The sequence below is a fragment of the Bos taurus genome, chromosome 2 (genome assembly GCF_002263795.3).
Source record: "Bos taurus isolate L1 Dominette 01449 registration number 42190680 breed Hereford chromosome 2, ARS-UCD2.0, whole genome shotgun sequence".
Taxonomy (NCBI): domain Eukaryota; kingdom Metazoa; phylum Chordata; class Mammalia; order Artiodactyla; family Bovidae; genus Bos; species Bos taurus.
In genome coordinates, this window is record NC_037329.1 from 135,944,940 (window position 1) to 135,995,803 (window position 50,864).

A 50,864-nucleotide genomic window follows, 5' to 3' on the forward strand; every position below is an offset into this window, starting at 1 on the left:
AGGCGCTCAAACCTGCGAGGACCTGGGGGCGCCAGCGAGTCCTGAGAGCCCGGAGAGCCTCCCCGCCCCCGCGGGGCGCCGGCCCGGCCCCTTCGGAGACACCGGGGGCGTGGCCCGTGACGTCACCCGGGCATGAATGGACAGGGGCCGGTCCGCTCTCCGCCCGCATTGAGCTCTCGGGCGGGCGGGAGGAAGCTGCGGGCGGGAGGCGGACCTGGGCCGGCGGGCGTGCGTGCGGAGCGGGGTGCGGAGCCGGGCGGAGAGCAAGGAGCGCGGCATGGGGCGTCGGGCGCCGCCCGCCTGCCTCGCGCTGCTGTGGGGCTGCGCGCTGGCCGCGGCCTCCGCGGCGCAGGGCAAGGAAGGTAAGTGCGCTCGGCCCGACCCCGGCCCCTGCTCCGTCCCGAGCCCGGCGCGCCGGGACGCGCGCCACTTCGGAAACTCCAGTCCTGGCGTGCTGAGGTCCGGAGGGCTCGCGGGCTGCGAGCCGGGAGAGTCTGGGGCCCCCGCCCCAGCCCACTCGGGGCTGTAGGCGCTCCTAGTACTAAGAGGCTGGGGCCCGGGCGCGCGGGGCTCAGAGGCCGCAGAGAAACGGACTCGGCGCCGGCCACGAGGCTTCAGGAACGCGTCCCGGCGAGGGCGCGGGGTCTCTTGGAGCAGGAGTGTCCGGGGGTCTTTCCGGGGGCTCAACTTCGTGGTGACCTGAATTCGCTAACCCTCTTGCCCGGATTTTGCGGAGAAGGCGTTTCTGTGGAGGCCACTCACTTTGGGGAGGGGCTCTATGGCCGGCAGGGACACCCTTGCAGAAGCCCCAGCTCCCTGAAGTTTTCTCCACGCCCCGTGATGCCTCCAGTCGGGGAGGAGAGCTCGCGGGGAGTTTCGGGCCAGTTTGCCCACGCACAGCCCTCCTTCCCGCCCCGCACTCCAGGACTCGGGGGGCAGGTCCCCGGGCCGCGAGTGCGGACAGGAAGTCCCAAAGTCAAGAGTTCTGAGCGAGGGGTGATTCAGAGCCAGGAAATGCAGCAGGTGGGGGCGCGGCCTGCCAAGGTGTGGAGCCGGCACCCCAGGGCCACCGCGGAGTCCGGGCACCCGGGGGTGGGGGACTGACTCACCCGCCCCTGCCGCCGCGCTGGGTTGGGGGCCGCGCGGACTTCGCCCGGGGCGGGGCCGCGGGTGAGTGGGGGCGTTACCGCCTCGGCTGGGGTCGCGGAGCGGACGGGGGCTCTTGCCCTTGGCCGAGGCGCTTCCTGTCCACCAGTCCACCCTGCCGAGGCCGGCTTCAGTTTCCGACTGAGAAGGTCTGCCCGCCCGCGGGGGCAGAGGAGGTTTCCGCAGGCTCCACCAGAGGGAAGTGCAGAGGAAACCCGGGCCCCGTGAGAAGTTTCCTTCAGCCTTGCCTTCCTTTTCCGCCTCCCGACCTGGGGTTGGAAGTTTTGCTGTTCCAAGTTGGGAGTAAAAGAGGCCCGAGCCGGAACTCTTTGGGGGTGAGGGTGAGGGCGGCATCTTGTCCCCGCCCCTAATCAGTCGGGGTTCCTGGTCCCAGCTTGCAGGCTGAGTGGGTGGGCTCTTCTGTGACCCTCAGTATCCCCCCACCCCACCTTTTTGTCCTCCTTCTGGGGGATTGTGGTTGGAGGGAAGGAGGGAGACAGCCGCATTCACTGCAGGCCTTTCCCGAAGGCCCCGGCGGTGGGGTAGGGGGACCAGGCAGGACTAGTGCCCCGGTGATGGTTGTGCTGCAGCCTTGCCTTGGGCCGCTGTCGAGCCCCCCTAGCCTAGATGACTAGCGCCCACAACACCCCGACGTGCGTGGCATGGGGGAGGAAAAGGACCAGGGAAAGTTTTTGCTCAGGCTCCCAGAGTCCCTGTGAGGGCCTCCGCAGGGAGCTGTGCCTGTGGTGAGGGGTGGAGGAGAGATGCCCCAGCTGGGATTCCACGGATGTGGAGGCTCTGCCTGGAGATGGGTCAGGGGTGCAGACATAAGCCCCTTCCACCTTCACCCAGTCTGCTGTCCTCTCCCTCCTCCTTCCCAGTGAGTGCAGGACCCGGCTGCCTTAGGAGGCCCCATGGAGCCTGTTAAACTCTTGGCAGCCCCTGAGTCTGTCCTTTTACAAACGGGGAACCTGAGGGGGGCCTGAGCCCTTTGTCTCCAGAGGGTTAGCTCTGAACATCTGGCTTCTTGGGCTCCAGAGCCCAGGGCCCCTGCATCCAGGTCCTGGGCTGGGTTTTCCTGAGACGTGAGAGTACCTGCAGGGCTTGCTGGCCTGAGCTGGGAGGTGGGCTGGAGAGCGCTCCCGAGACCTGGGAGCCCTTGGCGTCTTGGCTCTCTAAGGGCCCAGTGTGCCCTTTGTCCCGGTCCCCTTTTCTCTTCGTTCCTCTCCCCGTCCTGCCCCCCAGCCCCAGTCCCCTGCCTCCCCGCTTCTTTAGGAACCAGCCTGTCTCCTTTGGAGGGATGGGGAGAGCAGGGAGGTGATGCCTTTGAGTAAAGAGCTCTCAAGCGATGTGGACCCACAGGGTTGATATTTGTGATGGAATTTCAGACTGAGAAGGTTTTTCTGGGGGTGGAGTGATCCAGCCGGGGCCCCTGGATGAGCCCAGCTTCGCCCAGGCCTTGGTGAAGCCTTCAGGGCCCGTGGAGGGGCTCCCGGGCCCGTACCAGCTGGGTCCCTGGAAGCGGCTCAGGGAGAAGCCACCCGTCAGGGTGGGGCCGGGCGCCAGTTCCTGGTGATCGGCTCTAGGGAATTTCCCCCGGGAGGGAGGGGGCTCCTTCCTGTGTGAAGGCTTCTTTTCTTCTCCAGTGAGCCCTGTGATATTTCTAAAAGCAGGTCTCGGGCTGGAAGGGGAGCAAGCTCTGGCAGGGGTCGTGGGGGTCCCTCTGTGCCAGGTTAACCCTTCAGCACCTGGGAGCCATGAGCCCTCTCCCCCAGGAGTGTAGACTGCAGCTTCCCACCCCTCTAGGGAAGGGGGGCGTCCGGATCTGAGGACCTCTCACCTTTGTCCTCCTACTTACCCGGGGTGGAGCCAGGAACCCCCAGATTCCTTCCTGTGCAGCCAGAACATTCCATTTGCCAGTGGGCTTAGTGAATTTCCCAAGCCTGGGCCTTGGGCATGTCCGAGCAGATCCCTGCCCCTGCCCACCCCCCGGCCGCCCTCCCCTGTCCCCTCAGCCTCGGGCTGTGCCACGTTGGGTTTCCTCTCCCCAGCCGCCCTGTGGGCCTTTCCTGGAGGGCCTGGCCGGGTCAGCAGCAGTCAGCTGGCAGTGCTCCGCTCCCAGTCCCCGGGGAGTGGGGTGGTCTGCCCTCAGCAAAGCGTTTCTCAGAGTCTGCCCAGGCTCCCCTCCCCATCCTCCGCATCTGTCTAAATCAGCTCCATCTCCACCTGCCTGGGATTCCACCCTGAGAGGCATTCAGGTCCAGGCCTTGAGGAATGCTGCTTCTTGGGGCCATGTTCCTCATGTTTCAGAGTCCAGAAGAAGTCAGCATTAGGTCCCTCCCCGACCCCTCACCTCGGGGCTTTTCCTCTGAATCTGGGGACCTTACAGAGGGTCCCTGCTTGTTCTCCAGGCCCCAGATCCTCTGGGGAGGGTCGCTTCTGTTGGTAGCTGCCTGGACATTACTTGGAAATGGAGCAGGAGGCTGCACCAGGGGTCTTCAGTGCAGTCGATGAGGCTGGCAAAGCCAGGGGTGGGCAATGGGAGGTGCCTGAGGGCATGGCTGGATCTGGGGAAGCCCCTGGCAACGTGTCCTTCCTGCGAATTCTGATGCCTCTCTGGGGACAGTGAGGTCCTGGCAGCTGTTTGCTCTGGGTCTGGACGCTCCCTTTAAAGGTTTCCATCTCAGTCCCTGGACACCTCTGGCAGGTCAGTGGCCAGGGTGTCAGGGACGGAGGCAGTGGAAACGGCTCTCCAGGGCCGGGCCTCACCGGCTATGTGTGTCTGTGGGTCCCTCCTGGAGGCCCCGTGGGTTCAGGGCTTTGTCCTGCCTGCTCTGTGGCTTTTGTGGTGGGAAGATCAGTTTGCAGACACCCTTCCGGCAATCCTACTCCCCTTCCTGGAGTCGTTCCCACCTGTTAACAGTTCTCTCCTCTTGGAGGGCCAGGAGACACGCATGTACACACGTGTGCTGCGTCTGTATGGCCTTTGTGGGGTTGAGGGTATTTTGTGCTATGTGTGTGGGGTGGGGGATGTGGCTGGAGCAGATAAGGGTGCCCCCAAGACCTGCGTGCGTGTGAACTGCTGCAGGGGGCCTATTCAGGAAGCAGGCAGAGAGGCCTGGCCACTGCCCCCTGCTGGGCTGAGCTCTGCCCTCTTTGCCCAGCTGGGGCGGTGTGGCTGGAGGGAGAGGCCTAGTCCTCCCCCGTCCTGCACTGTGACTGTGACGAGGTCCCCTCCCTCCCCGGGGGCCCTGGGTCCCCCCCATCTTCTGGAGAGATGGGTCTTCTTGGCCATGCTGACCCTGAGTGGTGGGGTCTCTCTGGGGGCTGGGGAAGCCTTTAAGGCCACTTGGGATTCCCGGGGGCTCCTGCCTTTCCCACATGGCCTGCGCCCTGAAGATACCTCCAAGCTGACCCAGCTTCCCCTCGTCTCTTCCAGTTGTCCTGTTGGATTTCGCTGCGGCTAAAGGGGAGCTTGGCTGGCTCACACACCCGTATGGCAAAGGGGTAAGCTGTCTGGGGTGGGTGGGGGCCTGGGGACGGGGAAGCTGAGCCCCGGGGAGGATGGGGCCTGGCCCAGAGCCGATGGCTTAGCCAGTGTTTAAATCCAGGTTTCTCACCGATTAGGCAGGTTGGGGCGAGAGGGCAGGGAAGGGTCCTGAGAGGCAGGGAGAGCTGGGAGACAGCCGGAGGCCCAGCAGAGCAGGACCCCAAGATGCCCCAGAAGGCTGACGCCCGGAGGAACCCCCTCTGGCTCCCTCCATGCCCCTCTTGGCAGGGAAAGAGTTAGAGGCTCCCCCTGTGTTTGAGGTCCTGGCTCAGGAGATGAGGGATGAGCTAGAGACAGGGAACGTGGTCTCAGGTCCCCACAGCCCCGGAAGCCAGATCAGGTTCCTTCCGGCCAGGCCCCTCTCCTTGCTTCTCCAGCTGTTGCTTCCCTTTCCTGCTTGAGGCTGAGTTTGTTTTGTCTCTTTCCCACCAAGTTCACCCCTCCCCTGCCCTCCCCTCCCCTCCCCTCCCCTCGCCCTTCCCTGCTGTGTCCTGGACGGGTGGGCAAGACCCCAGGGTCCTCTCCCCAGCTTTGCGTGTGACTACTGTGTGGGCTTGGGGAGGATACTGATGCTCTGGGCCTCGGTTTCCCCCTTCTTGAATTTGTTCTGGAGCCTGAGCTGTCGCCAGGGGGTACTCGAGACCATTTCTATTGCTGGCCAGATCTGTGAGTGAGCTGGGCGCTGGCCCCTGGTCACCTTAGCTCTGTAGGCCTGGAGTTTAACGTCAGCAGGTTTCTAGGATCCTGGAATGTCATCCAACTGAGTCATGACACAGTAGGAAACTGAGGCCCAAGGGCATCTGAGGCCAAGGTCGCACAGTGCGGCCCAAGCCTTTCTCCTTGGCCCATTCCGCTTTTTTCATACTTATGTTCATTCATTCAGCAAATACTTTCCCAAGTACCTACTGTATTGGAGGTAGACCCTGGGGATGCAGAAATGCGCTAAGGAGCTCAGACTCTGCTGTGGCAGCAAGGTGCAGTTGTCACCACGTGGGTGCTAAGACGGCAGAGGCCGTGGCAGTCCAGGGGAAGCACTCACCCCAGCCGTGGTCCAAGCTGGGAAGCCTTCCTGGGGGAGGCTGAGCAGTCATCTGAGTAGTGATGCGGACTCAGCTGCTGTTGCTGACCCGCCCCTCCTCTGCCACTCGCGTGCGTCTGCACAGTGCGTGATGATGGTGATGATGCCAGTGGCCCTGTGTGCCCACCATCCACGCCAGGCAGCATGCTCAGCTTTCGGTAGACGTTCTGCCCTTCATCTTCACAGCAAGTTTGTGAAGTGGCTCTGGCCCCCTTGGCAGGATGGGGACTGTGAGGCTCAGAGAGCTAAAGGCATCTGCCTGAGGTCATGCGGGACCCCCAGCCTCCGCCCTCTGCTCACTGTCTAATAAAGGGGTTTAGCACCCTGGCACTGGCATCAGGGGCGACACCAAGGGGTCAGATCCAGTTCAGCCACTGGTAACGTGTGAGGGAGACCCGAGAGTGAGGGCGGGAACCGGAGAGCCCGGCGCCGGCCCGCCTCCTGGCTGATTCCGCTGGGCCCCCGCCTCCCTGCCCACACTCCCCTTCCCCTCCCGCGCAGTGGGACCTCCTGCAGAACATCATGAACGACATGCCCATCTACATGTACTCCGTGTGCAACGTGGTGGCCGGCGACCAGGACAACTGGCTCCGCACCAACTGGGTCTACCGGGGGGAGGCCGAGCGCATCTTCATCGAGCTCAAGTTCACCGTGCGGGACTGCAACAGCTTCCCCGGGGGCGCCAGCTCCTGCAAGGAGACCTTCAACCTCTATTACGCTGAGTCGGACGTGGACTACGGCACCAACTTCCAGAAGCGCCAGTTCACCAAGATTGACACCATCGCGCCCGATGAGATCACGGGCAGCAGCGACTTTGAGGCGCGCCACGTGAAGCTGAATGTGGAGGAGCGGTCCGTGGGGCCGCTCACACGCAAGGGCTTCTACCTGGCCTTCCAGGACGTGGGCGCCTGCGTGGCACTGCTGTCCGTCCGTGTCTACTACAAGAAGTGCCCCGAGCTGCTCAAGGGCCTGGCCCGCTTCCCCGAGACCATCGCCGGCTCCGACGCGCCCGCCCTGGCCACCGTCGCGGGCAACTGTGTGGAGCATGCTGTGGTGCCCCCCGGGGGTGAGGAGCCCCGCATGCACTGTGCTGTGGATGGCGAGTGGCTGGTGCCCATCGGCCAGTGCCTGTGCCAGGCGGGCTACGAGAAGGTGGAGGACGCCTGCCAGGGTGAGTGAGGGGGCTGTGGCGGAGGCCGTGTTCCCAGGCTCTCGTCTCCGTCTTGCAGGCGGGGACCTTGGTGAGGTGGTCCTCGCTCTGACACTCGGTGGTTCTGTTAGTGGAAATCTCTGAGGCTTCCTAGGCTGGATTCACTCGTTCATGAGAACGAATCCTTTGAGAAAAGGACAGGGTGGAGAATGTGAGTGAAGACTCTCAGGCAGGAATGGAGGTGAGAGTGTTAGTCGCTCTGTTGTGTCTGACTCTTTGCGGCCCCGTGGACTGTAGCCCACCAGGCTCCCGGGTCCGTGGGATTCTCCAGGCAAGAACACTGGAGTGGGTTGCCCTTTCCTCCTCCAGGGGATCTTCCCAACCCAGGGATCGAGCCCAGGTCTCTCGCATTGTAGGCGGACTCTCTACTGTTTGAGCCACCAGGGAAGACCCCAGACAGGAATACTGGAGTTCACGTCTCAGCTGTGCATCTAGCGGTGTGACTTTCAGCAAGTTCTTCACCCGCTCTGCGTCTGGGCTTCCTCATCTGCACGGTGGATGGGAGCACAGTGCCCATCTCCTAGGGTTGTTATGACAGTCAGGTGACTTAATACTCATGAAATGCTTAGGTCAGTGTCTGACACAGAAGTGTTTTTAAGTGTGATTGTTATTTTTGGTTCATCCCAGAAGTTTATGTTGAGTATCTATTATGAAGCGGCACAGTGGGTACAGTGCCTTAAGTCCCGGGAGCAGGTTTCTTCTCTGTTAACTCACTGTGTGACCCTGGGCAAGTCACTGAATCTCGCTGGGGCTCAGGCCCCTCTTTGGTTCTTGGAGGTGAGTGAAGTGGACCCATGATGTGCCTCCCCTGGCTGCCCGTGACAATCCCCCGAGGAGCTGTTTGAAAAAGGCCTGCTTGGGAGGGTGCTCCGGTCTGGCTTCACTGCCTGCCCCACCCCAGGCCGTGGACCCAGATCTGCCCACTGGGGCTTCTGCTGATGACGAGGGGGCTGGCATCATCAGACTGTCTGGGGACAGGGCCTGAGCTCTCATCCGGAGGCCGTGGCTTGGCACAGCCAGGCCTGTGATAGCGGAACGCGCTGAAGTGACGTGGATTCTTTCAGTGGTGACTTTTCTGGAAATGGCTGTGGGGCAGGGCATTTGTGGAATGTGTGCCGACCTTTGGCAGGCTCTGGGAGCTTCTTTGCTGAGATAAGCGGGGTGTTGAGAAATCGGGGGTTCGGGGCCTGCACTTACACATACCGACCTCTGGTGAATGTCTCTTTACCTCTGGCCTCAGGCTTCCTGATCAAAAGACTGAGAAGTTCAACTGTTCTAGCAGATTGTATTCTTACCTAGCAACCATGGGTCCTGCGGGGTTTCAGGCCTGGAGGACTCTGAAGCCCTTTCTCACGGGCTGCACTTGCCTCTCAGAGCCAGTCCTCAGAACCTTGCCTAACACAGCCCTGAATGAGAAGTCTGCTCAGAGCCGCTCTGCCTGTGGCGCGGTCTCTGCCCGGCCCTCCCACCGCCCTCTGGCCTCCCGGCTGCCCTCTGCTCCTCAGCTGGCCCTGCCTGTGGTGACCTCAGGTGCTCGCCCCCGGGTCAGACAGTGACCGCGGGGGTTGGGGGGAGGCCGCCCTGGGTAAGCAGACTCCTCCCCATGACATCCTCACACAGGAATGCAGGCGGGGGGTGGGGGGCAGCTGAAAACTTTCCACAGGCTGGTGATTCAGGCCCGGCCGTGATAAGTGGACAGTTGAAGTGGGGGGGTGTCTCTGCAGGAAGGGGGGTCGGGCTTCCTTCCCCGGGAGCGGGGCGTCAGGCCTCTCAGGCTTTGTTTGTGAAGAGTTGAGCTGCCCCAGGAGGGAGGCCTGGTTTCCAGGACCGGAATCTTTGACTTTTCTCGGGGGACCCTCCGCACCACCAGCCACCTGTTGCCCTGGTTTTTCCCCCTTGGAGTCCCTCTCCCTAAATCCCTTCCGTGTGGCTTGGGGGCCCTCTGTGTGGTTGGGAACCCCCAGCCTGGCAACTGTGCCTGCAGACCTTCCCCAGCCCCCCAGGACCCTGATGGTGGGGGAGAGCCAGTTACAGAGCTCGGTGCTGCCCCGGGCAGGCGCTCCATCTACCTGCTCCTGCAAGTCTGTGCCGCCACTCTGAGAGGCAGGGACTGCTGCCCGTCCCATCTCACAGACAGGGAACTGAGGCTCAGAGAGGTGAAGAAACCTGCCTGGCATCACACAGCTGAGACTAGTCGCCCCAGGACTGGATCTAGCCGATGCAGCGGCATCCAGGCCAGAGGATGGCTCAGGAGGCGGGGCGGGAAGTGACCGGTTCCTCTGGAATCCCTGAGTCAGCGCCCGGCCCGGATGGACGCTCAGGGCAGCAGGGTGGCAGGTCCTGGCACAGGCGGCGAGGGGGCTGGGGGCGGGGGCTCTTCCTGAGCACGTTACAGAGGAAACGGAGCTGTCGGGTCTGTCCCCTGCCTGCCCTCCGCAGAGCCGTGGGCCGAGAGGCCCCGCTGGAGCTTTACTGGTGGCAAGCCAAGCCCGGAGCGGGGCTGGGCAGCCCCAGGTCACCAGCACCCGGCCCAGGTGATTGCCAGTTCCTCCCCAGGTCCCCTCCCCAGGGAGCTCAGGAAAGAGTTAAATGGACAGTGGAAGGGAGCCACCTCCCAGGTGCTGTGTGGATAGGTGGGCACGCAGCCGCGCTCTGCTGAGCTATGTCAGGAATGAGCCCGCTTCCCTCCGGCGCCCCTGCCCCCAGCCCTGCCTAGGGGACGCTGGAGCCGCTCAGGCTGACCGCCACGTCCCTCGGGGCGGCTCTGTCTCCCCGTTTGTCTCGCCTTCCTGTCCTGGCACAGCAGCTGGTGCCTCGGCCCGGGGACTGCTGGCCAGGTGAGCAGGTGGCCAGCAGCTTGGGCCAGAGGCTCAGTCCAGCAGCTGGGGTGGGGGCTTGGGGGTCAGGAGGTCCCTCCTTGGGGGCTCCTGCTCCCTCGAGGGGCCCAGCTCCTCCCCGCTCCAGTCTCTGTCCCCCAGTTCACGGACACCTCATCCCATGCCGAGCATTTCCCAAGCGAAGTTTCCTGTCTTCACAAACAACCCAGAGCCCGAGCAACTTACTCCCGTTTTACAGATGAGGAGACTGAGGCCCCAGGAGAGGAAGTGAGTGAGGGAGCTGGGGCCTGGCATGGGGAGGGCAGTGCGCTGTCTTCAAATTCCCCTGGTGTGTAGCTTTCTACCCGCAAGCTATGTGACCTTGGTGAATCCCTTCTGGGCTTCGTTCTCCCCACCTGTAAAATGGGTGGGTTGGAGCCTTAGCACTCAGAGCCTACCTCCTGTGACTTTCTGCTGTGGTTCCTCCTGAGAACCTGGGTTGCTCTGGCAATCTGCAGACGGGGTGACCTCTGCATGGGTGGCACCTGAGTGGCCCAGACCTGGCCCAGGGTCCAGAGCTGAAGAGGAGGCACCCCATAGGCAGGCAGTGGCTCTGGGTGAGGGGCAGGGTGTCCCTGAGCACGGCAGGGGCTGATCCCCAGGCTGAGCGGGTGGTGGTCTGTGATCTGTGACTCGTGGGTTTGTCCCCTTCCAGGGGAGTGCCCCTGGCCTTACTTCCATGGTTTCTTCCGGCCTGAATGGGGGTTGGAGCCATGGCAGCCCCCCCTCCCTGCCCCCACCCAGCCCTCGGCTCACACGGAGCGCAAAACCTCCATGGGGGGGCCCTCCCTTCCTCCGGTACTGAGGTGCACTGAGGTGAGCGGGTCCCTGAACGGAAGGAAGGAGGCAGGGAAAGCAAACAGCAGATGAAAGGCTGGTGCCGGGGAGGCGGAGTCTGGCTTATCGCAGCCTGGTGGAGGAATGTGCCCACAGAATGTTCCCCGGGGTGTGTGGGAACGGGGCCGCCGGGGCCGTCAGTGCCCCGCGTTTGCAGGGTCGCCGACTGCTGCCTGTCAGGTGCGGGGCAAAGTCCAGGCTTTGTGCCTGTGGGCTGGAGTGGCCAGCTGGCCTGGGCTGGGGCAGGTGACTGACCACAGGTGGATCTCCACCGCCGGCCGGGGGAGGGGGCTGGGCCTGGAGGAGGGGCTCTGCCACTGGATCTGCGTCACGTCACGCCAGAGGGCGTATGTCCCTGAGTCATCCCACGCTGCCACCTGAGGGGCGGGCATCGGGAACTGGAAAAACCAGGGTACACCCCTGGGCGCAGCCACCCTGCCCCCGTTCCCCTGCTTGGAGAGGCCTGGGCCTGCCAGGCGATCTGGCAGGGTGTGCCAGAGCCGGGATCTGGATCTGGGCAGGTGGCATCTCAGGCACCATCCCCAGCTCTCCTGGGCACTGAGACGCTCGTTTCTGTGGCCCTGGAGCCCGTTTGTGATGGGCACACAGGTTCTGTCTTTACTCACATTCATTCATCCGTCCAGTCGGCAGATGTTAGCCGAGCATCTGCTGTGTGCCAGACCCTCTGCCAGGCCAGGGGACACAGAGAGCGGATTCCACTCCTGCACCCCACCAGCTGCCTGTCTCACAGAAGACCCAAAATCGTTGCAGAAGGAGTCCGAAAGCCAGGGCTGTGAATTCCCCTGGAGCAGAAGCGGTGTTTGTTTTTCTTGCCACGGTCTCCCAGCAGCTAGCATCATGCCAGACACGTAGGAAGTGCTCAGTTTCTGTTTGGTAAACACAAGATTGAGTAAGAGATGCCCTGATGGTCAGAAGGGGGCCAGAGATTGCGAGTCCGGGAGGGCTGTGTAGAGGAGCTCAAGCTGGGTATTGAAGGATGCATAGGAGTTTGCTGATGGGTGAAGGGACAGTGGGTATTTTGTGTGAGTTATGTTTGGGAATGTGTGACCACCCAGTGTGTGACTCCTGTCCTCCCCACTCGTCTGCCCAGAATGCCCGGAAATGCAACCCTGCAAGATCAGGAAGACCCGGGGGCGTAGCAGTGGACTCCAGGGCCCCTGAGCATGGGCCTGGGCACACTGCCGGGCCCAGGGAAGGCCCCGTGGAGCTCTGCGGCTGGAGGAGGGGGCAGCACATTCCCGTCAGGCCAGCACATGCCCTGCTGGGGCTGCCTCTCCGCTATTCTCTGGCACATGCCCAGCGGAAATCTCTCCAAATTCCCTCTTTCCTGCCGGCAGCAGGCAGGCCACCCCCGGCTCAGAGACCAAAGAACGGAGCCCGCCTCTGCTCCCGCTTCCTCCTCTGGCCCGGGGCTGGGGGGCTGGGGGCCTGGAGGCCTGGGGAGCAGCCACTGGGGGGCGAGGGGCCCTGTGGGGTTTACAGGTGCTGAAAGCCTTGTGGGGGCTTGGGTCCCTCCCCAGCCTGAGCGCTTGAGCTGGGGGGTGTGATTATGTTCTTGGGGGCCCCTGAGCACCCCGCCTCCGTGGGCCGGGACCACCTGCAGCCAGCACTTACCCAGGGTGTAAGCCCCTCTGGCAGACAAGTCAGGGCATTCGGGGGAATTGAGAGCCCAGCTTTCTGAAGTCTCAGGTTTACTTGTAGGTTTGGGGGAGGAGAGAGCTATTTTTGTATTGTAACAGATAAGTGATGAGAAAGAAGGCAAAATACACAGGGATTCCTTAAATGCAACTGGAGACTTCAAAGCCCTTTGGGCCTTGGAGTAGGAGGTCACGCTGGCGGGCCCGACCAACCCCCTCCCAAGTGGCCTGGGTGTGACGCCACTGCTTTCTCCCCAAGGACACAGAAATGCCCTGTGTTAGGAGGCGTCACCCACTCCCCCCTCCACTAGCTGCTTGGAAATCAGTCTTGGGATTTTCTGGCTGTTGAAGCGGTCGGGCCTCCTCTCTTCTCTCTTCGGGGTTGTTTAAGAACTTTGATTTCTCTTTGCTCCAAACTGACATGTTTGGGGGGAGAGGAGGGGGCTTTGAGGTCTGGCATCCGGGGCTTTGGCTTCGTATCTTGGGAGCTTGTTGACCTTGACCAGGGTGCTTCACCTCTCTGAGCAGCAGTTTCCCCACCTCCAAAGTGGAACGAACCATAACAGTGCCTAGTATGATAACAGACTTATTGTGACGACTAAATGAATGTCAAGTGCTTGGTTCAGAAACTGCACAGAACAGCCGCCTAATCAGTGGTCGCTGCACGTGACGGGCTCCAGGCTACGCTGTCCTGGACAAGCCCCCTCCCCTGTGGTGTGTGCCCGAGCTCTCTCAGGGCCTGTGTTGACATTCTGCCGTGGTAGGACAGGCAGGAGAAGGGGGAGAAGCTTCCACGATAGTCCCCTCGGGCCTCGGCGAGCAAAGTCATTAACGGGAGTCACCACTGAAGACCTTAGAAACTGGATGTCCTTTAATTCCTTTCCCCTGACTCTCCACCTCTGCTCACGTAGGGAACTAGACAAGGAAGGAGACTGTCCCCAACCTTTTTCAACAGCATAGATCTGACCGTACCATTATTCTCTACATCAAACCTTCAATGGCTCTCACTGCCCCTAGGATAAAGTCCCAGTTCCTTGATCTGACATTAAGGGCCTTTCTCAAGCTTGTCCCCTGAGGCGGCTCAGACGCACTCCCTGCTACTCTCCAGCCTTGTGCCCACAAAGCCACGCATACTTCCCGTCAGTCTTGCTCTTTCTCACCGCTAACTCCGCCTCCCAGCATTTCTGCCCTGCTGAACTCCTACTCAGCTCCGAAGCCCCGGCTGAAACATCCCACATTTGACTCCACGAGCCTCTGCCAAGGTTGTTTCTACCCCTGTGGGCCTTTGCCCACGCCTTTCTGGTGGACATCGTCTTGCGCGCCTACTCCCTGAGGTCAGGGGCTTTGTCTCAGGGCTTCGCTGGTGGTTCAGATGGCAAAGAATATGCCTGTAATACAGGAAGCCTGCGCTATCCTGGGTAATCCCTGGGTCTAGAAGGTCCCCTGGGGAAGGGAATGGCTACCCACTGCAGTATTCGTACCTGGAGAATCCCATAGACAGAGGAGACTGGTGGGCCACAGTCCACGGGGTTGCAAAGAGTCTGACAAGACTGAGAAGACTCACACTTTCACGGTGTCTGTGCGTAGGGCTGGATGTAGAGTCAAGGATCAGTGTTTGATGAATATGATACTGAAGCTGCTGCTAAGGTGCTTCAGTTGTGTCCGACTCTGTGTGACCCCACAGACGGCAGCCCACCAGGCTCCCCCGTCCCTGGGATTCTCCAGGCAAGAACACTGGAGTGGGTTGCCATTTCCTTCTCCAATGCATGAAAGTGAAAAGTGAAAGTGAAGTTGCTCAGTCATGTCCGACTCTTAGCGACTCCATGGACTGCAGCCTACCAGGCTCCTCCATCCATGGGACTTTCCAGGCAAGAGTACTGGAGTGGGGTGCCATCGCCTTCTCCAGATACCTGAAGCTAGAGGTGTCTTATTCTTTGTCTTCCCACCGAACAAGCTGAGGGTGGGGGACGGTAATTGTAGGCTTGGGGAAGAGGACCCTGGGGGCCCCCACCCCATTCTGGCCGCTTCAGCAGCTGCCCAGCCCCGGGGTAGCCGTGGTCAGTGTCTGGGTAGTTTCCTGCTGTGGGGCCAGGAAGGGGACTGGGGCCAGGGCAGGACAGGGAGACGGGAGGAAGAAGCCTCTGGAATGAGGTTTCTGAGGCCCTCCTCGGCCTGGCCAGGACTATACCTGCCACCAGGGAAGGAAGAGCTGCTTCCTGGCGGCCCTTGTGAGCAGAGGAAGTGACTCGGTCCCTGAAAGCAGATCCAGAGAAAATGCTGGGGGCCAGCCCCAGGACAGGAAGGCAGTCCGGCCTTGGGGTGGTGGGAGCCCCCACAGAGCTGGCACCCTGATGCTCCTGGCTGATAGGCTGGGGGGCCGGGCTGGGGGTGGTGATCAGTCAACAAACCCAGATGGGGAAGAAGACAGAGTCACTGCCCAGGCAGCTCGTAGTCCAGGTGGGACCTGCCAGGCTGGCCTGCACAGACTCAAGGAGGGAAAGCAGACAGGCAGCTTCTTGGGGAGCTGGAAGCTGAGATGCGGGCCTTGAATGCCCGGCACAGGGGTGGGGCGCTTCTTGCAAGAGCCCGCTGGGGGTGGGTTTGCAAAGCTTTCGAGCAGGCTGGCCAGGCGCTTCCTGGGCCCCCTGCCTGAGCTGGGCACTTACCACAGAGTTTGTCGTCAGTCTGGCCGATGAGCAGACTGGCCCGTAGAGGCTCAGTGACTTGCCTGGGGACCCAGGGCGAGGGAGAGGAGGAGTCACTAGGGTTGGGAGCAGGCTGAGCTGACTCTGTCCCTGCGCCCCCAGCCTGCTCGCCGGGGTTCTTCAAGCCCGAGGCGTCCGAGAGCCCGTGTCTGGAGTGCCCCGCACACACCCTGCCGTCCTCCGAGGGTGCCACCGCCTGCGAGTGTGAGGACGGCTACTTTCGGGCCCCGCAGGACCCACTGTCCCTGCCCTGCACGCGTGAGTCTCCCGGTGGTTGGGGCGGGTTGGCTCAGGGGGGTGGCTGATGCTGACCTGTCCGCGCCCCGCCCTGCCCCATGCAGGCCCCCCGTCTGCCCCACACTACCTCACGGCCGTGGGCATGGGCGCCAAGGTGGAGCTGCGCTGGACGCCCCCCCAGGACAGCGGGGGCCGCGAGGACCTCACCTACAGCGTCTCCTGTGAGCAGTGCTGGCCCGAGTCGGGCGAGTGCGGGCCCTGCGAGGCCAGTGTGCGCTACTCGGAGCCGCCGCTGGGGCTGACCCGCACCAGCGTGACCGTCAGTGACCTGGAGCCCCACATGAACTACACTTTCACCGTAGAGGCCCGCAACGGCGTCTCGGGCCTGGTGAGCACCCGCAGCTTCCGCACCGCCAGCGTCAGCATCAACCAGACCGGTGAGGGCCCCGGGGTGGGGCCGTGCCCGTGCGACCCGCCCGGGCGGGGGCACTTCCCTAGGATGGTCACCCAGAGCTCCGCCGGGCTCAGAGGGAGGCAGCACAGAGTGGTCCGAGGCGCGGCCCCTGGAACCTCTTCTGAGCTCTGTGACTGTGGGCGAGTTACTTAATCTCTCTGAGCCTCAGTGTCCTCACCTGTAAAGTGTCAGTCGCTCAGTCGTGTCCAACTCTGTGACCCCAGGGACTGTAGCCCGCCAGGCTCCTCTGTCCATGGGATTCTCCAGGCAAGAATACTGGAGCGGGTTGCCATTCCTTTCTCCAGGGGATGTTCCCGACCCAGGGATCGAACCCTGGTCTCCTGTATTGCGGGCAGATTCTTTACCATCTGAGCCACCAGGAAGCACCTGTAAAATGGGGTTATTTAAGGGCTGTTGAGAGAATTTAAGAAATCCTTATATGTAGGCTGGTCCATAGAGAGGTTATTGCTTTCCTTTTAGTATTTATGCACTCATAAATACTCATGGGGCACCCCTGATGTGCCAGCCTGTGTTGGGGCCCCAGCCTGGGGCTTTGTGCTCTGGGGCTGGAAGTTGAGAACCCCAGGTCAGGCTGTGGATGGGACTGGGTCTGGGTGCTCCCTCAGGGCGCCCCCTGCCCCTGGGTGGCTTCTCACACCCCTTCCCGCCACCACTGTCCCTCCCAGAGCCCCCCAAGGTGAAGCTGGAGAGCCGCAGCACCACCTCACTGAGCATCTCCTGGATCATCCCTCCGCTGCAGCAGAGCCGCGTATGGAAGTATGAGGTCACCTACCGCAAGAAGGTAATGCGTGCAGGGCCGGGGCTGGGCACAGGGATGCTCCCCGCACGACACAGCCGTCTGGAGAAGCTCTGCTCTGCAGATGCGGAAATGGGGGTCTGGGGTATTCCTGAGAGTTGCCTCTCCGAGGCCAGCCAGCAGGGGTTTATGGGAGAGAAGATGCGGTGTTCTGGAATCCCTGGAAGAGGTGGGGGTGCAGGAGAGCCCAGTCCTGGAGATCAGGCAGACCTGGGTTTGAGTCCTGGGTCCTCCACTTGCTGGCTGTGACCTGGAGCGAGTCACTTCACTTCACTGAGCCTCAGTTGCAGCCTCTGTAAGAAGGGCACCGACCCCGCTAACACAGCGACTAAGCCTGCTAAGCTGGAGTCGCTTTCCGGCAGGCTGAGCTGACAGCCCTCCCCTGTCCTCACGGTCTGTCCCTCCACCTGCTGAACACCCGCAGGGCGACTCTAACAGCTACAACGTGCGGCGCACGGAAGGCTTCTCTGTGACGCTGGACGACCTGGCCCCAGACACCGTCTACCTGGTGCAGGTGCAGGCGCTGACGCAGGAGGGCCAGGGCGCGGGCAGCAAGGTGCACGAATTCCAGACGCTGTGTGAGTCGGGGCCCGGGTGCAGGCCGGACCAGCGTCCCGACACTGCCGGGACATCCTGGGCGGAGGGAGTAGATCAAAGGACTTAGAAGTGCCCCCTTCCTGGTCAGCCCCAAGCCTGGGAAGGGGGCAGGACAGAGGGCAGGGGGAACCAGGGCTGTGCTGTGAGAAGAGAAGGATGTGGGCTCTGGCACTGACAGGCCCAGTTCAAATCCTGCAGTGTGGAGAGGGTCCCCCACGCCTGCTCTGCTCCCTGGGGAGGGCCTCTCGTTTGCCATCTGTGAAATGGGGATAAGGACCCTCATGGACCCTCAGTAGTAGAGGCACCCAGCAAGTGTCTAAGGCTCTAAGTACAACCGGGGGATCACCATGGTTTGAAGTGTGGGGGCTCCTTTGTCATGCTCTGGTCTCCCCCGACAGCCACGGGAGGGTCTGGCAACATGGCAGTGGTCGGCGGTGTGGCTGTCGGTGCGGTCTTGCTCCTGGTGCTGGCAGGAATCGGCTTCTTCATCCACCGCAGGTTCGTGGGAACCCACGGCCAGGCTCCCCAAGGACTCAGGCGGGACACGGGGATGCAAACCTCGGTTTCCTGAGGGACAATGAGGTTGATAGGAATCTAGTCCCTGCCTCCTGGGGTGTGTGTGTGAAGATGCATCGACTTGTGAAGGGCTCCGCACAGGGCCTGGGGGGCCATTGTGTGTGTGTGTGTGTGTGTGTGTGTGTGTGTGTGAAGATGCATCGACTTGTGAAGGGCTCCGCACAGGGCCTGGGGGGCCATTGTGTGTGTGTGTGTGTGTGTGTGTGTGTGTGTGTGTGTAAAGATGCAGTGATTTGTGAAGGGCTCCGCACAGGGCCTGGAGAGCTGTGTGTGTGTGAAGATGGCAGCGACTTGTGAAGGGCTCCGCACGGGGCCTGGGGGGCCCCAGGGGCCCCGGGCAGAGTGGTCATCAGGATGGCGTGTCGATACTTCCTCGGGACACACGGGCAGGAAACTCCGGGCGCTCTAATTAAGGAAGCCTGCATTACAGCCACTTAAAGGCCACGGCAGGGAATAGGTGCCAAGGAGGGAGCCGGCTTGCTCATTTCCTCTGCCTGAGGACACCAGGCCCCCACTCAGGGCCAGGGTAGGGTCAGGAGGCTCTGACACAGGGGGTCACTGAGCTCCCTATGTGTCTGGTCTCCCACGGGACCTCACAGGAGGAAGAGCCTGCGGACACGCCAGTCCTCGGAGGACGTTTACTTCTCCAAATCAGGTGAGCTGTGGCCCTTGCTGGCCGCCTGCCGTCCTCGTGCCCCCTGTCTGTGATGGAGCCGGGCCTGCCCCGGGGGTCCCTGGCCCGTCTCCTCCTCCTCCCCCTGCTCTAGGGGCCCCTCCCCTCCCCAAGCTGTCTGTGACCCCGCCTCTCCTTTGCCTCCCAGAACAACTGAAACCCCTGAAGACCTATGTGGACCCCCACACCTACGAGGACCCCAACCAGGCTGTGCTCAAGTTCACCACAGAGATCCATCCGTCTTGCGTCACGCGGCAGAAGGTGATCGGAGCCGGTGAGGTTGCGCGCCGCGGAGGGGCCTGGGGTGGGTTGGGAGCACCTGATACCTGGGCTGACAGTGCTTCTCCAACCTCGCCTGCCTGCAGGAGAGTTTGGGGAGGTGTACAAGGGCACCCTGAAGGCGTCGGGGAAGAAGGAGGTACCTGTGGCCATCAAGACGCTGAAAGCCGGCTACACGGAGAAGCAGCGAGTAGACTTTCTCAGCGAGGCCAGCATCATGGGCCAGTTCAGCCACCACAACATTATCCGCCTGGAGGGCGTCGTCTCCAAGTGTGAGTCCTGGCTCCGGAGTAGGGGTGGGGGACCCGTACGGGACGGGAGGGGCACCCGCTGGGGCCCCCAGTAGGGCCTCTGCTGAGAGCCGCGCCCCTGCCCTGACACCTGTGCGCACCTCCGCAGACAAACCTCTGATGATCATCACCGAATACATGGAGAACGGGGCCCTGGACAAGTTCCTGCGGGTGAGGATGTGGGCCCAGGTCGGCTGGGATCCTGGCTGGAGGCTGGGGGCCCCTGGTGGGCGTGGCCTGTCTGGGGTACCCGGTGGGCGTGGCCTGGCTGGGGGCTGGGTCTCGGTGGGCGTGGCCTGGCTGGTGCGGGGTCGGGGGGGCATCCTGGTGGGCGTGGCCGGCTGGCGGCTGAGGCCAGGTGCCCCTGCAGGAGAAGGACGGCGAGTTCAGCGTGCTGCAGCTGGTGGGCATGCTGCGGGGCGTCGCGGCCGGCATGAAGTACCTGGCCAACATGAGCTATGTCCACCGCGACCTGGCCGCCCGCAATATCCTCGTCAACAGCAACCTGGTCTGCAAGGTGTCTGACTTCGGCCTGTCCCGTGTGCTGGAGGACGACCCCGAGGCCACCTACACCACCAGTGTGAGTACCGGGCGGCCTCGGGTGGCACTGCCTTTGCCTTCTCACACATGGGGCCTGGGTCTCCGGGGAGCGTGGCCCTGACTGGGATTGGCCCAGGGGTGCTGAGGGGACAGTCGTGACTGGCCTGGTCCCTGCAGGGTGGCAAGATCCCAATCCGCTGGACGGCTCCTGAGGCCATTTCCTACCGGAAGTTCACCTCGGCCAGCGATGTGTGGAGCTATGGCATCGTCATGTGGGAGGTGATGACGTATGGGGAGCGGCCCTACTGGGAGCTGTCGAACCATGAGGTAGGCCCCCTTGCCCTGCCCAGCCCGGTCTGGACCTGGGCTTAACCCTTTACTCATTCCCAACCCCCAGGGGTTGGGCAGAGAGGAGTTTGGGGGGCTGGTCTTCATGTACGGCCCTTCATTGGCTCAGTGAATGTCTGTTGAGGGCCTACTGTGTGTCAGGCTGAGTGCTAGGCTCAGGCCCAGTCCCTGCTGACACTCAGCAAAAGACCAAAGAAAGGAGTAGTGGGGTGGGGGAAGCGTGTGCCTGCGTGTGTGTTTATGTGTGCGTTTGTGTGTCTGTGTGTACAAGTACCTGGCACCTCGTGCAACCAGGAGGCCTGAAAGGCTTCCCAGAGGAGGTGACATCTCGGCTGAGACTGAGGCATAGTAAGGCAGCAGCCAGGTGAAGGCACAGAGGGGAAGAGTGTGCAGGCTAAAGGGGGCAGGGTGTAGGCACCCAGAAACTGCCAAGAGTCTGGCTACAGGGCCCGCGTCTTGGCTGTCGGCCCGGTGCCCTGTGAGGAGGCATGGCCAGGGGACAGCCTGGCCCTCTGTTTCGGGCTCCTCTTCCTTCTGCCAACCACTGTGTGGGAGTCTGGGGGCTGTGAAGGCACCCTGACCACCCCGCCCGCCCCCAGGTGATGAAGGCCATCAATGACGGCTTCCGGCTGCCCACGCCCATGGACTGCCCCTCCGCCATCTACCAGCTCATGATGCAGTGCTGGCAGCAGGAACGCACCCGCCGCCCCAAGTTCGCCGACATCGTCAGCATCCTGGACAAGCTCATCCGTGCCCCCGACTCCCTCAAGACCCTGGCTGATTTTGACCCCCGGTGAGTTCTGTACTTTCGGTCCAGGGCGGTCCCCCAGGCATCCTCCTGAGCCGCTTCAGCGTGGTGGGCAGCGAAGGGTGGGGGTGAGGGCTCAGAAGTGACACGTGGGCGTTACTTAGCCTGGACCAGGGTGGCTCAGGCGGTACTAACGGAAGCAATCAGCATGCGTGGTAAATGGGTTGGCCCGGCGCTTAGTGTGTTTTAACTCATCTAGACGGCTTAGGAGATGGCCCTGTAACCCCCTTTGTAGATGAGGAATCAGACACGGGGCACTTAAGTGTCTTACATGCTGGCAAGTGGTCAGGCTGGGACCACGGCTCTGAAGACCCAACTCTCTCATATTTGGTTCTTTTGTGGAAACTGGTGGTGCTCCTGGCAGTGGAAGCAGGAGGCGGCAGGAGCCGGAGATGCCGAGTGCTCCTGACCTGCCCGAGCGCTGTCTCCTGGAGCATCTCCTGACCTGGTTTCCCCATCGCCCAGACAAGGAAAACAAGGCGGGGCGGGTGGGGGGCTCACCCGCAGCCTGGTGTCTGCTGTTGCAGGGTGTCCATCCGGCTGCCCAGCACCAGCGGCTCAGAGGGTGTGCCCTTCCGCACGGTGTCCGAGTGGCTGGAGTCCATCAAGATGCAGCAGTACACGGAGCACTTCCTGGTGGCTGGCTACACCACCATCGAGAAGGTGGTGCAGATGACCAACGAGTGAGTGTGAGCTGGCCCTGCCCCGCCTGTCCTCGCCGCGACCCCAGGCTGCCTCTGGGCCTCCCACCCGCCCACACTTCTCTCTAGCTGCCCTGCTCTCCCCCTCATCTCTTTCTCTCTCCTCTCTCCGGGAGAGTGGCTTTGCAGGAAGGGCAGAACCAGGCTGGCAGCCAGCAATCCTGGGCACGTACCTGCGGCTCCGGTGAGAAAATAAGAGTAATTGTAATCGTAACAGGGGCATGTGTTGAAGGCTGACCATGTGCCAGCTCTGCTTGAGCACTTGGTTTTGTTTTTACAAATGCTTTATTGCAATAACTTAGCTATTACGGAGGGCACGTATCCTCACTGTACAGATCAAAGTTGGGTTTTGTGGCTGCACCCTATGGGATCTTAGTTGCCCGACCGGGGACTAGGCCTATTCCCTCTGTGTTGGAAGCGTGAAGTCCTGACCACTGGACCATCAGGGGAGGCCCATGCGCTTGCGTACTTTGACTCAGCCCCACGGGGCAGGTGAGAAACAGTGCCACCCAGGGTTCCATGGCCCTTAGCGGTACTCCAGCCTGGGGCAGTCAGGCTCAAGAGGTCAGAAACCATGAAGGTCGTTAGTGGGGAAGTGGAGGCTCAGAGGTTACGTGGCGTACTCCAGGTCACACAGTTTGTAGCTGAGAAAAGAAAGACTGTTTCACAGCCATCACCTGGTTGAATTCCCTATTTGACTCGTGAATAGAGGCTATTATTCCCGCTGCCCCCCCCACTTAACAAGTAGGGAAACTGAGGCTGAGGTGATGCACGTGGCCCGAGGTCACACAGCCAGTGAGGCACACCGTTCTTCTCCAGGACGCCGAGCAGACTGAGCAGAGCCCTTGCACTTTCCTGGCTGACGTGAGAAGGGGAGGGCACTGCCCACCCTCCCCTGGCACCGCTCCCCGTGTGGTTGCCTCGCAGCCCTGCGGTCGGCGTGGCAAGTGGTGCCAGCCCCTTCGGCCCCGCCCCGGCTTCCGCCCTGCGGGAGCTCTCGTCTCCTCCCAGCTGCAGCAGCAGGGACCCTTCCCGACACGGCCTTGGCGCAGACACCTCTTCCCATCCCGGGAGGGAGAGGACACTGTCCTCTTGGCCTTTTGTGCTTCTAAAAATAGTGGTAGTTCCCAGCTGTGTCAGGTCCAAGGTCGTGAAGGAAACGAGCCTTGGGGCTGAGAGGTTTTGGGAATCGCATGGGAAGGGCTGACCCAGGCCCCCTGCAGTTCTGGGTCACAGTTCTGGGGCTAGGGCCTCTGTCTGAACATTCTCCAAGGCCTCTAAAAACTGCTCAGCTGGACTTCTGACCTGCTGGTCAAGGCCTGTCAGAGCAAGCCGTGGCCTGTCCCAGGGGACAGCCTGGATGAGAGTCAGGCAGAGACAGCTGACCGGAGGGAGGCATGGAAAAGCAGAGGAAAGAGACAGATGTCTTTCTTTTTTTACATAGAAGTTTAGTTGATGTACAGTGCTGGGCCAGTCTCTGCCGTACAGCAGAGTGACTCAGTCATGTACGTGTGTACATTCTTTTTCTGTATTCTTTTCCATGTGGTTTTGAATGCAGTGGGCTTTGAATACAGTTTCCTGTGCTATACATTAGGGCCTTGTGAGATGGGTATCTTATGTTGCCAGCCGGTTGCAGGGTCCAGACCCTGGGCTCTGCAGTCACACCTGGGTTTGAGTCCCACACTGGCCACTTCCTAGCAGGTGGTTTTTGTCAGGTTAGGTTCCATCTTTGACCCTTGGTTTCCATTTCCCTGTTTGGGTGCAATGCAGATGATCCACCTGGTACACAGTAGGGGCTTAATCCATGTCACACTCCCCTTTTTCTCCATTCTCTTGCTTCCCACCCCAGCCTGTGGGCAAATACCAGGGTTTCTCGGCTGCTTCCTGTAACCTGGGAGCCTGGAGTGGCTGCTTAGCCCTCCCGGGGGCCCCACCGAGGACAGTAGAGCCTCTTTGCTGGGTGAGCAGAGCTGAGGTCAGGGAGACATGCTTACAGGAGACTCAGCTCCTGGAAGCTTCCTGAAATAGCCCTGGGGGCTCCTCGGCCAGTTCTTTCCCATGAGCGGGAGCAGGGCTGTCTTGGACCGATGGGGGTGTGTGTGTTGAGATCTGAGCAGGCCTGGATAAAGGCAGGAAGTCCTTGCACGCTCCCCCCGCCTCCTCTCAGCCTCACTGGTGCTCTGGCCCAGGGCCTGTGTGACTCACGCTGCTGCCTCCATCTTTATCTCCAATTAGACGAGGGAAAGGGGGACCTCAGAGTACTTTTTAACCCCTGGGGCTGTGTCTACACATGCTGTGGGTCCCAGCGGGAGGCTCTGCGTTGCTCTCAGAAGTCAGCCCTCCTGGGATGGGGTGTGGACTTCGGCTCCACTGTCTCACCCCTGCCCTGAGTCCACATCCGTCACCCGTCCCAAGGGGCAGGCTTCTCAGTCACCTGGGGCCCCACTGCGTGCTCAGTCAGTCGTGTCTGACTCTCTGCGACCCCAGGGACTGTAGCCCACCAGGCTCCTCCGTCCGTGGGATTCTCCGGTAAGAGTACTGGATCCAGTTGTCATTTCCTTCTCCATGGGGTCTTCCCGACCCAGGGATTGAATCTGGGCCTTCTGCTTGGCAGGCAGACTCTACCACCGAGCCACCTGGGACGTCCCTGTGGCTGCTCCACAGCGGCTGTCTTTTCTCAGCTTGAGCATTCACTGTGTTATTTTGGAGTTACTTGAGATTCTAGCTAGGCTAGTGAGTGGTTCTGAATGATTCTCGAGGAGCTAATGGAAGTCATAGGAGTTGCACCCCAGAAAAATACCCAGTCCAACAAAGGGCCTCTGCGGTGTTGGGGCTGTGGCCCACCGCATCCGGGGCCTGGGGGCACTGGCTGATGGGTCTTCTGGTCTCCACGTGCCCTCAGCACAGCTTGATGCTGAGGGGACCTTTGCTGAGAGGATGAAAGGTCAGGCCGCTTTCCCTCCGCCCTCCTGTCTCCTGGCTCCCGTGGCCAGTGCACAGCGGGTGCTCACTGGGGAGGTTGTGGCCTCTGAAGTCCCTCGGCGGGGAGGGGGCTGGCATTGCCAGAGCTCAGGAAAATGGTGGCCTCGGTCGTGTGCATCCCCACGCCTGTGATGGCAGTTGATCCAGGGGGTGCCTGCCCAAGGATCTCCCAAGGCAGAATCTAAGGTTGGGGCGGGAACAAAGCTGGATGGTCTGCCAGAGGCCACAGGTGTCGGCCGCTCTGTGGGGACAGCAGTAATGCTCTTCCAGCATCTCCGCTGTGCTGGTTAGCAGTGGCGCTGCCATGGTGGGTGAGGAAGTTCTCCCAGGTGTCTGACTTCGGGCCTTCCTGCTGCAGTCCCGGGGCTGCCCTCCCACACCTCTGCCTTTCCGAGCTCAGCACTTCTCAGGGGCTCCCAGAGCCTGTGGGAAAGTTGTATCTCCAGAGTTGCTTGCACCATATAATTAGCTCCCTTTACAGCCAGGAGAGGGCTCATAAAAATCTGGGTGTTTTCATGGGTTAGGGCTGATGGGTGAGGATGGCGAAGGGGGGGAACTCCCAGCGTGAGCAGTGAAGGTCTGCTCCAGGGTTCCTGGGAGTGTAGGCGGTTTACGAGGGGATGGAGGGTCATGGGGGAGGCGGGGGAGGCCCCTGGGCCCCTGGGCACGTCTTTCCGCCAGTGCTGATGCTGCCTTCCCCTCTGCCACCAGTTCGCAGGGTCTCCCGCCCTCCCGTTAGGCAGTTGCCTCATTTTACAGGTGGGGAGATCGGGGTTCCCTGCCTCAGGGGGAGCTAGTCACCGGATCTGGTCACTGGAAGCCCCTCCTGTTAGAGGCCCACAGGACTTTAACCTCTGATGGCCCCTCAGGGGGCTTCCCAGGCGGCACAAGTGGTAAAGAACCCGCCTGCCGATGCGGGAGATGCGGGAGATGCAGGAGACGCGGGTTCGATCCCGGGTCAGGAAGAGCCCCTGGACCAGGGCATGGCAACCCACCCCAGTGCTCTTGCCTGGAGAATCCCAGGGACAGAGGAGTCTGGAGGGCTGTAGTCCATGGGGTCGCAAAAAGACACGACTGAAACGATTTAGCATCTGGCACCCACGGCCCCTCAGTAAGGATTTCCTGAGTCCTTCCTCTGTTATGAGAATTTGGAGGGAGTGGGGGTGAAACAAGGCGGTGGCTGTGAAGAGACCTGGGGCAGAGAGAGCCTTCAGAGTCCCCCCGAGGGTCCCTGGCATCTGCCGATGGCATCCGTGTTGCCTGGGGAGGAGACTTAGCTGGGCCTTTAGGACAGACCCAGCTAGGGGGGACGGCCTTCCTTCACAGCTGGCTTGTTCAGCTCCTCCACCTCTCAGCTGTGCCCCTCTGGGCAAGTCAGTTCACCTTGCTGAGCCTCAGGTTTTTAATCTGCAAAATGGGGTCAAAAACAGCATCTACTATACGGATTTTGTGCCAATTTGATTAAAAAAAAAAAAAAAAGCCTCTTGCACTCAGTGCTCTGTCATTTCTGAACTTGTTGATGTCCGCAGGCTTGCAGGCCCTGGGCCCTCCTTATGAAGCCCCCACCCCCAGGTGCCACGCCCCCTCTCCCCATGCCGCCCCCCTCCCCACCGCGCCCCCCTCCCTGCACTGTCCCCGTCTCCCCGCACCCCGCTCCCCACCCTTGTCTCCCCGCGTCGCCCCCTCCCCCAAGCCCCCTCTCCCCACCCCCGTCCCTCCCACGGCTGCCCCCCTCCCCAGAGCAGCCCCTCACTGTCTCCCCCTCTGCCTCACCCCGCACAGCGACATCAAGAGGATTGGGGTGCGGCTGCCCGGCCACCAGAAGCGCATCGCCTACAGCCTGCTGGGTCTCAAGGACCAGGTGAACACGGTGGGGGTCCCCATCTGAGCCCCGACAGCCCTCGCAAACCATCTGCTGAGAATACTTGAAGAAATGGACTGGCTTCCTTCTGCGCTGGGCCTCCGGGGACCGTATTTATTTCCAGTTTTTCTTTGTTGACACCATCCTGAGGCCTCTGCTGCAGGGAGATCTTCGACGATACCTTGGCCTGAGCTGAGGAGATGCTCAGGGATCCTGGGCAGGACCGCCTCTTCTCTGACAAAGGACTGACCAGGCCTCCACGCACGCGGCGACTCCGTCGCGTTCCCAGCATCCCCGCCAAGGCCGCGGACCCACACGCAGGCCATCGCCTCGCTGACCATCTCCATGCGGACCATCGCCATGCAGGCCATCGCCACGGTGACCATCGCCACAGTAACCATCACCTTGCTGACCATCTCCATGCAGACCATCGCCACGCAGGCCACTGCCACGGTGGCCATCGCCTCGCTGACCCCCGCCTTCCAGAGGAGGAGCAGGGACCTCATGCTGAGACGAGGAGGAGCCACACTCGGCGGGCAAGACCTAGCACGGTCCTCCCACCCCCAGCCCCGTCCCAGCCCCCACGGGCCAAACTCTTGCTCCCCCGGGACCCCTGCAGGATGCTTGGTTGTGTGGAGATTTTTTAAAAAATATATATTTTGTACCTTGTGGAGAGGATGTGTGTACAGCGGGGGGCCTGGCTGGGGCTTGGGGCAGACAGCGCCTGCTTCGGGCATTCCCAGACCCACTCAGACACCATTTACTACTCTGTCAGTGTTAATGATTTTGTTCTGTTGGGGTTTTTTTTTTTTTTTTGAACCTTAATTTATTATTTTTTTATATTTATTGTTAGGAAACGACTTATTTCTGCTCTGGAATAAAGTTGCAGATTGTTCAAACTGAGTTTGTTTTTCAGCCTTCAGAGGAGCAGTGGGGTTGAGAGACCGCGTCTGAGGTGGGGTGGGTGCGTCCCTAGGGTCCGGTGGTGAAGAGTTCTCACCTCCCATGCGGGCTGTGGGTTGGATCCCTGGTCCGGAAACTTAAGATCCCACATGCCATGTGGTCGAAAACTGTTTTGCAGATAAATAAATAAAATAAAATTGGGTCTTTAAAAACATGAAATGAGGTGGGGAGGGCTCACCCCCACCCTGGAAAGTAGACAGAGCTTCATATGCAGTGCACATGTCATGTAGCCCTGGGAGTGCGGTGGGCGGGAGGTGGGCAGGGGACCAGGAGTCAGCCTCCATGCCAACAGGCCTTCATCACCTTTGATCCCAAGGCTTCTGGAGGGCGGGGGCAGTGGGCGATGGGGGAGGAGGCGGGGGGGGGGGCGATGGGGGAGGGCGGGGGCAGGGGGCGATGGGCCAGGGCGGGGGCCGTGGGGGATGATGGGGGAGGGTGGGGGCGGCGGGGGGGCCTGACGGGGCAGGGCGGGGGGCACGGCGGGGAGGGCACTTAGCCCAGCCATCAGCCTCCCTCCCACACATCTCCGCAGAGCTGTTGAAATAAATTCTTCATCCATGTCGGGCTCTGAGGTTTACAAAAGCTTTTCACAAGTTTGGGCTTGTTGGAGCCTTAGCACTCCCGAGTTTCGAGTTTCGTGGGCAGCCCCGTTTTACAGAAGAAGAAAACTGAGGCTGGGCCCAGGGAAGGGGCTTGCCCAAGGCCACGGCGACTTAAGAGGCAGAGGCCAGACTTGAAAGCAAGGCCTTGCATCCCAGTTAGGTGCTTTTCCCACAGAGGGGAGACTCAGGCTCAGAGATGTGCAGTGACTTGCCCTAAGTCACGCAGCAGGGAGGAGAAGGGGCCTTGGAGTCACAGCCCTGGTCCCACCCCAAGCCTTCTGCACTATACCAGGCCACTGCCCAGGACACCAGAGGCCATTCTTGGCGGGCCTTAGGAAGATGTCATACCCCGGGCATCAGAGGCAGGATCAGATGGGCAGAAGTGATCCAGGGCACAGGAGGAAGTCTTCCTGGAGGAGGTCATCCAGAGCTAAGAGCTCAGGCACAAGTAGGGATTAACCAGTGAAGCAGTGGGAAAGGGTGATGCGGGCAGGGTAAATTGTGGAGGTGTGAAACTGGGATTGTGCAAGCAGGAACCACAAGCGATTCGGCGTCATTAGGGCGTGACGCAGAGTGCCGAAGAGATCTCCAGGGAAGAGGGCCAGCAGTGGGGATTTTAAGCTGAGGGCAACGGGGAGCCAGGGAAGATGTTAAGCAGGGCGAGACGTGATTGCTGTGCCCCAAACAGAAGTCAGCGCTACAGAGGCCCAGGCCTCTTGACTCCCAGCCTAGAACTAGGGGAGACAGGAGACATTCTGGCAAATGTGGGAGGCCACTCAGCTTGCTGTGGGGCCTCAGGCTGCCCACTCGGCCCTGCCGCCCTGCCTCCGTGGGGAGCCGGTTCTGGGCCCTGGCCCACTGAGCGCCAGTGTCTCCTGCACGGCCGGGCTGAACTGGGCGTGGGAAAGGTGAGGGGGCACAGGGGCCAGTGCCCCAGGCCTCGCACTCCTGAGCGCCGGCCGCCTGGGTGTGCTGAGACAGGCGGCGGATCGAGCCTTCCGGCGAGCTGACCCTTGCCTGGCCGGCCCCGGCTTGCCCCCAGGGCTCTGTTACTGGGTTATGGCTACTGCCACCACCACTGACAGAGCTGTTGGTCTGGCAGGGAGCAGGCCTGCCGCAGTGTGGAGGCCGGGCTGAGTCCAATCTCCAGAGCCACTCAGCCCCCAGTGGCCCTGCTGGGGAGCAAGACTGGCTCAGCCTGGGGGAGGCTGGCTGCATGTGTTCCCCACTCTCTGTCTCAGAGCCCCTGTGGGCATAAGGCCCTCCAAGGGCGCACGAGACTGTGCAGCCTGACTGTGGGCTACAGGGTGGAGTCTGTGCTCAAAGGCCAGGGGGCAGCTGTCTGGAGCCTCCAACAGGCCCCACAATGGGCAAGAGGGGAAACTTCATTTTGTTTTGTTTTTTCCACACCACGTGACATGTGACACGTGGGATCTTAGTTCTCCAACCAGGGATCAAACCCACACCTGCAGTAGAATCTAGAGTCTTAACCACTGGACCACCAGGGAAGCCCTGGAAACTTAGTTTTTTATATTAAAGCAAATCTAGTTCTCCCCCTAGAGAGCCTGGAAGTAGTGACACCCTGGCAGCGAGAAGCACATTCGCCCTCTAGGTCTTGGTTCCTACACACCGCTCTCTAATAATATGGACAAGAACTCCCTAGGAAATGATCGATTCCGGGGCTGAGGCAGGGAAAACAACAGACGAGCCCGGAGCACCTTGGAGTGCTCGAGAGTAAGGAAATGCTAAACAAACAACAAACCAACAGACGGGGTATCAGTACAGGAGCCAACCTGAAAGAGATCCCAGTGGCCAAACCTAGGCCAGGATGAGCAACAGAACAAATAACACAATTGGATTATAATCCAACGCATAAAAACGCATATCCATGAGTCCACACTGATGTAATGATTGAAGAAATAAATAAATGGGGCAGACTAGACAAATCTTCGTTACAGAAGAATTCTGAATAATTCATGTAGGTTTCCCCCCTCTGGGAGGTGGAGCTTAATTCTCCACTGCTTTGACTGTGGACTGAATGAACCTAGTGAAATCTTCCAAAGAAAGGAAGTATAAAAAAGGTTTATATATATATATAATATTTATATATTTATTTATTTAATAAATAAAAAAAAATAAAAAAATAAAAAAGGTTTAAAAATAAAGAAAAAGAAAACAATTTTACGGTAGAGAAACCTGACAAATACTACCACAATCAAGTTAGAGTCACCAATGGAACCAGCAAACTCAGAACAACAGGGATACGTGTCTGGAATCTGATCGGGTGTCAGCAACCAAACAGAAGTTACCGGGCGCCGCCTGCTGCTCCAGGGTTTTGCCCATCAGTTCAGTTCAGTCGCTCAGTCATGACCGACTTTGCGACCCCATGGACTGCAGCACGCCAGGCCTCCCTGTCTATCACCAACTCCTGGAGCTTACTCAAACTCATGCCCATTGAGTCGGTGATGCCATCCAACCATCTTATCCTCTGTCGACCCCTTCTCCTCCATCCTTCAATCTTTCCCAGCATCAGGGTCTTTTCTAATGAGTCCGTTCTTCATATCAGGTGGACAAAGTATTGGAGTCTCAGCTTCAGTATCAGTTCTTCCAGTGACTATTCAGGACTGATTTGCTTCAGGATGGACTATTTGATCTCACTGTAGTCCTAAGGACTCTCAAGAGTCTTCTCCAACACCACAGTTTAACACCATCAATTCTTCGGTGCTTAGCTTTCCTTACAGCCCAACTCTCACATCCATACATGACCACTGGAAAAACTATAGCTTTGACTAGACAGACCTTTGTTGGAGAAGTAATGTCTCTGTTTTTTAATGTGCTGTCTAGGTTGATTATAGCTTTTCTTCCAAGGAGCAAACATCTTTTAATATCATGGCTGCAGTCACTGTCTGCAGTGATTTTGGAGCCCAAAAAAATTAAGTCTGTCCCTGTTTCCATTCTTTTCCCATCTATTTGCCATGAAGTGATGGGACCAGACGCCATGATCTTAGTTTTCTGAATGTTGAATTTTAAGCCAACTTTTTCATTCCCCTCTTTTACTTTCATCAAGAGGCTCTTTAGTTCTTCTTCACTTTCTGCCAGCCAAAAGGGTGGTATCATCTGTGTATCTGAGGTTATTGATATTTCTCCTGGAAATCTTGATTCCAGCTTGTGCTTCTTCCAGCCCAGCATTTCCCATGATGTACTCTGCATTGAAGTAAATAAGCAGGGTGACAATATACAGCCTTGACGAACTCCTTTCCCGATTTGGAACCAGTCTGTTGTTGTTTCATGTCCAGTTCTAACTGTTGCTTCCTGACCTGCATACACATTTCTCAGGAGGCAGGTCAGCTGGTCTGGTATTCCCATCTCTTGAAGAATTTTCCACACTTTGTTGTGATCCACACAGTCAGAGGCTTTGGCATAGTCAATAAAGCAGAAATAGATGTTTTTCTGGAACTCTCTTGCTTTTTCGATGATCCAACAGATGGTAATTTGATCTCTGGTTCCTCTGCCTTTTCTAAAAGCAGCTTAAACATCTAGAAGTTCATGGTTCACATATTGTTGAAGCCTGGCTTGGAGAATTTTGAGCATTACTTTACTAACGTGTGAGATGAGTGCAATTGTGTGGTAGTTTGAGCATTCTTTGGCATTGCCTTTCTTTGGGATTGGAATGAAAACTGACCTTTTCCAGTCCTGTGGCCACTGCTGAGTTTTCCAAATTGGCTGGCCTATTGAGTGCAGCACTTTCACAGCATCATCTTTCAGGATTTGAAATAGCTCAACTGGAATTCCACCACCTCCACTAGCTTTGTTTGTAGTGATGCTTCGTAAGGCCCACCTGACTTCACATTCCAGGATGTCTGGCTCTAGGTGAGTGATCACATCATCATGATTATCTGGGTCGTAAAGATCTTTTTTGTATAGTTCTTCTATGTATTCTTGCCACCTCTTCTTAATATCTTCTGCTTCTGTTAGGTCCATACCATTTCTGTCCTTTATTGAGCCCATCTTTGCATGAAATGTTCCCTTGGTAGCTCTAATTTTCTTGAAGAGCTCTCTAGTCTTTCCCATTCTGTTGTTTTCCTCTATTTCTTTGCATTGATCACTGAGGAAGGCTTTCTTATCTCTCCTTGCTATTCTTTGGAATTCTGCATTCAGATGCTTATATCTTTCCTTTTCTCCTTTGCTCTTCTCTTCCTTTCACAGCTATTTATAAGGCCTGTCCAGACAGCCATATTGCTTTTTGCATTTCTTTTTCTTGGGGATGGTCTTGATCACTGCCTCCTGTACAATATCACGAACCTCCGTCCATAGTTCTTCAGGCACTCGGTCTATCAGATCTAATCCCTTGAATCTATTTGTCACTTCCACTGTATAATTGTAAGGGATTTGATTTAGTTCATACCTGAATGATCTGATGGTTTTCCCTACTTTCTTCAATTTAAGTCTGAATTTGGCAATAAGGAGTTGATGATCTGAGCCACAGTCAGCTCCCGGTCTTGTTTTTGGTGACTGTATAGAGCTTCTCCATCTTTGGCTACAAAAATATAATCAGTCTGATTTTGGTATTGACCATCTGGTGATGGCCATGTGTAGCGTCTTCTCTTGTGTTGTTGGAAGAGGATGTTTGCTATGACCAGTGTGTTCTCTTGGCAAAGCTCTGTTAGCCTTTGCCCTGCTTCATTCCATATTCCAAGGCCAAATTTGCCTGTTACTCCAGGTGTCTCTTGACTTCCTACTTTTACATTCCAGTCCCCTATGATGAAAAGGACATCTTTTTTAGGTGTTAGTTCTAGAAGATCTTGTAGGTCTTCATAGAACCGTTCAACTTACAGATTGAACAATGGGACAGAGGGAAGTTAAGGAACTCATCAGAGCCATCAGCTCAAGCATAGAAAGAGCAGGACTCAAGCCCAGGTAGTTGGGGCCTTGATAAAATGGTTTTCCATTCGCTACCTTCAACAGCCAAGACAGGACATTCTCCTCTCTCTGCTATGATGGTCATCTCCCTAGAGATGCTTGAGAACACTGGGTCTGGGGCAACGAGGCCACAGAACCTGCCCGAGGTCTCCAATGCCATAGCATTCCACACTCCAGGCACCCACACTGGAGGGAGGAAGGGAAGGATGGGGATGGTTTTCAGTTTCCTCCTGCCCTGGGCGAGGCTGGGCACTGGGGCCATAGGGATGACAGGTCCTCCTCTGCCCTCATGGAGCTGAGTCAGGCTGAGGCAACAGTGGCAAGACAGGGATCCTGGCCGAGAAGTGGAGGAGCTGGGTGTCGTGGGGCCTGAACCGGGCGCCGGACCCAGCCTGGAAGACTCAGGCAGGCTTCTTAGGAAGAGGAGCCACCCAAGTTGAAGCCAAGGTCCTGTGGGAGTCTGCCGGATGAAGGGCAGAGAGGGGTCCCCAGAAGGGCCTGCCCTTGCCCTCCGCACTGCAGGCCTCTGAGACCAAGGCCTGCATCTCCCCCGTTTGACCAGGACAAGCCCTACCCTGGCTCTGATGCCATCCCAGCCTCTGGTTATCATGCCATCAGCAGCACTGTGATGCCAGCCCTGCTCTCATTCCCAGAGAGAACCTTCATCTCTGGCCTCAGTCATCTCAGCTGGGAAGTGGGCCTGCAGCCCGCTGCCCTCCCTGGGCTCTGAGCTGCAGGGGCCTTGGCACCCTTTGATGCACCCAGCAAAGCCCTGAAGGAGGCCAAGGCAGCAATTATGAGGGTGCTGGGTGGGAAGCTGCCCTCTTTCCCTGCTGCTCTCGGTCTGAGTGGCAAGTCAAAACAGTATCACCAGGCACTGGGCTTGCATTTTCTAGTTAATTAGTAAACCATGGAGGAATGCCCCACCACTCCCGACCTCTTGCTGTGGCCCCAGGGCTGAGGATGGGGCTTGGTGCACTGTAGATGCTGCGAGAACAGAGGCTGGGTGCCTGCGGTGTGTAAAGTGCTTGCATTCTCAGCTCTGGCCTTCTCTGCCTTTGTCCATATCAACATGCCTCCATCTTCCCCTCCTCAGAGCAGTGGCCAGCACAGTAGACCCTCAAGAAACATCTGCTCAATAAACAAAGAATGAAGAAGCGAGAGGCCAGGCTTCGGGGACCTGGGGGCCCAGTGGGTCCACGTGTGTTTGTCGCTCAGGCCTGTCTGACTCTATGACACCATCGACTGCTCAGTCCATGGAATTCTCCAGGCAAGAATGCTGGAGTGGGCTGCCATTCCCTTCTCCAGGGGCTCTTCTCAACCTTGGGATCGAACCCGGGTCTTCTGCATTTCAGGCAGATTTTTTACCCTTTGAGCCACCAGGGAAGCTAGGGGAGTCATATGGAGCCAGATTATTCAAGATCCCTCAATGTGGGTTGTGTCTGGGAGACGTGCTATGCAGACGGCCCCAGCTCCTGCAGGCTGCCCAGAACCATGCTGTCAGGAAAGGAGAAGGGATCGAGCATTTCTGAGCACCTACTATGTGCCAGTCAGCATGCCAAGCCCAAGACCCATGTTGTCTTACTGAAGGATCACAGTGACCCTGCAAAGTATGGATTATCCCCATTTTCCAGATGGGGACACTGAGGCTCAGTGAGGTTATGGTATCAGACCAAGAGCCCACAGCCAGGAGGTGACAGAGAGAATATAAGACAAGGGCCATCTCATCCCACTGCCTGCTGCTGAGTGACATCTGGGGAGGTTGTGGAGGGTCCTAGGAAGCAGGAAGACCCTTGACTGGGAGAGGAAGAGGGGCTCTGGTGGGTCATCTCTTGATGACCTTGCTGTAGGAACCGTGTCCTTCGAGGGCACTGGCTCTTGGTCTGTCCACTTGTCATGGGGAGGGCCTGCGGAAATCCTGGGGGCTCCTGCCACCCACCACAGGTTGCCCCCCACTCCTGGTACCCGCTCCCACGCAGCTCCAGGCGGTGGGCCCCACTCCAGCCCCCCGGAGTCTGGCTTGCCAATGCAAACCTTGTCAGCTCTTCTCTGTCGGCAGAGCTGGGGTTTCTGGGAAGCCGCGGCCGCGTCCCCTGCCGGGGGCCCCGTTTCAGCAGCCTCATCACATTCCCCGGCGGCCTCGGGAGTCTGGACGGTCGGATGCAGTTTCCACTCTGGTCTGGCAGCCAGGCAGCTGTGTGACTAGGTCCCCTGCTGGGCGGAGGGTCCCTCCCCCCGGGACCAGGCCTCTGGGGCCAGGTAGCCCGGTAGACCCCAGGTGGTTACACGCCAAATCCGCACAAGAGATCCACTGGGCCTCTCCCCAGACCCCCAGCCTGTCCTCAGGGCTCACCCGAGCCCTCCCTGTCGCTGCACGGACCCCTCTTGTTTATGCTTGCGGAAACGGCACTCACTGCTCCAGGCCAACTCAAGCTCTCCAGCCTCTCAGGGACCTCCAGAACCAACGGATTTGGCAAAACTCAGCCCCACTCTCCCATGTGGTTTCGGCACACGGACCACAGCGGGGCTGGAATGGCATTCGGAGGCGGGGCCCTGCAGCCCCGACCGCTGCTCCCGGCAGCCGCAGTCCCTTCGTTTCTTCCAGAACCCCGTGAACTGGCACAGCTTCCATCTACCCCGTGGGGGGCTGCGTACCCCGTTTGTCCAGGACCCGGTTTAGCTCACATGTCCTGTGTGATTAGCAAAGTGCCCCTTTCCACTCTTGGCACCCCCCCGGATGGCCACTCAGTCGGTCACCCTACCATGAGGTTCATAGAAGAGAAGTGTGTGCTCGGTCGTGTCCGACTCTTTGCGACCCTCTGGACCGTATTCCGCCAGGCTCCTCTGTCCATGGGATCTTCCAGGCAAGAAGACTGGAGTGGGTTGCCACCCTCCTCCAGGGGATCTTCCCAACCGAGATTGAGCCCACGTCTCTTACATCTCCTGCATTGGCAGCGGATTCTTTACCAGTGAGCCACTTGGGAAGGAAAAGCTTTGCCCAAAGCCCCAGGGCCAGAAGGTGCAGAGTTAGAACGGGAATCCGGCATCTTGCCCCGAGCCCTGCTGCCCGCAGCTGGGGGTCCAAGTGACCGAGGCTAGGCTTCCTCTGGGGCCCACTCTGTGCCACCTGCTGCCTGGAACTTTCCCCAAGACCCTTGGCACTAGCCACCAGCTTCCTCTGAGCTTTTAGCTCACCCACCACGACCCCCCACCCCCACCATCTCTCCTTCACGCACTTTTGACTCTTTGCAGTCACAGGCTCACATGTGATGATTATCTGTCGCAGACACGCCTTCCTGCCTGGCAGCCAGTCCCACGAGGCCTGAGACCTGGAGGTGGCTCACCACGTCGGGATCAATGACTGGATCTTGGTGCCAGGGAAAGCGTGGGCGGAGAGAGGATCCAGGTGGTCCCCTCACAGACCCCACGCATCGTAGCTCATGGCAAAAAGAATACTCAGAAGTCCAACCTGCTATGACCCAGAGAAGGAGCAACGTGTTCATTCTGGAGTGGGTCGGGGAAGGCTTCCTGGAGGAGGCAGTTTCTAAGCTGACTCGAAGGCTGAAGTGACAGGGGAAGAATGTGGACGCTAACCCAGAAGCTGGAGGAAGGCCAGTGTGGTGGTGTCTGACCGAGGCCGCTGCTGCTGTTCTCAGGGTGGCATTTTGATCCCGAGCCTGGGTACCAAGGAGCAGCTCAGAGGCTCTGAACTTGGGGGTGGGGGGATGGGCAAGAAAAATGTCAACTTCAATTTTTTCAGAGTTCTGCTACCCCCTTGTGAAAACAAAAAAATCAGCTAAGCATCGACTCTTAAAAAGAGAAAATTCAATTTTTTTTTTTTTGCCTGCCATTTGTGAGACCAGAGCCGCGGCCTGCCTGGCCCTGCAGGGCCTGCTCTCAGAACAGGACTGAGTGGCAGGTGCCCCGGCCCCCCCATCCCTGGCCATCTGTCTGGGAAGGCCCATTGTGGGGGCTCTGACATCACAGCGGGGGGCAGCGTGATGTCACGGGCCCCATTGTGGAGGCTGAGGCGCCCCCTCCAGAGGCCGCCGCCCAATCCTATTAAGTACGGCTGTGGACAAAGGCAGGCGCTTTGTGTTCTAGCCCCGTCTGAGGCGAGTCCCCGTGCGGAGGGCCGGCAGAGAGGGGCTGTGCATTCCAGAGGCCACCTCCCCCTGCAGGCCTTGGGTCAGGCTGGAGGCCCCGCTGCCCCCAGGGCTGGTTGCTGTCCCCCACGCCCAGCCGTGCTCATTGGACTCCCAGCAAGTAGGACAGCAGAGATAAAGAGACCCAAGGTCCTACACCTCCTGCCCCAGATCCAAGGCCACCACCTATGATGAGAGGCCAGAGACAGAAGCTCCTGGACCCCTCATGGGACAGGCAGCCTTGAGACAGGGGGAGAGGCTCCGGGGCGGGGAGAGGCCCCGGGGCGGGGAGAGGGGGCGGGGGGGCTGGAGTCAGAAGGGAAAGTGCCCGGAACACAGACCAGGGAAGCGGCCTCGGCCACAGGTGGGGACCGGGCGGAGAGAGGGCAGGACTGGCCACCCAGCGGCGTCAGTGAGCAGCTCTGAGCACCCACTGATCGCACCCTGGCCTGGGCCGTGGACTGCTCATCTGATCCCTGAAACCCTGGGCTGTGGTGCCCAGAGCCAACCGCAGGCCTGGCCGCTTCCTACAGGGACTCGGGGGTACCTGAGGGAGGGGGGCGGGCTTCCTGAGGCTCAAGCTTTGGGTTTGCAGTTCTTCCTCTGCCACTGATGTACAGGCTCTCCCCTCACTGAGCCTCTGTTTACACAGCCATAAAGTGGAATATTTACTGGAAAGGCTACTGCTGAAGCTGAAGCTCCAATATTTGGCCACCTGATGCAAAGACCTGACTCATTGGAAAAGACCCTGATGTCGGGAAAGATTGAGGGCAGAGGATGAGATGGCTGGATGGCATCATCGACTAGGTGGACATGAATTTGAGTACACTCCTGGAGATAGTGAAGGACAGGGAAGCCTGGTGTGCTGCAGTCCTTGGGGTCACAGAGAGTCGGACACGACTGAGCGACTGAGCAGCAACCGTGAACTGGACTCAGTGTCCCCTCACAGGGCTGTCCTGATGGCTGGACGAGACAGTGTGGGCACCCAGGATGCTGGGACTCAGTGTCCCTCTCACAGGGCTGTCCTGACGGCTGGATGAGACAGTGTGGGCACCCAGGACGCTGCCCCAGACGGGGAGGGGGCAGGGACTCCTCCAATCCTGGCCCCCCAGCCCCACAGCCATCTCTCCTGGGGTTTCAACCCTCCCCAGCTGGCATCTGCATCCTTTGAAGGACCTGTGTGGGGACACCTAGGTGGGGGGGGGACAGCCCCTCCAGGAGAGGTCTGCACTCCACCCTGCTGCCTCCCAGTGGGTCTCTCCATCCTTGGCAGAGTGCCCAGGCGTGCAAGGAGGCCAGGGGTAGCTTGGTTTCGGACAACAAAGTCCTCTTTCTCCCAGGCCTGAGGAATGCCTGGCACCCCTCCCGCCCCTGCCCCATCCAGATCTGTTACCCAGACCCAGTGCTCACTCCGTGGGGCCCAGGCTGGGCACGGGCTCTGCCCTGAGCCTCTGGGGCAGCAAGGACCCTCTGTGCTACGGACATGCCACCCCTGCCCCTGAGCAGCCTCCCCTGCCTGCCATCTCTCTCTCTCACACACACACGCCCCCCAGAACAGCCTAGCCCTGGGCTAGCAGGCCTGAGCCCTATTCAGAACCTATGGCCGGTCCAGCCTGGGCCGTGGATGCCTGCAGTAGCCTGGGAAGGAAGACGGGCTCCAGAGGGTGAGCGCCGCCTCACCCCGTCGTTCCTGTGACTTTGTACTTGATGATGTTTTTAAAAATACCCTAACTTGGCAAAGCAGGAAGTCACAGCCCCACCCACGCCTGCCTGCCCCCCCATTCTCTGAATCGGTGTCGGCATGTGAGGTCCCAGGGTCTGAGCTCCTGACTTTGTCCAAAAGCCTCTTATGTCTACCAAGGAGGACACAAAGGCCCAGAATGCGCAAGAGGTTCTGAGGCCTCGGAGCCTGGTCGGGCTGGGCCCGCATGGAGGATGGGCCGATGAGTCCACGCAAGCTCTGATGGGAGCTCAATCTGAGCCCAGCCAAGGGCAGGAGGAGGGCTGACTCCCCTCTGTCCAGGTGGGGACACTGAGGCGCGGCAAGGAGCCTCCCGAGGCTCCCAGTGGGGAGCAGTGAGAGTGTGCACTCTGGTCCCGGTCCCGCGGTAGGAGGGGCGGTCAGAGATGCCGAGCCCTGGGTGCCCTCCCTGCCCACCGCAGCGCCCAGGACGGCCCGAGGACTCAGCGAGGGCAGGCCTGACTGGGTAGTGGAGGGGGGGGCCTTCAGGTCCAGGCTGCTGCCCTGGTCTTGACCCCCGCGGTGGGGTCTGCCCTCTTGCCATAGCCCTGGGCAGATTCTGCCCAGACACCTCAGGAATGTGTGGGGAATAGGGCTCGGGGAAGAAGAGGCCTGGGGACCAGGGGAGGGGGGTGGAGAACACAGGAGCCACGTGTCTGGATGCTCCCTGTGCCCTGGGGCTGGACCGCAGCTGGCAGAGGGGGCCCCAAGGGCACGCAGTCATCCCTGAGTGCTGTGTGACCCTTGGGGTGTGGCTACTCGTCTCTGGTTTCCCGGGCTGCAAAGCAGAGCCCAGCAGCAGGGGATTAAGGCCTCGGAGCTTGCTGACAGCCTGAGGTTGGGACTTTTGGCAGGAGAGGAGACAGAGGTGGGGGCAGCCCCGCGTGGGCTCTGCTCCCTGCCTCCTGCCGCAGCCTCAGGAATCGCCTTAATTACAGCATCAGCCTCCCTGCGCTTCCTGCCATAAACCCAGGAATCTAAATTAGAAGGCAGCAGGCCTGCTCCCCCTTCTCTCCGACCCCCCAAGTCTGCCGGGAAGTTCTCCTGGAGACAGGCCGCCAGCGGGGGGCTGCCGACAGAGGTGCCCAGGGCTTAGACTGGAGTGGGGGCCCGCAGGAGGGAAGCTGTCCCCAGAATCCCCGTGCCTGTCCCTGCGAGTGCCCGCTGTGTGCCAGGCACGGGGCTGAATGAGCATGTTTCCTCCTCCCAGCAGTCGTGTTAGGCGGACACCAAGGTCCTTTGTACAGAGGGAGAAACTGAGGCACTCATTTAAGGCCACCTGAGGTGTTGGAGGCTCAGCCGGCTGCACTCAGAGCCCCAGCTCCCAGGCTGGGGCTGGCCCTTCTGCAGAAGGCAGCGTCCGTCCTGGGCCGGGCCTACTGGGAGCCTGCTCCCTGGCAGCCCCAGCTGGAGGGTTCTGGGTGGGGGTCGGGGAGCCTCTAGGCAGCTACCAGGCAGGGCCGGAGCGATGCCTCCAGCCAGACCAGGTCACCCAATGCTGGGGCTGGGCCCTCAGATTAGGGGTGAAACCCAGCCAGAGACCAGGGTGAGTACATGTGTGTGTGTGTGGGGGGTTGTGTCTGTGTGTGACAGTGAGTGTGTGTGCACGCGTGTGGTGGGGAAGTGAGGTCATCTGGGCAGAAGGGAGCTGAGCCTGTCCAAACCACTGGAGCCACTGGGGAGGAAAGACAGACGTTTGAGGGGAGGGGAGGGGAGGGGGGTGCTGAGGGGGGGAAGGAGACCAAGGCAGAAAGGGAGAGAGAGAAGGATGGACGGAGCCAGAGGGCTGGGGTGGGAGGCGGACAGACGGACAGGACGCTGGAGGGGTCGGGATGGTGCGGGGTAGACGAGTCATGCCCAGGGAGAGGGCGAATCTGAGAAAGAGGGAGCTGAGACTGGAGGCGGGAGGAGGGGCACCCCAGAGGGAAGGGGGCCACCGTCCAGGCAGCTTCTGCCCGTGCCCCCCTGAGTAGGGGCCCGGCGAGGACCCCTTATGTCTGCTTTTGGTTGGGGGTCTGAGATCACTCCTCACCTGCACGTTGCATGGTGTGGCCCACCTAAAGGGGTGAGACCAGAGGCCAGGCGGTCAGGGCGTGGCCCCAGGGTGACCCTGAGAGCACGGGGACAAGCAGGGGAAGCGGGAGGGCAGGAGGGGCCGCTCGGAAGCAGGAGCGACACAGAGGCTGCTCGGGAGGCGGGTGCAGAGCTGGGTCTGTCCCAGATCCTGGCAGGGCGAGGCAGGCACCAGGCAGCCGCTTCTCAGCAGCCACAGCTTCGTCCCGCTCTGACCTCTCATCACCCAGCTCTTAAAGCGGCTTACTGGGTGCCGCGGGCCTCGGGCCTGCTCACTGCACTCGCCCTAACCCCACGGCTCTCAGGCGTTGTGACTCTCCCCATGGGACACCTGATGATGTCTGAGACACGTTTGCTTGTGCAGCTGGGGTGTGTGTGTGTCGCTGGTGTCTACTGGTAAAGGCCAGAGATGCTCAACATCCTACAGGACACCCCGTGTGACTGAGAAGAAGCTGAACAGTTCTATGAAGACCTGCAAGACCTTCTAGAACTCACACCCAAAAGACGTCCTTTTCATCACAGGGGACTGGAACGCAAAAGTAGGAAGTCAAGAAACACCTGGAGTAACAGACAAATTTGGCCTTGGAGTACAGAATGAAGCAGGGCAAAGGCTAATAGAGTTTTGCCAAGACAATGCACTGGTCATAGCAAACACCCTCTTCCAGCAACACAAGAGAAGACTCTACACATGGACATCACCAGATGGTCAACACCACAATCAGACTGATTATATTCCTTGCAGCCAAAGATGGAGAAGCTCTATACAACCAGCAAAAACAAGACCGGGAACTGACTGTGGCTCAGATCATGAGCTCCTTATTGCCAAATTCAGACTTAAATTGAAGAAAGTAGGGAAAACCAGTAGACCATTCAGATATAACCTAAATCGAATCCCTTACGATTATACAATGGAAGTGACAAATAGATTCAAGGGATTAGATCTGATAGAGTGTCTGAAGAACTATGGACAGAGGTTCGTGACATCATACAGGAGGCAGTGATCAAGACCATTCCCAAGAGAAATGCAAAAAGGCAAAATGGCTGTCTGAGGAGGCCTTACAAATAGCTGAGAAAAGAAGAGAAGTGAAAGGCAAAGGAGAAAAGGAAAGAAAGATACACCCAGCTGAATGCAGAGTTCCAAAGAATAGCAAGGAGAGATAAGAGGCCTTCCTCAGTGATCAATGCAAAGAAATAGAGGAAAACAACAGAATGGGAAGGACTACAGATCTCTTCAAGAATATTAGAGATACCAAGGGAACATTTCATGCAAAGATGGGCACAATAAAGGACAGAAATGGTATGGACCTAACAGAAGCAGAAGATATTAAGAAGAGGTGGCAAGAATACACAGAGGAACTATAGAAAAAAGATCTTCACGACCCAGATAATCATGATGATGTGATCACTCACCTAGAGCCAGACATCCTGGAATGTGAAGTCAGGTGGGCCTTACGAAGCATCACTACAAACAAAGCTAGTGGAGGTGGTGGAATTCCAGTTGAGCTATTTCAAATCCTGAAAGATGATGCTGTGAAAGTGCTGCACTCAATAGGCCAGCCAATTTGGAAAACTCAGCAGTGGCCACAGGACTGGAAAAGGTCAGTTTTCATTCCAATCCCAAAGAAAGGCAATGCCAAAGAATGCTCAAACTACCACACAATTGCACTCATCTCACACACTAGCAAAGTAATGCTCAAAATTCTCCAAGTCAGGCTTTAGCAATATGTGAACCGTGAACTTCCAGATGCTCAAGCTGGATTTAGAAAAGGCAGAGTAACCAGAAATCAAATTGCCAACATCCGCTGGATCATCGAAAAAGAAACAGAATTCCAGAAAAACATCTATTTCTGCTCTATTGACTATGCCAAAGCCTTTGACTGTGTGGATCACAATAAACTGTGGAAAATTCTGAAAGAGATGAGAATACCAGACCACCTGACCTGCCTCCTAAGAAATCTGTATGCAGGTCAGGAAGCAACAGTTAGAACTGGACATGGAACAACAGACTGGTTCCAAATCGGGAAAGGAATACGTCAAGACTGTATACTGTCACCCTGCTTATTTACTTCTATGCAGAGTACATCATGGGAAATGCTGGGCTGGAAGAAGCACAAGCTGGAATCAAGATAGCTGGGAGAAATATCAATAACCTCAGATATGCAGATGACACCACCCTTATGGCAGAAAGTGAAGAAGAACTAAAGAGCCTCTCGATGAAAGTGAAAGAGGGGAGTGAAAAAGTTGGCTTAAAACTCAACATTCAGAAAACTAAGATCATGGCATCTGGTCCCATCACTTCATGGCAAATAGATGAGGAAACAGTGGAAACAGTGTCAGACTTTATTTTTTTGGACTCCAAAATCACTGCAGATGGTGATTGCAGCCATGAAATTAAAAGATGCTTACTCCTTGGAAGAAAAGTTATGACCAATCTAAACACCATATTAAAAAGCAGAGACGTTACTTTGCCAACAAAGATCCATCTAGTCAAAGCTATGGTTTTTCCTGTGGTCATGTATGGATGTGAGAGTTGGACTGTGAAGAAAGCTGAGCGCTGAAGAATTGATGCTTTTGAACTGTGGTGTTGGAGAAGACTCTTGAGAGTCCCTTGGACTGCAAGGAGATCCAACCAGTCCATTCTGAAGGAGATCAGTCCTGAATATTCATTGAAAGGACTGATGCTGAAGCTGAGTTTGGCCACCTGATGTGAAGAACTGACCTATTTGAAAAGACCCTGATGTTGGGAAAGATTGAAGGCAGGAAGAGAAGGGGGCAACAGAGGATGAGATGGTTGGATGGCATCACCAACTCAATGGGCATGAGTTTGAGCAATTCCGGGAGTTGGTGGTGGACAGGGAGGCCTGGGGTGCTGCAGTCCGTGGGGTCACAGAGAGTCAGGCCTGCCTGAGAGACTGACCTGCACTAGAGTACCCACCCCCTCGTGTTTCCAGCTGTGCCATCTCAGTGCCCACCTCAGGGCCTTTGCAGCTGCCTTGCACTCGGCTCTATTTGGAATTCATTCTCCCCAGATCATCACATAGCTGCTTGCATTCTTATCCTTCCAGAACCGGCTCGTTCATGCTCTTCTTAGAGTGGTTGACATCCCCACACCCTCCTGCACTCTCCACTGTAAACCTCTTGAGTATTTCCCTACCAGCATTTACCCCAAATCATGAAGATCTTATTTATTTATTCAAGTCCTTATTTATAGTTTGTTTACCCTCTGCTTGGCTGTGAGCTCCATGAAGGCTGGGAACTTTGGCTCCCAGCGGGATCCAGGCTCTGAGCACTGGGTGATAAGATTCAGAACTCAACTAGAGCAACGGGCTGTTTTGAGAACATTGCATAGCTCAGTCCTATGTCGTAGGCAGCACTGCAGTGCCCAGTTCACAGAAGAGGAAACCGAGGCTCAGGGATATCCAGTGACTTGGCCAAAGGAACACAGCTAGCTGGTGCCTGAGCTGGATGGGAACCCGGCAGGCTGGCTTCCGAGTCCAGCCCGAGCAGCGCCGCGCTAAAGCCTCTCTGCAGCCTCATCAGCTGTGTGACCTGCTCACAAGGACGCATGCCTGTCTCTCCCTGAGAGAGCCTCCCCCGCCGTCCGCTTGCCCCCCACGTTTGGGAAGCTGCTATCAGTGGAGTGGAGGTTTTGACAAGGAGGCAGTCAGGGTGCCTTTATCTCCCAGTCAGCAGGGAGAAACAGCTCCTCTGGGCAGCTCCTGACAGTGGGGAGACTTGGGGACCCACAGCGGAGGGCTCCACCCCAGGGGCTCCCCCGCCGCAGTCACCACACTGGGGGCATGTGCACTGGCCTGGGTGCCCGGCAACTCTGCCAGGCGCTCCTGGGCCTGGAGAGGAGGGATCCCCCTGTCTGCCTGGCAGGGCAGGGGGCTGAGCACGGGCTGAGTCCAGGCGTTGTGCACAAGCCCCCCACGGGGACCTCCCTGCCCAGTTGGCAGTCTCTAAGGAAGAGCTGTAACCACGAGGGGCCACCATGGCACGGGAGGAGGAAGCCCTCTGCAGCAGGCTGGGGCACCCGGTGTGTCGGGCGGGGTGGGGAGAGGAACTTGGAAGGCTGCCCAGAGCTGCTTGCCGCCCAGATTCCTGGCAGGAAGCCCTTCGGTCCCGAGCCCACCGCCCGGCCCTTCTCTGTACTCCTGGGCCCTGTGTGCCTGGCTCTGGTGCCTCCTGAGTTCTCCAGCAGCTGTGCTGTCCTGCCCATTTCCCCCACGCTGCTTTCCCCGGTCCCGCCCCTCCGCCGGCATCCGCGGTGCCACCCGTCCCCTCCGCCGGCATCCGCGGTGCCACCTGTCCCTCCGCCGGCATCTGCGGTGCCGACCGAGCGACACCCTGGGCCTGCGCTCTGCCAGTGGTGCTGTGCTCGGCTGTGTGCAAAACTTGACGGCCCCGTGGACTGCAGCCTGCCAGGCTCCTCTGTCCATGGGATTTCCCAGGCAAGAATCCTGGAGTGGGCTGCCATGCCCTCCTCCAGGGGACCTTCCCAACCCAGGGATCGTACCCACGTCTCCTGTGTCTCCTGCATGGCAGGTGGGCTCTTTACCACTGCGCCCCCTGGGAAGCTCATTCCTTCGTTCATGCGTTCTTTTCTTGTCGCGGGTTAAATCGTGGCTGCTAATCCCACAGGGCTGGTTAATACTGTGCTTCATCACTGACTGGCTGTGTGATCTTGGGAAAGTCTCAGCATCTTTCTGAGCCCCCAGTTTTGCGACAATAAGAAGAGGGACGATAAACAGGGGTTTGGAGGTTTCACTGGGGTGAGGCACACAGGGCTGAGTGTAACGCCAGGCTTGTGGTAAGTGTTACAGCCTCGGGAGCTATTCTTTTTTTAATTCTTTGCAAAAACTCTCCTGGGGCTTCCAGGGGCACATAGACTCCTAATAGCAACGCGTAACCCAGTAAGACATGATTCTGAAGGCTCCTGAAGGAAAGCAGGCAGCGGGCCCTGGGCTCTAGTCCTGATTCTGCATTGGGTTGCTGTGTGAGCTGGGCCTGTCATCACCCTCTCTGGGCCCCGGGTTCCCGTCTGAGCCCAGTGACTTGGACGACCTTAAGCAACAGACCTTTCTCCATCTCAGTTGTTATGGGTAAAACAGAGGAGTAACAGTACCTACCTACGGGAGCGCTGGGAGGCACCAGTGAGTTACTGTACGTGAAGCACTTAGAACGGGTCTGACACGGTGGTTACTGCGTCACAGACGTTAGCCGTTCTTAGCTAGCCTTGTCTCTGAGGCGCTTTTAAAAATCTGAGATGTAATTTGCATACTATAAAGTTCACCATTTAAAAATATACGATTTGTCGTTTTTAGCACATTCATAGGCTGTGCAGCCATCAACACTGTCAATCCCAGGACACGCTCATCGCCCCCAAATGAGACTTTGTGCCTGTCAGTCTCCCTCATCCTCCACCCCGGCAACCACTAATCCATCTTCTTTTTTATTGTTTAATTTTTAAATTGAAGTATAGTTGATATACAACATTATATAATATGGGTATACAATATAATGGTTCACAATTTTTAAACTCCATTTATAGTTACTATAAAATATTGGTTACATTCCGTGTGTTATACAATATATCTTTATAGTTTATTTTATACATAATAGTTTGTATCTTTTACTCCCCTATTTCTAAATTGCCCTCCCCCCAACTGGTAACCGCTAGTTTTTTCTCTGCATCTGTGAGTCTTTCTTTTTTGTTATATTCACTATTTTTTTTTTTTTTTAGGCTGAGCCACGCAGCATATGGAATCTTAGTTCCCCAAACAGGGGTGAAGCCCCTGCCAGCCGCATTGGGAGCATGGAGTCTTAACCACTGGACCGCCAGGGGAGGCCCTGTGCATGTTTCAGACTCCATATGTGGGTGGTACCATACGGCATTGTCCCTCTCTGTCTGACGCGTTTCATTTAGCATAATATCCTCCAGAGCGCGTCCCTGCTGGCTCAGGGGTGGAGAGACCACCGGCCAGTGCAGGAGGCCAGGGCTCAGTCCCTGGGTCAGGAAGAGCCCCTGGAGAAGGAAATGGCAGCCCACTCTGGTGTTCTTGCCTGAGAAATCCTATGGACAGAGGAGCCTCGCAGGCTACAGTCCATGGGGTCGCAAGAGTCGGACACGACTTAGCGACTAAACCAGCACCAACGAACCTCTGAGTCCGTCTGTGTCGTTGCAAATGGCAAAGTCCCTTTCTTTCTTCTTTATGGCCGAGTGGTATTCCACTGTGCATATATATACACACACATACATATACACATCACATCTTGAACACAGTCGTCTGTTGATGGGCATCTAGGTTGCTTCCAAATCTTGGCAACTGTACTGTGAATAATGCTATAATGAACATTGGGATGCATATATCTTTATGAATTAGTGGTTTAATTTTTTTCTTGATATATACCTAGGAGTCGAATTGCTGGATCATCTGATAATTCTATTTTTAGCATTTTGAGAAACCTCCCTACCATTCTCCACATTGGCTGCACCAATTTACATTCCAACCAACAGTATGTGAGGGTTCCCTTCTCTCCACATTCTCGCCAACATTTGCTTTTTGTGCTCTGTTTGATGACCATCATTCTGAAAGGAGTGAGGTGACATCTAATTGCGGTTTTGATGTTCATTTCCCCAAGGATGAGCATCTTTTCACGTGCGGTTGGCCATCTGCACTTCCTCTTTGGAAGAACATCTAATAGTTCTGTCTAAATCAAGCTTCTCTTTCTTTGATGTTGAGCTGTATGAGCTGTTTATATATTTTGGATATTAACTCCTTATCTGTCATATCATTTGCAAATATTTTCTCCCATTCAGTAAGTTGACATTTTCGCTTTGTTGATGTTCAACAAAACCTTGCTCAGCAAAAGCTCTTATGTTTTGTTGTCCAGTCTCTCAGTCGTGTCTGACTCTGTGTGACCTCGTGGACTGCATCACGTCAGGCTTCTCTGTCCCCCACTGTCTCCTGCAGTCAGCTCAAACTCATGTCCATTGACTCAGTGATGCCACGCAGCCATCTCATCCTCTGTCACTGCCTTCTCCTCCTGCCCTCAATCTTTCCCAGCGTCAGGGTCTTTTCCAAAGTCAGCTCTTCACATGAGGTGGCCAAACTACCGGAGCTTCAGCTTCAGTATCAGTCCTTCCAATGAACACCCAGGACTGATCTCCTTTAGGATGGACTGCTTGGATCTCCTTGCAGTCCAAGGGACTCTCAAGAGTCTTCTCCAACACCACAGTTCAAAAGCATCAATTCTTTGGCGCTCAGCTTTATAGTTCAACTCTCACATCCATACATGATTATTGGAAAAATCATAGCTTTGACTAGATGGACCTTTGTTGGCAAGGGAATGTCTCTGCTTTTTAATATGCCATCTAGGTTTGTCATTGCTTTTCTTCCAGGGACCAAGAGTCTTTTAATTTCCTGGATGTCCACAGTGATTTTGGAGCCCAATAAAATAAAGTTTGTCACTGTTTCGTTTCCCCTGTCTGTCTTTTATAGGGTTAATATGTCCCACTTGGTTTTCCCAGGTGGCACTAGTGGTCGAGAGCCCGCTGCCAATGCAGGTTAGACGCAAGACTCAGGCTCCATCCCTGGGCGGGGAAGGTCCCCTGGAGGAGGGCATGGCAACCCACTCCAGGATTCTTGCGTGGAGAATCCCATGGACAGAGGAGCCTGGTGGGCTATGGTTCGTAGGGTCATAAAGAGTCGAACATGACTGAAGCGACTTAGCACGTAGGTCCCATTTGTTTATTTTTGCTGTTATTTCCCTTGCTTTAGGGAAACAGAGCCAAAGGAAAATATTGCTGGGATTTATGTACCACTTCCCTGGTGGGTCAGACAGTGAAGAATCTGCCTGGATGCGGAAGACCTGGGTTCAGTCCCTGCGTTGGGAAGATCCCCTGGAGGAGGGCATGGCAACCCACTCCAGTGTTCTTGCCTGAAGAATCCCATGGACAGAGGAGGCTGGTGGGCTACAGTCCATGGGGTCACAAAGAGTTGGACACGACTGAGTGACTAAGCACTGCATAAACTACTTTCTATCTCTACGACTTTCCCTATTTGGGACATTTCATAAAAAATGGGAATGCACAGTTTTGCATTTGGCATCTTTCATTTAACATAATGTTTTCAAGGGTCATTCACAGTGGTATCAGTATTGTGTTCCTTTTCGTGGCTGGATAATATTCCATTGTATGACTATACCCTTTGGGTTGTTTCCACTTCTTGGATATTATGAATAATGCGGCTATAAACATTCATGTAGAAGTTTTGTGTAAACATGTTTTTTATTCTCTTGGGTATTTCTGCTGGAACGGCACGGCTGGGTCACATTTAGCTTTCTGTGGAATTGCCAAACTCTTTTCCAAAGTGATTGCACCAGTTCATATTCTTACCAGCCATGTATGAAGATTCCAGTTTCTCTAAAGGCTTGCAGCCCTTGTTAATGTCTGTCTTTTTTATTGTAACCGTCTCAGTGGGTGTAACTGGCGTCTCCTGGTGGTTTTGACTTACGTTTTCCCAATGACTAATGATGTTCCATATCGTGTACTTGTTGGCCATTCGTATGTCTTTGGAGAAATACCCATTCACTTCCCTTGCTCATTTTTTAAATGGGTTGTTTGTCGATTTTACTCTTGTGCTGTAAGAATTCTTTTTTTTTAATTAATTTATTTTTAATTGAAGGATAATTTTGTTGTTTTCTGTCAAACATCAACAGGGAAGAATTCTTTATATATTCTAAACAGTAGGCCCTTATCAGATATCTGAATTGCAGATACTTTTTTTTCCCATCCTGTGGGTTGTCTTTTCGCCTTTTCAATGGTATCCTTTGAAGTATAAAGGTTTTAAATGTTGATGAAGTCCAGTTTCTCTATTTTCGCTTTGCTTGTGCTGAGTCGTCATCTCTAAGAAACCACCGTCGAATATCCAAGGTCACACAGATTCACACTTGTCTTCTTCTTCTTTGTGGCCACGTCACGCGGCTTGTGCGACGTTACTTCCCCAGCCAGGGATCACACCCGTGCCCCCTGCTCTGAAAGCTCAAAGTCCCAACCAGCGGACGGCCAGGGAATTCCCTAGTCTTGTTTACTTCTAAGAGTTTTGTAATTCTAGCTCTTAGATTTAAAACTTTGGACCATTTTGAGGGAATGGTGTATGTGAAATGCGGGGTCAAACAGAAGTCCACCTCCATTCTTCCGCAGGGAAAATCCAGTCATCCCACCTTTATTTGTCGAGAAAGCTATTGCCCCATTGCATCTTCTTGGCGCCCTTGTCAAAAACCAATCGGCCATAGTGTGCGGATTTATTTCTGGGCTTTTAGTGCTATTCTGTAGATCTGACTGTCTGTCCTTATGCCAGTATTACACAGTCTGGATTACTGTGGCCTTGTAGTAAGTTTTGAGGTTAGGAAGTGTGAGTTTTCTAAATTTGTTATTTTTCAAGATTTTTTTTTTCCTAGTCTGGGTCCCTTGAATTTCCAGATGAATTCTAGAATGAGTTTGTCCATGAGGCTCTTTGAACCTGTAATTCTGAAGCCATAATTTTTGAAAATTTCAATATCTGAAGTCACTGTGGTCTGTGTCTGTCATAGTTTTAAGAATTTATTGAAATATAATTGACATATACCATCATGCAGGTTTAAGGTGTGCCAGATGCTGGTTGGATACATTTATATATTGCGATGCACGTTCCGCCTTAGCGCCAGTTAGCGCCTCCAGCATTTTCCATGACGATTATTTGCAGCGCCTTCTGTTGCTGCTCATTTTGTCTTATTTCCTTATGTACCCAGTTATCCCTGACTGTGTTCAACTCACTGTATTTGAAAATTTGAAATAATTTGAAATGACTAAGATTATAATTTGAAAATTATCTGTGAAATGACACGAGGCCTAAGACGATGGCGTCTCTGGCTAGATGAGCGCGTCGTTAGTTTCTACCAGCACCTGGAGACGCTGCTAACCCATGGCCGCCGCCACGCAGGTCTTGAGTTTCCTGAGTCATCCTGGTGCCGGGGCTCAAGCCTGGGTTTTCTTCTGGTCCACCTCATTCTGAGGATGTTCTGCTTAAAGATGTGGGGTATCAGGCTCCCCGTCTTGGGCAAAAAGCTAGGTTTCCCTTTTTTTCTTCCTCTTTTCCTGCCTCCCCTGAGGCCGTCACAAGAGCTCAGTTTCAAAGCTGATTCTTCCAGATT

At 57.3% G+C, this 50,864-nt stretch overlaps 1 protein-coding gene and 1 non-coding gene across 2 annotated transcripts; both read left to right on the top strand.

Moving 5' to 3' along the window:
• Positions 1 to 277: 277 nt before the first annotated feature.
• EPHA2 (EPH receptor A2) lies at positions 278 to 27,125 on the top strand. The gene is made up of 17 exons (NM_001205731.3): positions 278 to 362; positions 4,586 to 4,653; positions 6,276 to 6,945; positions 15,163 to 15,318; positions 15,402 to 15,734; positions 16,438 to 16,553; positions 16,993 to 17,146; positions 17,564 to 17,663; positions 18,341 to 18,396; positions 18,563 to 18,688; positions 18,780 to 18,965; positions 19,093 to 19,154; positions 19,354 to 19,563; positions 19,701 to 19,850; positions 20,471 to 20,664; positions 21,207 to 21,362; positions 26,145 to 27,125. Exons 1-17 carry the CDS (start codon positions 278 to 280, stop codon positions 26,248 to 26,250), a joined length of 2,928 nt encoding a protein of 975 aa, NP_001192660.1. The 3' UTR covers positions 26,251 to 27,125.
• Positions 9,803 to 9,848, top strand: MIR12026-1 (microRNA mir-12026-1). Its single transcript, NR_162387.1, has one exon. It is a non-coding gene; the product is annotated as a microRNA mir-12026-1 (primary transcript).
• Positions 27,126 to 50,864: the final 23,739 nt, after the last annotated feature.

Bases quoted from the DNA above. Each gene is read 5' to 3' on its own strand.
- EPHA2 (NM_001205731.3), top strand. From the start codon at position 278: ATGGGGCGTCGGGCGCCGCCCGCCTGCCTCGCGCTGCTGTGGGGCTGC. The intron at 15,319-15,401 runs GTGAGTCTCCCG...TGCCCCATGCAG, and splicing joins ACTGTCCCTGCCCTGCACGC to GCCCCCCGTCTGCCCCACAC. The intron at 17,147-17,563 runs GTGAGTCGGGGC...CTCCCCCGACAG, and splicing joins GCACGAATTCCAGACGCTGT to CCACGGGAGGGTCTGGCAAC.